At 40.3% G+C, this 72,089-nt stretch overlaps 3 protein-coding genes across 4 annotated transcripts in view; 2 read left to right on the top strand and 1 right to left on the bottom strand.

Annotated features, from left to right (window-relative positions):
- The window catches only part of rims2a (regulating synaptic membrane exocytosis 2a), a 163,725-nt gene extending 148,582 nt beyond the window's left edge, over nt 1-15,143 (top strand). The window contains exons 1-6 of one of the 2 annotated variants that reach the window (XM_050046487.1): nt 6,709-7,136; nt 9,907-10,048; nt 10,290-10,402; nt 11,974-12,075; nt 12,263-12,402; nt 12,528-15,143. In XM_050046487.1, coding sequence (XP_049902444.1) covers nt 6,992-7,136; nt 9,907-10,048; nt 10,290-10,402; nt 11,974-12,075; nt 12,263-12,402; nt 12,528-12,731 — 846 coding nt within the window. In that variant the 5' untranslated portion in view covers nt 6,709-6,991 and the 3' untranslated portion in view covers nt 12,732-15,143. Of the gene's footprint in view, nt 1-6,708; nt 7,137-9,906; nt 10,049-10,289; nt 10,403-11,973; nt 12,076-12,262; nt 12,403-12,527 lie in introns of those variants that run through there. The other variant, XM_050046488.1, reaches the window with a different exon arrangement.
- Nucleotides 15,144-18,457: 3,314 nt separating this feature from the next.
- Nucleotides 18,458-19,844, top strand: LOC126391667 (dendritic cell-specific transmembrane protein). Its single transcript, XM_050046565.1, has 3 exons — nt 18,458-19,162; nt 19,370-19,702; nt 19,785-19,844. The coding sequence occupies exons 1-3, from the start codon at nt 18,533-18,535 to the stop codon at nt 19,842-19,844; spliced, it is 1,023 nt and encodes a 340-aa protein (XP_049902522.1). The 5' UTR covers nt 18,458-18,532.
- A 3,761-nt stretch (nt 19,845-23,605) lies between these two features.
- On the bottom strand, nt 23,606-43,266 carry dpys (dihydropyrimidinase). Its single transcript, XM_050046121.1, has 9 exons — nt 42,824-43,266; nt 40,830-40,988; nt 40,438-40,617; nt 38,476-38,665; nt 37,980-38,136; nt 34,267-34,408; nt 30,743-30,885; nt 27,062-27,269; nt 23,606-24,177 (listed from the first exon to the last, which is right to left on the bottom strand). The coding sequence occupies exons 1-9, from the start codon at nt 43,073-43,075 to the stop codon at nt 24,118-24,120; spliced, it is 1,491 nt and encodes a 496-aa protein (XP_049902078.1). The 5' UTR covers nt 43,076-43,266; the 3' UTR covers nt 23,606-24,117.
- Between the last annotated feature and the right edge of the window lie 28,823 nt (nt 43,267-72,089).

The raw sequence follows: 72,089 nt of genomic DNA, 5'->3' as shown, positions 1-72,089 counted from the left end.
ACGAGCCATCTCTGCAGTGACCTAAATATGTGTGGGTACATTGTAGGAGCTGAGCTTTTGTACCTCCTATTAATGAAGCCACTGCCATATACCAAAAATACATCACAGCAGAACAAGTAACCTTGATGCACAAAATCTTTGTGATAATATTTTCCTCTGACTCATAAATGGCCCTGTAGTGTGATGTTAAAACTGCATTGTGCAGACATCAGCATGTTTGTGGTTGTTATATCCTTCAGTTATATTGTGATGTTAACTGTCAATCTGAGGTCTGGCATTTGGCATTTTCTTCTTATAGCCTGAGCCATCTACCATGTCTGGTCAAGTGTCTGTGTGTTCTGGTGCATTTATTTTACAGCTTTGAGACTAACACTGCTGGCATTTACACTAATGGCTAAGTTTAATCATAATGTATTATACTTAAAGCCTTCATCCAATAGTAAGATGCTATTGGATGCACCAATTTACTCTATACAGTGCGTCATGTAAATGCAACAAAGGGCCTTGGTTTGCAGAGGTAGGGTATCTGTTTCTATGGTTACTGTACATCCTGTCCCAGATGCTGTGCACCTGCAGCATAATCTAAACACATTAGGTCAGCATTAAACATGAGACCGTTTTGGTTGCATTTTGTCATCATGTAGATGTAGTAGCCTTAAGCCTTGCAGTTGACTGAGAGTGAAGCAAAGTAGTAAAATATGAGCTAGCTTTTTTGCCTTTAATATGTATTTAATATTTCACTGTCAGGCTTTACAGTGGCAGAGCTGACAGCCGCTAAAGACAAGGGTATGCTTATTATTTTTTACTTTTTTTTTTTTTTTTAATCAAAAGCAATTTAGTTCCCTCAACACATTTTTAAGATATTGCTCTCTGTAGCTACTTCACTGTGCACAGAAATGAAGTACACTTTTCATGGTATTTGAATCACAGGTTAATCTTAGACTCAATCTGTATCTGAAATGGTTCTATTGAAAGTGTCGTGTTAGAATTACTGATGACTTTATATTTATTCACGAGCTATAATGTGAATCAGTGTTGGTGGACTAAATCAATTTTTTTCACACAGAGCAGCACATGATGTGTCTCTTAGCAGACACTGTGCTTTGTACTAAGAAATTAAGCAATGTTCTTGTTTTGAAGATGTTTTTTTCTATGTTGTGGTAATTATGCAGGAGCATAATTTAGCTTTGATCCAAGGAAAATGCAAGATCTACTGATGTTAACCCTGGGTATACATGTACAGTAACGCAGCAAGCTGTGGAAATGAAGATGAAGATGAGTACATGTGTGGAAGCACAACTCTGTTCTTTGCTGATGTTGCTGCAAACTCAGTATTGCCAAATGATAAGAAACACTATTGTTGCTGCTGTTGAAAAGACTTCACTGAAGTGTAGTGATTCATTTTTGAACAGCTAAGAGCACACATCATCCTTTTTACAATGTCCTCTTTTTTAGCACTGTGGTAATATTCATGACCATGTTGTGTTGTTTTCTGATATATATTCCGTTAAACAGATCATGTCAGAATTCAGTATGAATGAAATTTAGCAGACCGCATGGAGGACAAACTATTTCACTGATGCATTTCAAGACAGCAGTTTAATGCTAAAAAGATACATTTTTGGGTGGAATATCACTTTAATACAGTACATACTTATACATATATATATCTCCATGAGCTCAGCTTCAAGCTGTTGATTCATCTTCTAAACGCTGCCGTGCTCCACCAGCTGCTCTTTGTTTTCTGCCTGCAGTGTGGCTCATGCTCCACAGCCATATGTCTCCTTTGCCTGAGTCTGAGCCTTGGACACAGTTGTATAGTTCTGTCCCACATTTCAGTAGAGTACATTCATGCCATATTTCTGAACTGGACTAAAAATGGATTTCCATTCATTTTTAGATTTTTGACTGCTGCTAAAAATACGACTTCCTCAAATGACTGTGTTGTCTTTAAACGCTGACAGCACCCCTTTAAAGCTGTCAGTCAAAGAGGAAGCCTGATGAGACATGCGGTGAGAAAAATACTGTGGTCGGTGTAGTCATGAAGCGTGAGCATGATGTTTCTGCTCTTCAAAGGAATGGTTAAAAAGATGCTTATTTCCTCTTTCAGTATAAGAAGTAATCATACCAGGGTGACATGTTTGTGTGCAAATTTCACGCACAAGGGAAGTTTCTACATATCACACTAGTTTGTTGTGACTGTAAGAAAAAAATCAGCTGTGGTGATGTCAGTAGTTTCTATCAGGGTTTTTCATGTGCACATATAAGGCTTGGCAGTATTTAGATCCCCTTTCTCTCTCTTGTTAGCTCTCCATCTGTTATACTTTCAGTGTTTGCACCACTGAGAGGCAGGAGGCAGCCAGGGGACACACTGTTCCAACTGTTATACCTCCTGCACTTCACATTTCAAATATGCCTCTCTTACCTCGTACCCTCCACTAAAGGTGTGAACCTTTTCAGTGAAGGTGTGAAATGAATGTCAGGACACAGTGTGTATACATGCTTGAATGTGAAGTCTTTTATTGTATGACACGTGAGCCATTATATCGTCAAGACTGAATCTAATTTCTCTTCAATTGCATTAACAAAGCATACAACATTTAAAACTGTATTGATAAAAAAAATGTATTATACACTGAATCAGAAGGTGTCTCTGGGAGAAGATGTTGAATCTGGTGACAAAAGGAGGACTAGAATCCTGCAGCTCTGTGAAGCTTTTAGCCTCTTTAAGCTCTTTTATTTTTTTTTATTTTACTTTTTTTTTTAAGTGTCACTGCTCGTATTTACCTCCATACACAACATTTTTCCAGCAAAATAATCTGACAACTGGATTTCAGGCTACTTTCTTGTACCAAACATTACACAGACAAAATGAGCAACTAGCTGGTAAGGACAGATGAACATTCAGGAAGTTAAAGATTCCAGTGTATTATGATATTCTTCGGAGTTGGAGGAGACCAAAAAGAGCTAAAAACAAAAAAAAACAAAACAGTAAATCTTGGACTCACATTCTTCAGGTGAACACGGACATGACTACATTCTAATGTTGCTGCATTTCTGCTGGGTATTTAAGTATAGAAGTACAGTAGGTAACTGATGACTAGCATGTTAGCCATAACTTTTTAAGGTGTCAAAGTGGCCAAAAGTCTATGAATGCAGCTTTAATGAATTGTAAAGTGAGACTAGAAGCTCAGAGGTGATATCATATCCTATTTTGTAATTAAAGCTATTTCCCTTTACAATGCTCATCAGATTTGAGCCAGACACAAGAGGGGAAACTGCACTTCCAGACTGCAGGACTGGCCTGTATCAAGGTAGGCAGGAGGGAATGTAAACTAAGAGAAGAGAGAGCATGATTGCCTACGTTTGCGCGTGTAGTGGTGCGTGTCCTGGTGTGTCCGCATTTAAGTGCTCAAAGTGTGTTTGCTTGCATCCGTGCATGTGAGTGCCAGGGTTAGAGTCCTCCATTAAGCTGTGTTTACAGTGTGTAGGGCCAGAGTCGCTCTCTGACGCTTGGCCCGGCCTGGGATCATCAATCAGAAAGACTTCCGAAGGCTTCCGGCTGTGATCCTTGCCGCCTGCCAGACGGACCTTACATATGACTTCTGGGATATTACACTCTTTTGTTGTTGTAGTAGAATTGGCAGGGTTGTTCAGATTCCTGACTTCTGAGGTGCTTGTGATTTCCAGTGGTGTGGTCACTGTCATGTAGGTTTGTCATAGTTAGTCTAGGTATGTTGCACTGTGTGCTTTAATGTTAGTCTGTACTAGTCATGCTTTTGGGAAATCAGAGAGATCCCCACATGGCCTAAAATGTTGAGCTTTATTCTTACTTTTCTTCAGGCAAAGTTTTGAACTTTTTTGAAATGCTCAATGTTTAATAACTGGGTTTTTAATTTGTTGATAATATTAAGTATCTGGCAATTAAAAGTGTTTTTTCCATGTGATGTACAAGCTATTTTCAGAATCCACCTGCAGTTCTGAACAGATGTAACTACAATTAACCATAATTATTTTTCTTCGACTGTTATGTGTTAGGTGTCAGGTATATCACACCGATGCCTGTATCTCTCTCTGTTATTGTACAGAGGATGGGTAAGAATAAACTGCAAAAGTGCAAAAGTTGAAACAAACAACACGTGCCCAACGTGGTGTCACAGTCAATGCCTCGTGAATCTACTGTCACCACGTTTGCAATGACACATTAGCTGGGACTTAGACAGAGGAGAGATGAACATTTTCTTAGGTGCTTCTGGTTATCATTTTGGCCAAACAAGGCTGGCTTGGACAAAAGGCAGTTCATAGAAAAAGATATGGAAAAAATCTTCTTTTGCTATTTAATTTTCATCAGGTACTGATAATTTATTGTTGTTGGCTGGCTCACAGCAACAACCAATTAATATTTACAATTTAACAAAGAATTAGCAGGCAGAAGATTGTGTACCTCGAAGAGCCCAGTGAAAGATTTATAACTACACAATTGTCTTATTAAATCTTAGACATCCTCATAATTTTATTACTAATGGTAGATCATAAAAACTCAGTCAAAACAATGAAAGTGTGTTGAGGTTATGATTAAGATATAGGTATTTTAAAGTAGCAATGAAAACCTTTGATAATGATAATAAATCCATCTGTAGAGTGGAATATCATTAAACAGAAAACCTGTTAGAGACACCGTCCACTCTGTTGTTAAAAACAATCAGATTGTCAGGCCATACTTGTAGGACTTGGAAAACCAACATGGCAGTACATTCACAATGACAGTGCAGAAATTTACTAATTAGCACTTAACACACAGTAGAGGAGAGGATAACAGGAATTGGGTTTGCAGTTCTTGGTCAAGTACCACCAAGTACTGGACAAATAAATTCAAATTTTGAACAGATGATGGCTCTGGATAAAAAGTTAAGGGCTCAACAAAATTATTACAATTCATCCTAGAGGGGAACATGAATATGGGTACCAAATATTTTGGAAACCCATCTGACAGATTGCCAGAGTTATTGGGATTCATTTTCTGGGGTCCTTGAATATCTGCATTTTACCCAGTAGTTGTAAAGACATGTCACTCAAACTCAACAATGTCAATCTGATGGTGCTACAAGAAAGGTCACAGGATCTCCACAGTCACTTACCTTCATCCTCTGAGGGGCCATGACTGACTGTGCAAAATGCCATGGCAATCCAACCAATACTTGTCGAGATGTTTCAGTCTGGTGAGAGCAACACAATGACTCTGCCATCCCTAGAGCCACACTGCAAGTATCGCTATAACTTACAAAACATACATTATTCTCTCAACTTCTTTAAATGAGCCTTGTTTTTGATCCAGTAAAATCTAGACAATCTGCAGGTCAACGTGACTGTCTGAGTTAGCAGGAACCCTTAATGATATCCTTTCATAAAGAAAGACTGTTATAGGACCCATTATAGAAATGACCCAATTGTTTGTGTTGTAACTGTGTGTGTTTGTCCAGTTTCCCCCTAGCTACAAATGTGAAGTGTTGTTTTTGACTGTGCTGACCTAGATGAAATCTGCAAAGGGACACCATGCATTAAGAGGCTTCTTCGTGGAAGTAGGTTGCAGTGTCTCTTAGGGTGGAACTTTTGCCTCGGCTATAACACCACAGGGAGCTTGCTATATTTATGATGATGCAGAGAAGGACCATAATTGTCCTGTACTGTGCCTATTCTGCCAGACACATATGTTCAGAACAAAAGCACCACAGTTGGTTCTCTGGCAATGTGTCAAAGCAGCACGGTTTCACTTCATTTTTTAACAAGCTGCAGTAGTTACAGTGGATAGAGGGGCTGAAGTTTAGTTTAAAGCTATACATTTGCTTTATGTGTTACTCACACCCTATGCCAGTAGCAGATTTATCAGTATTTCAGGGACCACCTGTGAAGAATTCTTTTCTCTCAGCACCACTGTTGTAGCTTTCTGCTCTGGACTGTTTAAAATAGGCTGACCTCGGGTGTCCACAAATAGTAGAAACTGACTGAAAAAGGGTTCATGTTTAAAGAAGTCTGACTCTAATTCAAACAAAGAGTTGTCTGATTGTTTGAAAGTATCGTTTATGATTAATCAGGGGAAAACAAAGTTCTTGTAACACAACATATCTTATGTCACAGGGGTTGTGGAGAGAAGACGGATGAAATCTTCATATGTGAATATGATCGTCCACTTCACACTCTCAGCAACTGTGTAAACAACCTGCAAAAGCAAAGTGAATTTCTCCGAATGCACACAGCACAGCTGTGTTATGGTGGTTAAAAATGACAGAAAAATAAACTAGCACAGTTTGGCACGTGAGCTTTGAGTGTCGGCCATGTGGCTGAGGCCCTCTCACCGTGGAGCAGGGCTGTTGGCAGACCTAATGACAGCTTGTTTTCACAGCCTTTGTGGATAAGATGGGGAGAGGGAGGGATGGTGGGACAGGGGATGGAGAGAAAGGAATAACAGTGGTGACTAGCACAAAAGAACCAACGCAGCAAGCAGAGGGATGAAAAGGAGAAAGCAAATGATAAAAGGAGAGGTTAAAAAAAATTGGTGAGAAACGAAGTGGGGAGGGAGGGCTCAGTATCTCTGGGTAGAGCTTGTTCACCCGCAGAGCCAGCCGAGGTGCGCCTGAGCAGCCTGGCTCTCTGATTGGTGGCGCGCGATGCAGCTCTCTCCCCTCCCCCCCTGAAGAAAGAGGTGCAGTAGGAGCGTCAGACCCAGACGGCACAAGACTCAGCTACTGAAGCAACATTTATCTGAAGCTCTCCCTAAGATGCATTCTGCAGAGCATTTAAGGACAGACTAGATGATAGCACAGACCCAGTCTCCTACGACATAGAGTCTCCTACTACTGGACTTAGGAATTTATCAAACAGATTAGATTTGAATTGATTTCAAAACCTTTACCAGTAGGATCAGCTAGAAAAGGCAAAGCTGACGTCTAGTGCATTCGATTCACCGCATTGAGAAGGACGGCCACTGGTCACCATGGGCAGGCAGGGGCACGATACCTCTGCTGCGGCTCCTGGGATGCGGATCCAGCGCTCCCAGAGCAAGATGAGCCTGTCTGCATCATTTGAAGCACTGGCTGTCTATTTCCCCTGCATGAACTCCTTCGATGAGGAGGACGGAGGTAAGATGACATCTGGGGTAATGTCCCAGCAGTGGTTGCTGACTGGGGGCGCAGCAGAGCTGTTTAAACTGAGGGGTGGCAGACAGGGAGAAGATGGATTTAGGATTAGTGGGAAGATGCAGAGGTATTGATCATAGGGAGAGCTGGGGCGGGCTGAGAGATGTAATTAGTTTAATTAAGATGAGAGTGTACTTCAGTTAGGATAATAATGTGTTGTTTGTGCTGTGTGTACTGTGTGCAACATCATGAATTAAAAGTTAATATCTATGCCTTTATCATTCAGGCCAGCAGTTTGTTGTGAAATATACATACTGCTTCTGTTGCTACTGCTGCCGGTGGTGGTGTTAGCATGAATGGTTATAGGAACCAGTCAGCTGACATACTCCATTCATGCTAGTCAATATCTCCTTTCCCCTTGATGATTTTAAATCTGACTGAATAAAAACAAAGGATTAAGTAGCTAGACTGAATCATTGTTTAATATCTTGTGGGCGGTAGTGTTTATTTAGCTTAAGAATACAACATGCTCTATGACTGTTGCTTCCTGAACAGTAGTGATGACGCCTACTGTATGTTTATATTTGTGCCTCTCATGATGCTTCTATCATTTGCTATTCTAGTGACAGGGGGATTTATTCACAGAGAAATAGAATAGGTCATGGATTTGAAATGCAGGACATTTATTCTTTTATAGTACTTATCTTTTTTTTTTTTTTGCCTTACCATGCCAGCTTTATTTTAGCTACAGCTTCACTCACATACGTATGTACTCACACTCCCACTGTTGGCTACCAAGCAGCTCGAATAGTCATTGTCTTTTCCTGTCTGGCAGGGCTCAGATTTGAGGGCAGTGACCTTCTGGTGACAAGCCAGCTTGTCTGACTTTTAGGCCCCTGCTGCTTCATGTTGCCAGATACTTTACAAAAGTGCTTGGCTGCACACCCTCCTATCTGTGTTGATAATACTCCCGTCTTTGGCACATTTACCTCATCTGCCACCACGTTAAATGCAGCTATAGGTGTATTTTGGGCCATAATATAGGTACATATGTATGTGAAATGTTTGTATGGGAATTTTGGAGTCTATACCACAGTGTGTTAATTGATCAATTCATTATAATTTGCAGTGAGAAAAAAATCAGCAGTCTTTAGTCGATGCAAGATCACCCATATCACAGTATGGGCTGTGTACCTGTGATTTTAATCAGCAGTATAAATGACAACATGTGCATCTTGTAATTTGTGCAGCCCAGCAGGAAATCAGATTTCTCTTGCTGGCTGCGTTTTCAATGTTCATTAATATCATCCGGCTGGCCACTGATTGTCAGAGGTCTTTGAGCAGCAGTTTGCTACAGACGTCAGAGACGACCTCTGTGGCTTCGTCTCCTATTGTAAAGTGTGAAGAGCAGGAAGAGGAGGCGGTGGCTGAATAACCGAGATTTCAAGGCTGAAAGGCTTCATGTCTGTTTATGCCTGTGTGTGTGTGTGTTAGATAGGCTCAGGTTCATCTCTCTCCTCCTCAGCCATGTCTCTGACGTGACAAGGGAGGAGAGTGAAGACAGCGGGCCAGTGATGATGCTGGATTAGGAATGCTGTAGTCTAGATGTGATTCATCCATCATTTTCATGGGAAATGATTAAGTGAAAATTGCATAAGGTCTATGGATAGTCCCTGTTTGTCCAGACTTTACACCTGGGGGCTGCAAACGGTGGAGTGACGGCAACTCTATGTTATTACTTTCTTCTGGCTTTGCAGTGATGATGTGGCCTCTGGGAAATAACATGATGCCCTCATTTTTCATTTGCACATACGAAAAAAGAAATTATATAACTATAATAGGTGCAATGATACTTCGTTAAGTTGTAAAATTAGTCTTACTGTAGATCATCACGATGCTCTATTTCATGTTTAAGGTTAGAGATCATTGATATATTCCAGGTACTAACATACCAGTTTAACAGAGCTAAATGGCTAAATATCAAGTGAAGTATCTAATACTAACATACTGTGATTAATGTGTCTGATTTCATTTTAAGCTCCTAAGCATGATTGCTGTATGATGATTTATGGAGAAAATGCCAGTCTTTCTCTTAACGGGTATTAAAATGAAACATAACTTGTGTAGCTGTGTGTTTGTGTGTGTGTGTGCTCGTTGCCAGGCGTGTGTCTATAGTGGTGGAGCATTCATACTTTTGTGTAGGTACAGTATGTGTATGTCTGCCACACGCGCAGCCACGTGGCCCCACACGCAGGAAGGCAGGGTAGAGATGAGCAGCAGCAGGGCTAATGGTTGGAGTCAGCTGTCGTCTTGGATCAGCTAGGATGGGGGGCAGACGCTAGATGTTTATGGGTGGAGCATGGAGTCACTACGGCTCCCACAAGACCGCCGAAGGCAGTCACTAGCACAGCGCAGAGGAGGGCTGCACACGTTGCTCTGTTCAACAGATACACAAAGAGCCGTGATTCTGTTGCACTCGTTGAATGAGTGCCCTTGTCTGATTGTCACAGTGAAATTGCCATGTTCTTTCCCAAAATAAACCATGCTCACGTTGTGCTACACAGATTGATTTCCATTCACAGAGTAGTCTTTGTGTTTTGTTTTCCCTCTGGAACGGTTTTTCAGATGAAAGAGCAGGAATGTCAGAAATAATCCATGTGAGTGCAACTCGCTGTATGAGTCACAAAATGATGCAAAGTCATGGATTGACGGACTCTGTCACTCTTTCTCTCCCTCCCTCTCTCTTTCTTTGCGTGTGTCATTCTGCGTGCAGAAGCGGGAGGTAAGAAGTTACGTAGCACGATCCAGAGAAGTACAGAAACAGGCCTGGCGGTGGAGATGAGGAGCAGGATGACTCGGCAGGCCAGCCGGGAGTCCACAGACGGCAGCATGAACAGCTACAGCTCCGAGGGAAAGTAAGAAGACTCAGATTCTTAGAACAGTCAAAAAGCTCCTGTGTGTATATTTTACTGGGAGCGGCTTGTATATACACAGCGAATAATTCAAAACTTGATTTGATTACTCACATCTTCACTCTTGGTAATCCTCATGACATGTAATTGGCTACAGCCATTAGCTCAACTACAGTGGTGTCTTTTATCAACAAAACTGGTCTTTTCATCTCCGTAGTAACCAGTGTGCCTTTCTCTGTTTCAGTCTCATCTTCCCTGGTGTGAGGCTCTCCTCAGATGCCCAGTTCAGTGACTTTCTGGATGGTCTTGGCCCTGCTCAGCTGGTTGGACGACAGACGTTGGCTACTCCACCTATGGGTGAGAACAAGAATCTGTTCAGCACGTTTATATGGTAGTATGGTAATCCTTGGAATCGCTCTTTGCGTGTAGAAATGACCATTTGTATATCAATTACTCACCCTGTCACAGAGTCCTGCACGGGTCCAGTTTTCAAGATCCGCCCCGACCCGACCCGGCGACGTACAAACCCGCACCTGAACCGCAAACCCGCGCATCAGGCCAATTAGTACTGCAACCCGGTCCGACCCGTTGAAACACGACCCGCAGCCCGACCCGTAACCCGGATTTAAAGTAATCATTTTGGGTCATATTGGCTGAATATTGAACAGCATATCGCCACAGTTAAGGTGCCAGTAAGTAAACAACGACCTGAATGAAGCAGCTCTCACAATAAAAACCTGACTTCAGCTCCATCATCAACCCTCTGTGTTCTTCTCCCATACGAGTGTAAAAGCACTCGTTTGTTACGTTTAATGCTTTTAAACTTTTAATCTATGTAAAGGAACTTTACATGTGTAATAATAGACTTACTTTCTGTCCAGAGCGACGTTCAGCAGTTACGAGCCGTCACGTGTTTTTAGAATCCATCGAGGAGAGAAGTAATCCATCAGGGAAACACTTCAGAAACATTATAAAGTGATAGTTGTACGTTTTATCCACTTATTTCTCAAATACCTAAATAATTATTTACTGTTTTGGAAGCGGCGCTTGTTAGACGGTGGCAGCCATGTTGATTCTGTCGTCCAATCACAAATTGTGTTATTAGATGGTGAAACGCGTGTCAACAGCTGAACCAATGACCGTTGCGAAATAGCGGAGGCGATCCTCAGAGAGTAAATAATGACCAAGATAGTTATCTGTAGTTTACCGAACTAATGACTGATGTGTTTATCTAAAACCCGCGATCCGACCCACATGTTATTTTTCCCACCCAGATCCGAACCCGGGAAAAAATATTTTTTCAAAAACCACCTGCAAATCAGCTGTTTTTGCGGGTACCCGACCCAGTGCAGGACTCTGCCCTGTCACATTGAATTTGTGAAGAAAACACTTTTCTCACATGAACAAAGAACAAAGAATCCAAAAATGAAAAAAAATCTTTGATGAAGTCACAGGGGTCTGCATTGAACAATAGCCAAACTATATCAAGACTTCTAGCCACAAACTTTCACACAGCTTGTGCAGTATAATCCAAGTCTCATTTATCCAGTCGTATGCTGAGTACTTCCCAAACAAACAGCCCTTTACGACAGGGAACTGAACTGAAAGTTAAGCTTATATGCTCTCTTCAAAGCCAGCCTCCCTTAAAAAAAAGTAATTTTACTTCGCTGAACATGGGAGCTGCTGTTCTGCTACTGTCTCAATCAATAATTTGTTTTATTGCGTGACTTGAGTGAATCTGAACTAACTCTTTAAAACACCAAATCCACACAATGACACAAACTTTGAGGCAGTGGTCGACCAGCAGCTCGAATTCAGCGAAACAAGGGGCCAGTAAATGACATACAGTGGGGAGAAGTATTCCTTTAATAATCTTGTAAGGCATGCAGTAGTGTGCTAAAAGTTATGTGTTTTTTTTTTTTATTCAGGTGACATCCAGATTGGTATGGTGGAAAAGAAAGGAGCACTGGAGGTGGAGGTCATCAGAGCCCGTGGCCTTGTGGGAAAACCAGGTTCCAAGGCACTGCCAGGTAATTTAAGCTCTCACACTGTCATTGTCACAGCCAATTAAGCACTTATCTCAGAAATCCAGTGTAAATGTTGTTATATAATGAATGAAATAGCATGTTTCTTCAGGGCTGTGGGAGTAGACTAAGAGGTCATGCATGTTGTAACATTTTCTTGACTCTCCTCTTTCCTCCTCTCCTATCTTCTCAGCACCATATGTAAAGGTCTACCTTTTGGAAAACGGAGTCTGCATAGCCAAAAAGAAAACAAAAGTAGCAAGAAAAACCTTGGATCCTCTTTACCAGCAGCAACTGCCGTTTGAAGAGAGTCCAGGAGGGAAGGTTTTACAGGTAAGAAAGGTCTCACAGGAATGAGAGTAGAAACTCTGAATCAGCCTCACTGAAACTTAACTTTTCACTGTTTAAACTTGTTTCATCCTTTTGAGTCATTTCTTTTTCTGTGTTCTTCTCCGCAGGTCATCGTTTGGGGCGACTATGGACGTATGGACCATAAATCATTCATGGGAGCAGTTCAGATACTGTTAGACGAGCTGGACCTGTCCAACATGGTGATTGGCTGGTTTAAGCTCTTTCCTCCTTCCTCATTGGTGGACCCTACTCTGGCCCCACTGACAAGAAGAGCTTCCCAATCCTCACTGGACAGTTTCTCTCGATCATAGCAGCGTGTGGACTGATAGCGTTGTTGTAGCAGCCAGTGTTGCGATTACAGGTCACGCCCCCCGGTTACACTGCATGCTTGATGTTGTGTCTTCTGAGCCTGTTTCTAGGGGTGCAAAAAACGTGATCCTGTGTTTTGAGCAAAAACGTCGCGCACATTGTGCACGTGGCGAAGCGTGTTGCAAGCGCCTGGCGGCCGGGATTGCCGGGTGTTGTTGTTGTTGTTTGGAGGAAGCTGGAATGAACTCCTTAGCACGAGGAATCCGTCAGTTCCAGGTTTTCACCCAATTCGAAGCCATGGGGGTCAGTACTGGGAACCGCTAAATGAGTTCTACAGGAGCCCTTTTCGAATGAAAAATAAATGTTTTTGCTTTCTTTTCTTTTTTTTTGTTTTCATTTGTTTTTTTCTTTTTTTTTCTTTTAATGTCAGTGTACTTGTATCTGAAGGGGGTGACAGTGTTTCTAACCAAATGCTTGGTCACGCCACGCCAACAGACCTAGCTGTGTAGATGGAGTTTTGGAGACCATCGCTTTGGGTGAGGTGTGTCCCAGCTTGTATCCACACTCCCCCAAACCCCAAAAGAAATGTCCCGCATACTCTAGGTTTATGTACTGAATCAAACCGTACCGCTAAATCACAAGAAAGACTTCAAAGTTAATCAGAGGCAATATTGAAGTGGCTACCATCAACACTCCAGAATAAAGAGTAACGATCCAAACCCCATGAAAAAAATGTACAATCTACCATCATTCTTTCTCTGTTGATATATTGTATGAAAATTAAATGAGAAAAAAATATTTTTTTTCCTTTTTAGTTCATTTGCATGGACACAAATTTAGCTGAATTAAAAAAAGAAAAAGAAAATTATTTTCTTGAGGCTGCAACTTGCAAAAAAAGATGAAGAAAAATAAATAAAACAGATCAGCCATTTTCAACAATTTATATTATTTTTAAAGATAAATTTCACTAGTGCATGGTTTTCAAGGGGAGTGAATGCAACATCGTGATTAAAAAAAAAAAAGACATTGTTTATCATTCTTTAGACCATTCATGAGTCTGTGTTTTGCAGACATGCAGATAAGGGAAACTTAAAGGAAACTTTTGGAGCTATTTAACAGAAAATGTTTATGTGACAAAAAGTGATAATGAAAATAAATGTAAATGATTTATTTCATTGTAAAAGGCTCACGCCTTATAAAGATAAACATTATGTGCAAATTGTACATGTTTCTCTTTTTCTTCCTTGTCCCAGGGTACTTCTCATTGTACTATTCATTGCTACCATCGTTCAGTCCCCTGATATTGTCCAGATTTTAGGACTGTTGGTTCATTTACAGTTCTGTATTGTTTCAGTATGTATTTTATTTTGGATTTGATTTGTTTAACAAGCATGTTGAAAAGGATTTTCTGCAACATGGCTTGGGCACACCTTACAGTAACTCAGCATGTTTTGATAAAGATGATATTTGGAATTTTTGCAGTTTCTTGTACAGTGCATGTCAACTTCATTACTTTTCTCCCTCACCTTAAATTGAACTCTACAACAAATTAGTTCTTGGTCTTCTGGGGCCACTTATTGAAGTTTTATCAAAAAACATTCCACCCCCAAGGTCATATTTTCTTTCAGGTTTTTGAGGAAAAAAAAGTGACAAGGAAAATATTTTATATTTAATGGAGGTTGACGAAACAGTTGTGATTGCAAGTGTATTTTATTTCAGTATTGTTGACGAACATGCAAAAATAATCTGTATTGGTACAGCAAGAGGTCTATACCTAATCAAGAGGCAGCAAACATGCAAGAGATGTATGTTGCTGTGGTTCAATTTTACAGGCACTGTTTGTGAAGATGAGCTAATCAAAAGTTCAAATAAGGGATATTGCCACAGAAAATGTTTTTTTCTTGTTTTAATGAAAATGAAATTAATTTACTATATTTTTGTTAGTTTTATTTAAAAGCCAAGACCAGTTTATTTTTTATTTTCTATTTTTAGTAATTATAAATACTTCTCATGTCTGGGAAGTATATGAATCTTATAGTTGCAGTATGTCTGAATGAAATTGAACTGAGGCATTATTCCTTTTCCATATGACGATAACGCGTTTTAATGTCCAAGAAAACCTTGTCGCTTTAACAAGCCACAGTATATATTTTCATTTTGATTTTCATTGTACATACCTTTAGATGTCAGAATTTGAATAAACAAGCTACCATGAATAGATTGATAGACTCTTTTGGAACAGGAAAAATGCCTCACATGATGACAAAGACATATGTTATTTATCCTTTTGAATGCCTTTTAATTTTCTCTTTTTGGTGCAATGTGTTAATGCCAAGGCTATGTCTTGGTTAAGTATGGTTGAGTACAGAGATTTATGTAAGTTATTTTTCAAATTAAAAAATAAAAAATTGATATTACACTGATGCTACGTGTTGGGTGATAAGATTAACACATACATACACAACATGCTTCATACAGAAACTGCAGAAAAAGTATGTATGTACTGTACTGTATTGGAAAATCTGTGGTTTGATCCCAGGCTCCCTGTCAAAGTATCCTCACTAAACTATCCTGGTCGCAGCTATAAAATAATAGTCAATATCAATATAGCAGAGATTGAAAAATCCTAACTGTCTTTATAGGTCAAGCTCTAAAAACCCTGAATCCTGCAATTCCCATAATGTAATCTTTTGTCTCCCACACCAGGGAAATTTCCACATCTACTCAATTGCTCCATGTTATACCAGATGTATGTTGTAAATCTGTAGACCCTAAAGAATCATCAGGGTCATATTCTTTAGACACTATGCAACCAACTGTAGCCTAGCATGTTCAAATTATGATAGTTATCTTCATGAATTTATCTCAGGTGGGGGAGTTTGATAGCTCCATTTATCCAACAGAAAATATTTAATGAATGCAGTCAGCTTGGCTGATTGTTGTGTAACATTAATATTACATCTTCTGAAAAAGCCAGCAATAAGTAAGATAAGAATTGATCATGATAGCATTCAGTGTAGACCTACCTTTCTTGTTTCAAAGGCAGAGTAACTTGGTTCAAAGACAGACTAGCTGAGCTTCCTTTCACCTTCCACATTCAAACAATACAAGCATGTACTGTTGCCAGCTGGCTAAGCTTGTTAGCTCATAACCTGATATGACCATTAAGGCCAAACCCAGGAATGAATGGAACAGAGAGGTCTGCTAGTCGGCCAAATATGCAAAGGATTCACTTTTGTGAGTAAAGACATGTTTGTTTGTTTTTAAATTGACTTTTTAATTAACTTTTTAATTACTTCTGTATGACAACCGTGGTCAAAGACTCTCCAGTCAGGCTTGTGACTCTGTGGGACACACAGTGGTGCTTTGAGCTAAATGCTAATATTAGCATGCTAACATCACAATGCTACCATACTGATGTTAAGCAGGTGTATAATTTACAATTTACATATGGTGGCTTCGTGTGTTGGCATGCCTATATGCGCCAAATAGCACTTCACACAAGGAACAGCCACTGCTGATGGGAATGTCACTACAAACCAAAGAACTAAACACATTAAAATGTTGACCTGATGATGGTGCTCATTCAGGGCAAAACCAAAGTAATTATAAGTCATTTCCATCCTTAAAGCCATGCAGTTAGCAGCATGGCTAAAAACAAGCACCTCTTAGTGTTTGACATATAGTAGATTAGGTGAGTGTTGCAATTGTGGCAAATTACAAAGCTCCTGAAAAATTAAACACAGCGTTAGTTCAGGCAGGAAACAATGTCAAGCTCAGCTCACATCCAAGCTACATCAGCTGATCTCAAACAGTCAATCAACTGATGGAGCAGCTGAATGACGGAAGGGAGTCAGCTGATAGATGACATGATTCCTTTCTATGCAACCAATTGGCGAATCTCATTCAGGGTGCCCTATTTAAACTGCTTTGGCCTGCCTACTGTTGCTGCTTCCTCTGCAAGCCGCTTTGCAACCAGCCTCCACCCCACTTCCTCCTTTTCATGCTGTTTCTGACTTATCAATGAGTACGTTTACATGGACAGTTTAATTCCCTTTTCATTCAGAATGAAAGTTCATTCCTATTAAAAGTGATCTTGTAAACACCTAATTCAGAATGAAACTGGCCAATGCGATTGAAAATTTAATCCGATGTAAGGGGCTGGAATATTCTGTTTCTAATTCCGAATGAAAGAATTTCTCGCACTTGTATACACTCATTCCTCTTAAAGTTCATTCCAGTCTTTCTGCGCATGAATATAATATAAGCAAAACAAGCCCGAAAAAGGCACTAAGAACGGCGTCATCAAGCATCTTGTTATCCGAACGAGGACTACAGTGTTTTCTTCCGGTAAATGTAAACACATAACATCCGCCCCACCCCCTATCCAATCAGAAACCTTCCCTGCCCCAAACCTTGCGCGGACCCGAATACAGGCGATTAAAAAGGCGATTAAACTGATCTCCTGTGTAAACCCTCATTCGGAATGAATATTTCCCATGTAAACTACCTGGAAAGACTTTAATTCCAAATGATGTCATTCAGATTTATTTCATTCTGAATGAGAAGCCATCATGTAACCGCACCCAATGTCATCTCTGTTTGTCATTGATGCTGGCTCTGCTCTGTTCCCAGGGGGTCTTTGCGGCTTTCCATGTCGGCGCATGGAGGGGCAGGGAGGTTTGCCTCTCTGCTTCAGGCTTTCCTCATTTGCACATGGAAGGGCAGACAGGTGTGTTGTCTCTGCCTTATCGCTTTCCATGTAGACTTGTGGAAGAGGCTTTCTGCGTAGGCCTGAGGAACGGTAGAGGGGGCCCAGAAAAGAAAAGTTTTCTTTGACTAAAGTGTTCTTCACTGAATTAGAATTTTGGGTAACACTTTACAGTAAGGTACACAAAAAACAAGTAGTTCCCTCAGTCATTATCAATTAACTAATTATTAACTAAGGATTAGCTACTGTATGACATTTGATTGAGAGTAACTCAAGAACTGATCATTAACTAATGGTAAGTAACTCATTCCTTCCTCATTAGTTCCTTAGTAACTGCTCCTTTTTCGTGTACCTTATTGTAAAACCGTAAAGTGTTACCAATTTGTTCTCGGAAATCCTATTTATGTACTGCTGTGAAGAGGTGTCTTCTCTACTGTCACTTAAAAAAGGTTTTGTAAGAGCTTTTTATCAAGTTTACTGTATGTCTTAAGGTGTATGCAACAGTAATCTGAATTAATTCATACATTAGTGGCATACAGGCTTACAATCCTCAATACAAGACAGAAGTTCTCACACACTGTCAGAATCAGGCCATGTATCAGTCCATGTTTGCTTCTGCTTTTGGTTAAAAAATAGGGATGACTGAGAGATGACAGATGACTGAGGTTTGAGGGGACAGAAGAGTTCCTGTTTTAGCTGTATTTAAGAGGAATGCAAACTGCATGCGTAAGAATAGATGTCAAGCTCCACACACCAAGTTTGTATACTGCTTTGTCATTTTATTGTTCCAGAATGCTGCTCTCATGGATTGCAATAAGACAGAGCCTCGAGGATATCGGTTATGTGGCTGTGGATGTTTTCACAACTGGAAAAAGGGATGGCTTTCAAAGAACTCTCATCCTCCTCTTCACCTGTAGCTTCTCTAGCCTCCTGCTGAGCTCCCTGCTCCTCCTGTACCTCTTCTTCACCCTGAACTATGAGCTAGCCGTGGCTGGAGGGATTGCTGCCTGCTTTGGGACACTACTCACAGTTGCCCTCTTCCTATCAAAAAGAGTAAGGTGCTTAGGGACACTATTTGTGATCTCAATTTTCATGAAGAAGAGTCGGAACCTGCTCCTCACCGCTGGGACCAGTTTAGTAGTTCTTAGAAATATCCGCAACACCTTGGAGAACCTCACAGGCCTGGTCGGGAGTATGATTTGCAATCTGAAGGCCAAGAAAGCAGCCATCATCGCTCCGTTCAGTAACTACGTCAAGTTGTTGAAGTGGCTGGGGAACATGCTCAAGGGGGTTACAGATTTGGGGGTGGTGAACCTTGACTCCAAACTCAAGGTTTCACCCAGACTGGAATCAGAAAAACTGAAGGGGAAACTCATTGAAGCAGAGCAGCAGCTGAACGAGACTGTGAAGTATATGCAGTACCTTATGAATACAGTCTCCTCTGTGACCGATAAGATGTTTCCTGCCATCAGCTTCCTCGTGCTCATGATGTTTATAGCACTGTACATAAAAAAATACTGCAATGACATGAAATACCAAAATAGGTTTGTGAGCAGCAGATTTGTTCGCTTTGACGAGAAGCAGAAGGCGGAAGGAAAGCCCCACATCCTCCCACTCACACCGGAGGAAGAAAAGCTGTACACTGCTGTCCCCTCCGCCCGTCCCACCACCAGAGAGGGGAGAACTATGCTGAAATTTGGTGTTCCAGTTGTCTCCCATTTTGTATCTTGGGTCATATTTATAACTGTGGATGCCTTATTGTACTGCTTTGTTGATACTGTAACAACAAAGCTATCAGAGCTGGAACCATTCCACGTGCCGCTGTTAATGAGCATCAAAGTAAGCATGTTTGTGAAAGATGTGTTTTTAATGTTACAGTATTTGTTCCAGTCAAACAGCCACTGAATATTCATTTATGTTTCTTCTCAGGGGATTGCAACTTTGATAGGTATACCATTTGGTGAGGAAACCCATCAAAAAGACTTTTCCTACTCTGTGACCCTATTTGAGAAGCAATGTCTTCCTAAACCCAAGCTGCTGCTCTATAACTCTGTCGTGCCTTTGGCTGCCATCCTGCTCACACTGCTCATTATGGCTCTGATGGCTGCCAAAGTGGCCCAGCTCAGGCTGATGGTCTGTGAGCAGTTCTTCTCCACCGCTGCGGAGCAGAGAGTGCAATACCTGCACGCCAAAATTCTGAGGAAGAGATTAAAAAAGAGGAAGGAGAAAAACAACTGCAGCTCCACATCACTCTATTTTAAGGTATGCATTACTGTTTATCACAAAGTTAAGTTGGTAAATCTCTGTGTAGAATGCATAAGGCTGATTTGTCTTCTCTTTCCAGGCACATTTCTGGTGCCCGCTGCTCTTCAGGCCCAAAGAGGATCCGCAAAGTATCGTGTGAGGAAGTTATTCTTTCTGCTACATAAATTTTTTATTCTGTGAATGACAAAGCATACAAAAACACACTGCGGCATTGTGCTGCACTATTTTAGGATCTGTTCAAGGCTTTTTAATAGTGCTGATTGTAATATTCCGTTAAATAAGCTGCTTTACGTTATTTTTGATTATTCTGTTTACCGCTGATTCAAATCAGAACTATCTGGTAGAGTACAAACTGTTGGTTTTAAAACATGTCTCCAGATGGCTGATAAAAGTGTCCCACAGGGATCAATAATAGGCCTTCTACTATTTATACATAAATTATATTTATATGACCAATAATATATGACCATTTTTCATGCTGATGATAATGTTTTATGTGCCATCAGCTCTAGCACAAACCTGCGGTGTGCCTCAGAGCTTAACGTACAGCAAGTTAAGAGAATGCATGCAAATAGACACCACACAAGCAAATAAAGAAACACAAAAACTTCAAGTTGACTACATGTTCACAGCATTGAGAAAATGTGCTGGGAGAAGCTTCATAACAGAAACTGTTGCCAAGGGAAAAGTGATGCACACGGCTAGGACATGCAGTGCTCATTTGCGGATCATAAATTAATGAAGTCAGCTATCCATCAGTGGTGCTGGAATATGGCCTAAATTAAGGGTTTTTTTTGTGCTTATTTCAACATTGTGATGATATGATTTAGATATTATTGCAGATATCTGCTTTCAACCTAACATTAGCCTTTTCCTTATTATTAAATTCCATATTATCTGATTCATGGGATCACATGACAGAGAGTCAATTTTAATAACTTCATTAGCCACAAACCATGGCAGCAACGAGTGTATCCCAGCTGTGTGCATCCTGTTTTATTGGCTGTAAGCCATTTCTGTTGTGTTGTGAGCTTCTTGCACTGCTTTCTCTAATGCTGCATGTGTGTCATCAGATTAGTGAAGATGTTTCTTCATTTTCTTGTGTCTGTTTGCATGTGTTTTCTGAATTTGCAGTGTGCTGAGGTTTCAGGGCTACAGTACAAACCAGACCTTCTCCAGGTTACAGTCTGACCAGATTTCAAACTTGTTCTAAACTCCAAAAAGACCAAATGTATGCTTTTTCCCAAGAGCACTGAGCTGTTCTTACTCTGATCTATGCTGATTATGGAAATCTAATAAATACAGCACAGCATACAGAGTTTAAACAATCTACTATACTATCTTCATGGGATTGTGTCAATATCCTGTTTACAATTTGTACAGCTAAACTGGGAGACTGGTTTCTAGTACTATGCACTTTACAACTGGACTGAACTGATAAACAAATGAAGGACTTAGTACATTCTGATATTTTTTATATTTGTGACCATTTCAGTGTGTGTGTGTGTGTGTGTGTGTGTGTGTGTGTGTGTGTGTGTGTATGTGTGTGACTGCAGTGTGTTTTTTTTAAACTAGCCTGTACTTTTTATATTCCATGGAATATGAAAATAATAAATGCGTGTTGCTCGAACACTGTGCCCCATTACTTGTCTCTACCTGCACTGTCATTCAGCATACTTTAGTAGTTCATTGAGTTACATCATGTTACATAACTGGTCATTCTGCCAGTTGACAATGGTAACCATGGTGAATGCTTTATAGATGGAACACTTTCACATTAGTAATAGCCAACCAATCACAGACCATAAATGAAGAGGTTATAATTCAATTTAGTTCAGCTTCAATCAGCTCTCAGTGACTAGAAATTTCATTTTATTTGTCATGGACATTACATCACGATTATTACATAACAAGGCAGATGACAGTATTCTGTGATGAGCGAGCCCAAACTGTGACCATAATCCACTGCAGGATATACCATATATATTTAGGTTCAATGCCACAGTAATGCCAGCTAACCAAATATATTAAACATATTAAATCCCATAAAAGCTCTAGACTTGTTCAAGGCATTGAAATAAACAACTTGCATGTTTCATTTTACTTTGTACCTTTAATTTAAGTATACACTTATGGATTCATGGTGACTGCAGTGAATCCTATTATTTATAAGCTCTCGGCAGTATTTGTCTTCGATAATAGATCCTGCACCAAACAGCTTCCAGTAATAATAATCACACAGAGGCAGGTTTCTGTATTTTACCTCTGTGTGTCATGCTCCCCTGCAGAGTGTAGCACAGCAATATTTGCTTACATAATCTAAGACAGATGTCCCCTACATGCGCAGTGAACAGGACTGTCCTCTTTCCACTTACGCACTGTCGCTGTTCATTAATATCTCGCAGGTGTTACAAAGAGGTATGCATTTTTAACATCATGGTACTGTGTGTGTGTGTGTGTGTGTGTTCCTGTATTGTTACCAAGCTACCAAGAGTGATTGTGATTAGACCATGGGTGATAGTATGTGCAGTATGAAGGTATTTTTTTAGATTGAAGGACAGCAATTAAACAACTGGTTAAAAAAAAAGCTGACTATTTACAATCCTCAGTTAGGTTCAAGGTTCATGTATTTTCATTCTGCACAACAAAATGCAAAAATATCTGTATGGTAGAGTTCTGAGGATGAGTTAAAGAGTGTTAAAGCTTGAGGAAATGCTGCTCTGTGGTCTGGTGGTACGACAGTGGACACTTCTATATCGCTTGCCAGACGGCAGCAGGGTGAACAGGCTGTGGGTATTGTCTTTTAATATCCTTTGGCATCTGCACAGGCACCTCACTGATATCACTGATACTCAGTAGATAGGTACCAATGATATTCTGGGTGGTTTTAGTCACCGGCTGCATAGCCCTCCTATCCTGGGACGGGCACATTCCATGACACTTTGTAATGTTGTGAGTCGGGATGCTTTCTATGTCTCCTCTGTAAGTTGACAGGACTTTGGCAGGGGGGACTTTTGCTTTCTTAAGTTTCCTTGAGAAATACAGATGTTTTTGAGCTGACAGGATACTTGACCTCTGCCTGGTGAGCAGACAGAACTTACACTGCGTAATGTAAAAACACGACAATGTGCGGTTCTGTGTTGCCTATTTTTTTAAGGCAATGACCTACTCCAGTTTAGTTTTCCTAACTCTAGTAAAATGGTTTGACTTATAAATGTGGTTTCATTTATGAGGAATTATGTTGATTCCACATTTAATATGATTCATTACCTCCATTTTTAAAAAGTTGCGTCAACAGTAAAACATTTCCAGTTTATTCGTCCTTGTTATTTGACTTCTATGACCACCCGTTATAATCTATAAAAGCCTGTAAAGAAAAATCCAGTAGGGCAGTTCTCACCATTTTCAGTTCTCAGGCTCGACTGTACAATCCCACACCACCTCTTCCACTGTCAGAGACAAGAGGAAGGAAGTGCTACAGCTCAAGGATGAGTAGGCCTTCTGTGACTCACACGCTGCCACTGACCCGTGTGGCAACCTGATAAGCTCACATTATGTCTCAACTGGCCCTGCGGCATAATACCACGCCAGCATGCCAGCCCAATAGGAAGCTGCCACATGATGCTCGGTGACAGCCACAGACCTTTTTTACCATGGGAAGGAATGAATGCAGTCCATACATGGGCATAGATGGAGCGCATATGATAATGTGCCATCCTGCTGAATATGCAAATGCGGAGTCAATGTAGGTCAACAAAGTAAATCTTTATACTTTCACGCATTTCAGTGCATTTTAATGAATATTTCATCAAAGGGAAGTATGCTTTTGGGTGAGAATCATTAGCCCTGTTACCAATGGCAACAAATATTTAGAAAAACGGGAGAAAACGGAATCAGACAGACAGTTTTAAAAATTATTTTATTACACCATCACCACAGTGATATGCAGAGATATAGAAGTGATGAAAGGTTATACCATGAAATCATGCATAAGCCCTACATTCATTCATTACAGTGAATTACTTGATTGCATAATGCATGTTAGCGCAAATATAATTTTCCTCAGCACAGTGTGTTCTACCAACCTGTGTACTGAGCGCAGCTGGCCTGGAAACCTCACACAGTTAAACAAATATAACAAAGGTATTATCTGCCAACAGCACATTGACCTAAGTGTTAATCAGAGTTGACCTTAACGCCAACATCATTGCCTCCACTACACACAGTGATTTAAATGACTGAATAATGTATATATGACTTGCAGAAATATTTTGAGAGAGATAACTCAGAGCAGGTTAATTAGCGAGACAGCATTCAGCATGCAGCACTGCTTTGGCTTCAGTAGCTTCTGGATTGTACTGGAGACACACAGCTGGAGAATCAAAGTGCCTTTCATGTTCCAGGACAGTTGTTCATACAGAAATGACTTTGCCGTCATAGGGCTTTCTGATCACAGCTGTAGGTTGCCCCACCTGCAGGTCAAATACAAAGCAGAAGGAAAAGTTAAGTGACCTTTGTGTACAGTATCTCATCAGGATCTGGCTGCTTCAAATACAGCATATGTCTCAATTTCAGTCTTCTGAAAGGTGCTTTACACATTCTGTTTTAATTATGACACTCACTTAATGAACAAATAATGAATCAACATTATCAGTAAATACTTTTAACCGGGGCGTGGCTTTGAGTTTGAACGATGCTGCGCTTTAGCCAATCACAATGGAGGGGGCGTGGCCGAGACATGCAGGTGTCCCCAGGAAATGTGTGCCTATAGAAACAGCAAGCTCCGCGTCCATGGCGACTGCTCCAGTAATGCCGTCTCGTCAAGGTGAAAAAATTTTTTTTCCAGCGGATGTCTGAATTACAACATGATTGAGCTAACTGGAGTAGTTTCATGTCGTATCCGGCAACGGGAGGCTTTTAACAGATGACGTCCTGATGTTAGCTTTGCTAACTGTCCCTGTCAGCTGCAGCCACTGATGCTTTCTAGACATCGTGATTTCCCATAACTGAATAAATACCACACATAGCAACACAAAACTGCTTTGCTGGCTCAATCATGTTGTAACTAAGATATCCGCTGGAAAAAAATATTTTATTCACGGACCGTTTATTGAGTTATTACCTTATTTTTATAGTCTATGGTTATAGACAACGCTAACGGCTAACGTTAACAGCTAACGGTTAGCCCAGCTAATCTACGATAACCATATTAATTACGTGCACACAGAAATAGTAACGTTTGTTCAGTCATTGTGTTTATAGACTTAACAAACATCAGATTAGTCTACACGGTGATATAGTGACGTGAAAAATGTGATATATAGCTAAACTCTGCTGGTTTTCTACCCGAAGTATTTGTAAACAACACGGCGATTCCCTGGGGGCACCGCCGGAAGTGAAGGACGTGAGGCCCCTGCACTTCCGGTTAGTCGAAAAACTCCGGGCTGTGCCTCCAGAGGTAAAGGAAGAAATTTTTTTTTTTTTTTTTTTTTTTTACTGATGGATTTCCAGATTGGTCTGAAGGTAAATGACAAGACCTCTAAAGCAGATGACAAACATGTTATATCTTGTTGGTATAATTTGTACTGCAAAAATGACAAGTTGAGGTTTTTGGGGTGTTATTTCCTGGTCTATTCCTTGGGTGAGTGTAAACCTGTAAGCTGATGTTTTTTGTCCACTTGGAGGCATCAGAAACAAGTTGTGGCATCAGGTACGTTACAAATCTAAGATCAACTGAGTGGCGCATTTTTTTGCAAACAGTTGCATATTTTCGAATCCAGCAGATGCATAGCAACATCAGCATTTATTTTGAGTCATGTGTCTGGTCACCTGACAAAAGTGAGTCAAGTATTCACCAGCCGTTTGACCAAGTCATTGTTTAGCAAGTCAAGAGTATGTCTCAAGTCTTTGCACACAAGTCCCAAGTTAAGTGTCAAGTACTACTGATTGTCCTAAACAATTCATAATGCAGTCTTTACCAAATGTAATGCCATATTAACAACAGAGTAATAATATGTTAATTAACAAAAAATAGGAATGCTTTGTAACATTGGTATTTGTCTGTTAAAACAAGTTTGTTGGAAGTTGTGTCTCCATCTATAATTTTCAATTCAGCCTTCTTAACTTAAATTCATTACATATATTCTACTGTTCTTCCGTACTTCCATACATTAATTACTGTGTGAAGGTTTAGGGAAAAACATTAAACAATCACTGATCTAATTTTCTTACTTCACAAGAGAGTGATTAAAATCATAAACATGAGCTCATTATCCGACAAATAAACCATTCATAAATTCACAAGTACTCAAATTTAGCAAAGTTGTAGATTTTAGAAATACCAGTGATGTACAAAGCATACACCAACATGTTACCAGACTGCATCCAGGGGTTGTTTCAAATAAGAGAATGTCAGTATGAACTGAGAGGGAAATGTATGTTCACAACAAAGACCAGAACAAGTCAAACAAAGATGTGTTTTAGTATATGGAGTTAATTTGTGGAATGGTTTAGAAATGGAAATGAAAGTGTGTAAAACACATAACCAAATAAAAGAATTAAACACAAGATGATTAAAAAATATAAAACTGACATATGAACACCAGAAATGGGTTTGGGAATTGGGTAGAAAACAGGCATATTTAATGCATATATAGTTAGTTTTTGTTACTGTCTTGTACTGCTCTGTATAATTCAAAGGGAGCTGACAGAAATAATTAATGTTAAAAGGGGTGGGTGTAATAAGCTAAGTCTTCAGCCTACACCTTTTCAGTCCTGTTTTGTTTTTTGTTTATCCTTTGTTTTAAATCTAAAAAAAGACATAACTTAATGTTTATTTACTGTCTGTCTAGCAGTGTATTTGAGTTTTAGAAGTTAGAAAATGTCCAAACTAAAACTAAAACTAAACCTAAAACTAAAACTAAAACTAAACTAAACTAAACTAAAGAAGTTGTGTTGGAAGTGGTTTTTGAGTTGGTTAGGTTGAGTCTAAAGTATTTCAATTTGTGACTTGAGTCAAAGTCATACAGTATGACTCAAATTCACACGTTAGTATACAGTGGGTTTCTTGGGTTATTTCACTCAAAACAGCTGCCTGCAGTAGCTGAAAATGACACTATGAGAGCAATGAGATTGAACCAAAACAGTAGAGCTGCAGGCTGGAAAACCAAAACCATGAGCTGAAAGATGCTAAAACACTCCGCACAGCTGAGGAGAAATGTAGTCTCAGGTGAGAATTCTTTGTAGGTCTGTCATTGTGAGCAACTAATTTCACATTACACACCATCCTTTGACCCATTTTTAAAATAAAAAACTGATTATAGCAGCTTTAACAAATACATGTAGAGCTTGACTGACCTGATCCCTCTGCTTGACTCTTTTGTAAACATATTCAGAGAAGGGTTCTCTGTGGATGAATTTGCCATGCCCTGCTGAGGCGTTCAGCTGGCCATGCTCATAGACCACTTTGCCTCTGGAGATGGTGACGACAGGGACACCATGGCACTCCATGCCCTCAAAGATGTTGTAGTCCAGAGCCTGGTGGTGAGTCTTGGCTGATATCTTCCTGCCAGGACACAAAAACACAACTACAGGTTTGCAAACAGCTATTTAAAATAACTTTAGAACTAAACATCTTTATCACATAAAACTCTTATGATAAGTGACGTAATCACAGCATGCTTTCTGAATACCAAGCTGAAGACAACAGAAACCAACTGTAAAATTTTAATGTCCTTATCTGAAACTGATTGAATCAGGCCAAGATGTGCTCATACACAGCATCGAGCTGCTGCGGCTCACTTACTTTGCAGCAACAAGCAATATAGTGTAAATGTATTATTTACAACTTTTGCTCATGTGATGCTCTCTTCTCTAGAAAGGCCGGGGACGTGGAGAGGAATGAGTTTTGAAAAAGAGACACAAGACAGGCACCCAAACAAATTTAGCACAGCTGCAATAGAGTTTATTGGCCAAAATGATTAAATGATTTGAATTATTTATCTAAAACCACTCATGGCAGACATAGCTTTATTCAAGTTTTATGTAAAACTAATAATTTAGTACTATGCTTGTACTGCACTGTGTTAGTGCTATGATCTCTCTCCCACCACATGGAACAAGTTTGAATGGAACCAAATACCATTTTATGGTTTTTGTACTCTATTTATGTATTATTGTGCTACTCACTGGAAATACTATACTTTCTATTCCACTACATGTAACCAACAGCTACATTTACTAGTTATCTTGCATATAAGATTTTTCATAACCTAAAAGACACGTGATGAGCTTGTAAAATGCATTATTAGCAAATAAACTACCACACAATGTAAAGTGAGGTTGTTAAATGAGCTGTATTCGACATCAGAGCATATCTATCCCTCTGAGCCATGATTGTCTGCGCATGGCACTCAACATGGAGGTGGTACAGCTGGCAGCTTACAGTGCTAAGGGCACAAACAGTGCTAACAATGGCCACGGTGCTGACAGCTAATGATTTGAACGTGGGTGGGCAGCTACATTTTGGCAATGACGTTGTTCTGCCACTGTCGGTTGCCACAGATCAGCTATATGAGTGCAGTGCAGAACAGCGGTGAGCTACCCAGGGTGATACACACACAGGGAGTCACATGCACTAATATGCATGCCAGACCGTCTACCACAATAAAGAGCAGAGAGGCTCAAATTACGACACTTACAGAGGGAGCATGACCTCACTACTCCACTATGCCTTACATAGCAAATTGTCTTTTGCTGGTATATTAATGCTCTGAATGTAGCATGCAACTCTTTTAAAATTAGCTCCACCTCGACCAACCATAACAGCACGCAATATAAGATTCTTGACCTCTTGGCGGCAACAGAAAAAAGCCTTTAACACAACATGTAGCACCATTTAAATTAACACGGGGAACATAACATAGTTACCAAACATCCAGCAGGCATTTAGTTTAGGAGTTGTGTTTCCAGTCATTCTCCTTCAAACTCTGTTGTTTGGTCTCCACCAACTTTTGATAAAATATTTAGCTTGTCAGCTGCTGCTCAGTTTTTTAGAGCTATTTCACTGTAAACAGCTGCCCAGTGTAGCCAATAACAACGCCAAGAATGGTGACAGTGAACTAAAACTCTAAAGTTAGTGACGTAAAACCAAAACAGTGAGCCAAAAGACACAAAAACACTACAGAGTTGGTTGATATTTATCTGTGTGGTCATTACTACAAGTGACCCCTTTAACATACAAGAAGTCATGATCCATTGTTCATTAAAATTATTGAATTAAGTAGCTACAGAACCTGTGTACTTCCACCACTGCATGCAGTCACTAATAGTAGTAGTATTAACCTACTGCACCTCGTCATTAGGGTGGTTTAAGGGCTTTCTCGAAAATGCAGAAAATTTCCCAGAGGGAGAGCCAGTTACATTTTAGAGTAAAATAATCCAATGCTCTGCACAGTACAGAGTGATGAAAGACTGAAACAGCAGGGGACAGTGAAATAGATCTGACTCAGCCAGTGGATATCTTTTTCTTTTTTTTAAGTGAGCCCTCTTTCCCCCATTTGCACACATGCACATTTCTTGCTGACTTGTTAAGTCAGACATCATGCCCAGTATGCACTGACAAAAACAAGATGCGTCCTCATTATTCAAGTAGCCCAATTATGAGACACAAGGCAAGTGACTGAACTTCTTAGGCGTCTGTGGTTATGCAACCGTTTGTGGCCCCTGGTCCCGGATGTTATGGAGTGACACTTGCGCTGAGGGCAATTAATTATAAAGTTTCACAGATGAATTCACGGCTGCAGCAATCAAACACGAGACGCTGTCATGCTTGAAAGGCATTATAACATCCGCAGACACATGGTAGATACAGAACACACACACACACAGTGAGACAAACAGGTGATGTCCGAGGACAACAGGCCTGACAGGATTGAAAAACTGTAAATTCCTCCACAGTAAGAACTGTGAGGGTCTCACACAAGCTTTTTTAGTGTTACCAGTGAATTAATTCACAGGAAATTACACCAGAGTGTAATGTGTTCTTCTCCAATTCACATGAGCGGTTAGTGACTTCCCTGAGGGGCTCAGCCCAGATTCTGCAGCAAACAGAGCAGTGCTGTGCCATTCTAGGTTATATAAGACTTAGTGTGCTACAGTATGCAAGCTACTAGAATGCAAACTGTCCTCTGTGCCTGCATCTGTGCATGTGCTCCACAGAACAGCATACTCTCCGCTCTATATTTGAGACTTATAGAATGAGAATAATAAGAAAATAGAAACAATCACATGATCAGTTTTCATATGCAGCCTTGCGATATTCTGAGCAGGTTACTGAAAATAGCCTTAATGCTGTGTGTTTTATCTACTATGAAAATTGGTTTAACTCCCACGTGAAATATTCGTCATCTTTAAGATCCTCACCATGACCCAACAGCATCATCCCACTGATGCTGTGCACATCTAGCTTAAGTAAGAGTGTTAAAATCCTTCCTAAAAAAGATAACAAAAAATGGAAAAGAATGAATCATTCCAACAGTCTTGTTTTTTTACTGACAGATGTGATTCATATGTAAATTGTGTTATGCTTTAATTAGCAGCTGTAGATAAGTGATGATGACATACCCTGACTTCTGGAGAGAGCACAATCAGCTCTGTGTGTGTGTGTGTGTGATGAGGTGGCACAAGATGAAAGATACATCACTTCTCTTTTTTAGTTGCCTTTATCTATACCTTGCATGCTTTACTGCTAAACTTTATAAAGCCTATCTTATTCAATACTATGCTTGACACCCTGGAGGCATGCTTTCAAGCCTGCCCAATGTTTCAGCAGCACCATCTGCAGTCTGCATCTGCAAGCAGCTGCTGATAGCACTGGTAGAAATGGTTAACTTAGTACTAAGAGATAAGAGAGCATTCAGAAGTCATTGGAGTTGTACACAACTGAGACTTTGACGAACAGTGTCCACGAGTATTCCTTTCCTGCTCATTTCAAAAGCTTACAAACATAATGCTGGATGGCTGGAATCAAGTCCTCACCTTGTCATCTTGGGGTCCCAAATAACCACGTCAGCATCCGAGTTCTTGGCGATACGGCCTTTCTGTGGGTAGAAGTTGAAGATTTTTGCTGCGTTGCTGCTGGTGACAGCTACAAATCGATTCTCGTCCATTTTGCCGCTGTGCTGAAGAAGGAAACACACAAAGTAGCCAGTTGGAGAAAGGGGCCCACAGTGGATGACAACAAAATACAGAATTAGCAGGCAAAAGGTCAATGCCTTACTGCAGCAGCAAGCAACTCGTTTCTGCCAAAATATCATCTAATGTGTGATTTGTAAGCACTGTGGAATGTGGTAAATCTTCTCAGTGGCCTTGGTGCAGCCGAGCTAAAACACTGGCATCTTCACAACAGTGAGAAAATGCAACGTTGGCTTTCTGCAGCAATCTGCAGCTATTGTAGAAAAACAGAGACACTTTTAATTCAGTAAAAAATAAAATGAGTAGAATAGTTAGTGCTAACTAGGGCTGTCAAACAATTATCTTTTAAAATCATGATTAATTGCTGAATTTGAATAGTTAATCTTCACATGTTCAAAATCCCATTATTTTGCATTTCAAAACAGTTTTGATGTCCATATTTATGAGGTAAAGCAAATCTTAGAGTGTGTTGATTGGGATTCAAATGAATGCAAAGAAATGAACTTCATGATCATGACTTTTAAATTTATTTGCTTTAAATCAGTGCTGCACTGTGACAACAGTGTGGTCTTGAAACCATGACTAGGAGGCAGGAGACAACTTTAAAGTGCTTATTCTGGGAAATACAATATTGTTTGTTTCTGTTTGGGTTTTTTTGGAGATGATTACACTGTTCCAGTAGAGAAAGTGCAGTTACTCTGATATAATTTTGATGACTCACTGATGTCCAGTGATCCCAGGTTAATGTGACAGATTTTGCACTTATCAAGAGTTCCAGTGTAGTTGCTTTCTCTGAATCATACAGGTCCTGCTTACAGCTTTCTTGAGAACCGCTCATACAAACACCTTCACGCTCTAAACTGCACTTCTTTCGGTCCTGAGCAACACACCTCGGCCCCAAACAGCTATAGATGTATAATGATGTTTAGATATGAAAAATATTGAATTATGTTGCGATTGTTACTGGTTACACTGCAGATTCAGATTTTACTTCCAAAATGTAACAATTGTTGAACAATGTGATTTACGTAAACTTAAGCACGCTGTGCCTTCATTGCTTCATATTTTTCTCCTACTGCCCTATGCATCCTTGAACACATGCATTAAATTTTTCAACGCCTGTATGGCATAGAAAGAAATCAGAAACACTTGAAATCATGTAAACTACAGCAAATAATTTATTTCAGTGGTCTAAGTGCCACAGAATAATTTGAGTGTTGAAAAAACTTTCAAAATCCTGACAATTTGCTTTAGAAGACAGCCAAAGTCATGGACAACAGTCTGGCTTTGAATATGCTCAGATTAGGCATATACAGAACAATTTTCTGAGAGTGCAGTTATTGAATCTTTGGAGACACTACAGTGTGTAAGAGTGATTTTATTGAATATTTTTTCCAATGAAAATTCCCCCAAATAATGCAAAAGCACTTCATTTTGTAGTATAACCAACAGGAAACCATTGATATGTGAAGTGATTTTGGGGACACTACATGTCATAAGATTTAAGTTATTGAAAATGTTTGTACTCCCTTTTTGGTGTTGCACTTAGTATTCAGTCCCTGCTCACTGTCTCACAGCCGGCTGCGCTCATAGAGACACGTTATCTGTCCAGCTTGGAGGACAGCTCGTTTTGATGAAATGTAGTTCATTATTATTGTATGTGTCCCGTGCCCAAATCGCACCAAATTCGACACCGCACATCCTTGGTTCCCCAGAAATACACCTGCCAAATGTGAAGTAGTTCAGATGAACGGTTCTCGCGATATGTGGACGACTAACACACATACAGACAGATTCCCTGCTTTACAGTTAGCCTATAGTGGTGTGTCTGTGGCACTCTGCAATTACACCGCCTAAACACTGGTGGGGTTTCTGTAAAGTGCTGTGAAGTTTAAATCACACATTAAACATGGCTGAATAGCTTCAGTTTCAAACGAATTACACAAAACTGACATCATTATCACTCACAAGATTCACTAACAAAACACTTTTCTTTTGCTGGAAACGTTTTCCCCACAAATACAACATGCTAACGTTATTAGCACAAGTCTACAGCATTTTACATTGTATAAATTAGCCTAGCAGCTAGCAGAACATCCTCTGCCTATGAAAGCAGGAACAACAGCAGCATTTAACTAAGGTAAAATTACAAATTAATTACAATTACAACTCACAACGTTCACCGAAAAATTAACTGTCTTATGCTAAACACATTTTCCCCACAAATACAACATGCTAACTGTATTAGCACAAGTCTATTACATTGTATGAATTTGCCTAATGTCTAGCAGAGTTTCCTCTGCTTATATGAAGGCAGGAACAACAGCAACATTTAACAAAGGTAACATTACTTAAATCGGCTCAATTCCAATTCACAACATTAGCCAAAAAATGAATGGTCTCTCACTCAACACGTTTTCTCCACAAATACAACATGCTAACATTATTAGCATAAGCGTATGATATTTTACATTGTAGGAATTAGCCTAGTGGCTAGTGGACTTCTTTTCTCACGAGTCACACACAGGACTTGAATTGTAGGTCTGCAGTCAGTTGCCATCCATTTAGTAAATGCTGTGGTTAACTTCTTACATTTAGTTTCATCCACAGGTCTATGGCGACTCGCTCACTCAAAAACAGTGCCAGCTTTGGCTATGACATTGCGCGCCGACATCAGTCTGATAGTGGCATCTGTATGGCCAGCTTTTAAGCGGCAGCTCAAACTGGAAGTATTTTGTTGATATTCTAATTTAGTTTAATACAAGGTGCATATTACTTTTGAATTGTCAACTGAGCCATCCAGGTTTTTTTGGGGTTTTTTTTAAGTTTAAGGACCCACTCAAAAGTGCAGTGGGGTATTCTTAGACTAATGTTAAACTAGATGATGATGTCCCACTAAGGGTTAAAAAATGTACAATGGATCCCTGCCCACTGTTATGTCAATGCATAATGAAAGCCACAAGGCAGCTTGAAAGGGGCCCCTGTAGGAACCTTGTGATTTGAAATGATACTATGCATAAATGATGCATATTCCCCAAATTATTTGGCCTCCACACACGATGAGTAATCAATCTTGACTATGCATCACAGTAAAACGTATCAAGCTGACGTAAGAAACATGCAAACAGGGACTTTTAATCTAAAAAGCACAGTTGAACTTGTTATGTTGTCATTAGGCCAGTTTCATACATAATTTTATTCAGCCCACTGCCATATCGCTGCAAACTGTGTAATTACATGGATAATGCCAGGAAGCTACGTAGTAGCTGTTAATGGCACAGCATGCAGCTCACACTTGTGCTGTTTTAGACTCAAGTGTCAATGCTGAACACTGTCAGATAAAGTGTATTCATAATGTTATGACTTACCACTCCTTTCTCCCAGATGACAGACATCCTATCCTCCACTCCATTCACTCCATTTGGGATCTTGGTGAAGTCGTCTTTGCCGAGAGCCTTCTGGCACACAGAGAAGGTGCAGTTGTCCGTCCCCGTCACACTGAGATCATCGCTAGCACATTGATGGATAAAAACATGTATGGATGAATGACTGGATAGATGCTTGAATAAATAATTAAAAATACAAAACAAGTAGCAGTAGCCATAATTATTTAATAATTACTGAAGCTGAGTTAATATGCAAATTGGAACATTATGTAAATTCTGTCAGCTTCAGTGTCTTCTCCTGTGTCACCCTTAACTGCTGAAATAAATTTGAATATATGATGTTACCAGGATCACAGCGAGTGTAATGTCTGCCGTGTCCACACTGTAAAACACTGAGCTGCGTCTTTTCAATAAAAGATGCTACACACATGAAATGTTTAATTATTGATATCTGTGAGATTGGTCATATTTGTGCATCTGCTAATACGTTTTTATGCAGCCTGTAGTTCTGTGTCGGTGTTTGTGCTGACAGTGTGTTGTCGTCTGTCCACTGTGGAATGCGCTGTCAAAAGAGGAGCAGGCCATATATTATGAAGAGGCAGAGAAGAAGAGACAGCTCCATGTACAGCAACACCCTGGCTGGTCATCTGGAGACAATTACGTATGTACACTCTGCTGACATACAACTCTTAGATGTTAAAAACACTACACTAGAGTTTATGACACAAAGTCACTGAAAAGAGACTTGTTTTTAATGTTTTTTAAGGTGGAAAGTCTAAAGTAGTGTTTTTTGTTTGTTTGTTTGTTTAGGGCTGAAAGAGAAAGAGGGACAGGAACAAGGCCGCCAAAGAGGCTGACGGTAAGACAATATTTCTGTGGATCACAGCGTCTTTCCATGAAAACTGAATGACATGACCACATGGGATCACACTGGACTAATGTGAGATCACAGATTGTCAAAATACACAGAATAAGAAGCAGCATCTTTTACTATCTTTTATTGATCAGTGTTTTTGTTTGTTTGTATTGCAGCATCTGCATCTACATCTGAAGAGGTCACCCAGCAACCTAAGAAACTGCGTGTGACCCCAGTGTACATGGGTGTCACACAGGCTCCTGACACACAGACAGATGTGGTGCAGCCTTCTACTTTGCAGAGAGGTGTGATGGAGGCTCCTCCCAGGCAGACCAACCTGATTTGCCATTCCATCACACAGGCTCCAGAAACCATGGATGTGTGTGACAAGTGAGACCTGCCACAGCATCAGGCTCAGCCTCAAGCTCAAGCTCAACCACAGGCTCAGCCAAAGCCACAGCCACAGGACACGACACAGGCTCAGCCGAAGCCTAAACCACAGGACATGACACAGGCTCAGCCAGAGCCTAAGCCACAGGACATGACACAGGCTCAGCCAGAGCCTAAACCACAGGACACGATACAGGCTCAGCCAAAGCCTAAACCACAGGACATGACACAGGCTCAGCCAGAGCCTAAGCCACAGGACATGTCACAGGCTCAGCCAGAGCTTCACTCACTGTTTCAGCCTCAGTCACCCTCCTTTTCAGACACCTACCTATGTAATGTAGATCTGTCTGATCTACTTGATCTGTTCTGATCAGTCACACGCGTTGAGGGTGAGGTTGAGGTTGAAGTGAAACAATTCTCAAAATCCTCCCAAATCCATCTTCTTACAATTGCTTTATATTCTAAATAAAAAATGTTAATACTTTCATTTTACTTGTTGTTTTATTCTGTCTTTTATTCTAGACTTATGTTATGACAGTGTTATGAAATTTGGACTCTACGTGCTCATTTTCAAATTAATGTTGTTAAACAAAATATTGAACTGAAATAAACAGAGAACAAAATTTCCAAAACTTTAAGATGCCATTGTTTGTTTTAATCTGATCGGTCCACCTTTAGTTCACCTCACACCTTCAGATGACGACAGTCTACACCACACCTAGAAAATGTCTGCCTTAACACAGCTGACACAATAAAATACATATGTTTAATATATCAGTATTTTCTCAGTAACAAGTGCAACAAGTGGTATTTTAGCATATTTTAGGTTTAACCCTCCCACTGTTTTCTTTTCCCATTTTGCTGCACAGAATGGGATTCGGTGCTACCATCGTTGGGGAGATATATCATCAGGAGGGAATGCGCCGCAGAGAGTGCATCACAAGGAGTGAAGCTGCATCTTCTTTTCCTCGCAGATGACGGTTCGGGTTCATTCTCTCCTGTTGCGTGGTATGTGTGGTCCATTTGCAAACTTTATAACTAAAAAAACTTTTCACTACTCTCTATCGACGAACTACTAACACTCTCTGCTGTTTCCTCCTCCTTCTTCCTTCCTTCCGCTGTCGTCGTTGTTTTATTTATACATGCGAAACGCGTTCTCTGGCTGGCTGGATTGTCCGCTCGGGCTGCCGTACATACATGGCGGCGCAAGATGGCGACCTCTCTAAAGCAAGGCCCTTGCTATATATATATATAAAAGCATAATTATAAGGCTACGGAAACCAAACGAATTTTATTTTATAGCGATTATACACTCATATAAATATATTTACAGGTAGAATATTCAGATTCAGATTCAGATTTGACAGTAAACCATGCCAAATATTACACACTGGCCCTTTAAGAGCAGAGCTGTCTCTGAAGTTGCAGAGTTATAGAGTTATAATGTATGCTCAGTTTAGTCAAGCTTAGTAACAATTAGGATCCTCAACTCTCACTGTTGAGTCACAAGGAATAGTTTTGTCATTTTAAATCATGAGGCAGATAGATAGTTCTAGGATGAGATTTTCACTCACATCCCTTTACATTTAGCTAAAGGGCAAAGATTTAAAATTTAAATTCACTGTTAGTATGTTTTCATTTGTTTTGTTAGATTGGTGGTTTCAAACATTTTCTTGTGGCCTGTTACATGAATCATGCAGTTTGTAAGTTCAATTGAAGAGTAATTTTCCCTTTTCAGACTTTTCCATTTGACTAGTAATCTTAAGTGCATTAAGTGAGGAAATTATAGCTTATAGTGTTTGACAAAACAAGGCAAAACTTTGAACAGATGTTTGAATAACAGACTACACTGTACGGCAGAGATTCGTTTGTCCTTCCTTCCTGTTCTGCCAATAATTTGTGTGTTACGATACATTCCTTATATACTCTTTCTACTCCTGTATCTGCTTCAAAAAATGTAAGTTATTTTAATCCTACTACTTTCTATTCTTTTGTTTGCTCTGCTATTTACGGAAGCCCAACCATGGCAAATGTGATTTTATTACTATTTTTACACATATTTTATATGTGACTTTAGTCAGAGTATTTTTAACTTTTTTCTTGCAAATGTATGACTTTATAATCTAAGAGAAAGTTCTGTGTTTTTTATTGGACTATTGTGCGTGTAAGATCAGTCTGATCTTAATTGTTTTATTTCATCTGTGAAAATGGCAAAAAAAGTGTTTCTTGTTGTCATACTTATGTCGGCCACACAAGGCATAAATGGCTAAATGCATTCATATTTTCTTCCAGGTGAGTTTTAATCTCTCCAAACACTCTAAACACAAGGTACACATGTGTACATCATTACTCTACAAAAACCCAATTGCTCCAAAACAGACATGCTAAATTACAAGGCACACTAATCTGTGATGATGTTATTGGTTGTTAAGCTTTCAGTTGCACCTACTTGGCCAGTAGGTCCATGAGGTACCCAGGGGTGCTGGGGTCAGGTCTGAGGGGAGGACCCATGACGAAGCCAGCAGCATGGGCCCATTCCTGGTGCCAGTAGTGAGTACCGTCAATGCCCAAACCAGCTGCAATAGGCTCCCCGAATACCACGTGCCCTATAGAGAGTGAGCAAAAAAAATAATTCTTTTTTCAGAGGTCACATGCTGACACCAAAGTAAGTTCCACCTGCTGAAGAAGACTGCAGGATATGAGTGAACCTTGGGTTTAGAATCTTAATCACTTTCAACAGACTTTTCCACCATGACAACAAAAGAAATCCCATGGAGACATTGATTAATTGACCTTGTCACTTTTTTAATTAAAAGAAAAGACACTGAATACCAGGATCAAATATTAACACTGATATTGGTTCTGTCCTTTAAAAGGCCATGTAGGGCCATCATCTCCCGACCTTGCCATATTTCAACAGCAGGGGGCAGCAAGCCCACACTCACCATCTCTGCGTGCATTGGACAACACCTTGGCAGCAGATTTGCTCATGACATGCACCACATACAGGGGGCAGTTGACCGCACTGGCGATGGTGATGGCTCGCTGGGTGGCTTCGGCCTCCACCTCCTCCGGCCGACACATCTCATGGCCCTCTGGCCCCGTGATGCCCAGGGACAGCATCTTCTTAGCCCCCTGTCGAGTCCCAGCGGGGACAGGGACAACAAGGAGAGCAGAAAGGTTAAAGGAGATGGAGGGATAACAACAGCAGAGTATCTGTCCAGGCAGAGACGAACACAATATAACTAACACAGCTGTAACTGAACTAACATCAACCAATAAAGTCAGTGCAGTGCGTTAAAACATGTTGACCCTTATGTGTTGAAATTGGCTTTACTTACTTATTGCTTGTCGTCCCACAGACCCCAACGGTGTATATGTATATAAGATAATAATTGCAAAATCCCCCCTTTTCTTCTAATCTTTTTAAAGTGCATTTGTAGACAGGTATTAAAGTGGTGACCCTTCCCTTTGTCACCAACTGGATTTGCACATATGATGAAATTGACAGCATATGGAAATGACAATAAAGCAACAAGTAAGGGAATATTTTGTGTTTTATATGTCATATGTGTTATGCATGAACAAATATATATCAGTTTTGTTTTACAAAAAGTAATTCATAGACAAAGAAATGTACAGTATGAGTATCTTATCCTACACAGTTGCATTAGAGGCCAACTCTCTGTTCGACCTATTATGAACAATCTGTTCAATAAAAGCAATCTTAATAGTTATTTTGGATTTTAGGGGGAGCAGTGCTACATCAAATATACAGCCAGCACCAATCACAGATGAAGAAATTATCAAAATACACTGTATTTAACGATGTTGTACAGCTAGAGAACCCAAACAAAAGTTATTTATGTTTTTTCTGGAGACTTCTGAAATGTCATCAGTTCATGAAGTACCATGCTGTAATCATGTGTTCTCCACCACTACAGACCCACATTTCACATCTTTGACATTTGCTGCTTCCTAGTGGTGAACTGTTGTCATGACATTTAAAAAAAATTGAATTGGAAAATACAAACACATTTCTGAGAAATAATTGGCCATTTTGACATGTCACAGCAAAAAGGAGGCTCTGGAGCCAGCACATCTAAATGAAACAGCACATCTAATTACACTGGTGCTTTTTTGGAAACAACATCTCAAACTACCTTTGGAGAAAAGGGCTCTTGATTCTTGGGACAGTCCTGAACTCTTCTGGTTAAACATTTTCTGCAGGTAATAATGGACAGAGCAAAGGCTGCTTTGGGTATTTCATCACATTACTTTGCTTCACATTTGCTCTCGTTATTACCACAGACAGTATCAATAGACCTTGAACCACCTGGAACATGCAGGGACCCCTGGTTTAGTCAACATGTTTCTTAATTCAGATTTTTCAGAAATTATAAAATGCAATTTCTGCATTTCTGTTACAGAATACCACTGAATTTTTATTACTATTACTGCCACGATGTCTCGTCCTCTGTGACACTTAACTGTATCTTGCATTGAGACACACATAGCTACCATCAGAGTTAAACATTAACCCATCAATATTTCTGGACTGTGGTGTGTTTACTCATACATTTTATTTATATGACCTGACTTTACTTCAGCGTTCCTGATAAAGAGGACAGCAACACAAATGCCTCTCTAGGCATGGGGTAATTAGGACTGATGAGCTGATTGAGTTCTTTTTCATGCATTCATTTCTATCAAATTCTTAATATTAACCATATTGCTTTAGCTTAGAATGGGAACAGAAATGGAAACTATTACTATTTTGGGTGAATGTGAATAGTTTTAAGTTACTAGAGTATTTGTTAGACTCGGTACTAACACATTATTTGCACTATAAACAGACATACTTCACTCTAGTTAATAAACAGATTATCACATTAGCTCCTACTAACCTCTGCAATCAGGTCTCCATTCTCAGCGTGCACCTGAGCTATAGCACCGATCTCCTTACACTGGGAGAAGGCAGCGTATAAATCACAGTCCTGCAGCATGAACACACCTTTATAGGCCATAAACATCTTAAAGGAATTGACCCCCTTCTCTTTGGCCAGTGTCTCCATCTCTTCTTTGACCTAAAGGAAAAAATAGTTTGGAGACATGCATGGAGGAATAGATCTGAGTACCTTTGATTCTCATGCGCAGTATCCCTCTATAAAAACCCTCTTTTTTATTCTAAACAGACATTTGTGTGTGGTGCAATTTTTATTTGGAATTGGCAAACATACTCATAAGCTGATGCTTTGGCAAAATGAGCTGCTGTTGTTTAAATGATGTGCTAATTCACCTTGTCGCTCCACCATGTGACAGCGACATGCAGCGAGTAGTCGCAGCAGACTTTGGGGTCAGCTTTCTTCCGCCAGCAGTTGTAGGCCTCCAAGAGTGACTTGCTTTTTTGGGGGATGACAAAGTCCATAATCATTGTGGTCCCTCCTGCCAGAGCGGCCTGACAAAAGACAAACATTACCACACAGACTCAAGTTAAAATTGACCTTAGTTAACCCTGCAACATACAGCACCTACCATGTATGTGAAGCCTATAGCGCTTGGTCTTCGCCAGGCATTTGTTCAGAATGCTCACTAATATTGAGACTGTAGTGTACAGTGTTGTTCAGTCAGTGCTGGTGAGAATATGCTGCTACATATTTGTTATGTTTCCCTTTGCCACATCATGACATTTTGCAGTGCTGTGACTGATGCATTCAGACAGAGACTCTCTGGCCTCTGTTAGTTGCTTCATGTCGCCCTGACACCTCAATTATAACACTTCTGACTGTCGCACTACTAATAAAGCTGACACAAACTGCTAATTTGTATTTGATTTATTATGACTCAGTTGTAAAACAGCCTGTTAAACTGCACTATACAAGGTGTAGACAAAATAACATACAGGAGGAACTCTGGTGCAAAGTAATATGTTTTGATGAGGTTCTTTGTTCAAAAATACATTTCTACACTTTTCGGATTCTGTGTGTGTGCCCTGTCCTTAAATCCCTGCCATAAATCTAAGTTAAGTCCAACAAGTTCAAAATACACTTCTGGTCAAAGCCTTCAAAATGAAACTCCAGCATATACAAATACAAAATAATGAATTACAAATACTACAAATGGGGCATCAGTAATAGCAAATTGAATACACTGCAAATTCTTAGACACCCAAGTTCATTACATTAATTTCTATGGCAATGTGGAAAGTGGTAATGCCTTGACATGCATACTATCATTTAAATTAACATGTACTGACCACAAAAGACTAAACATGAGTCACAAAACCTATGAAAAGGGGCAGAACAACTCCAAAGGGACACAAAACGACTACAAAGTAACACAAAATGATTACAAAGGGACATTCAACAACCACAAGGAGATGAAAAATGAAAAACACATAAAACAACTAAAAGGAAACACAAAATGACTACAAAGAGACACAGAACATCTAAAAGAGACATAAAAATACCCCAAGGAGACACAAAATGATCAAAACCACAATCTGACTAGAAATAGAGGCAAAAGCGCCACAAAGTCTGTGTCTTGCTCCTGTACGTAAGATAGGTGGTGGGGCTCTTTGCATATCTGTATATCTGCCCAGGGACCCACTGTCTGATGATCCTCATGACTGCACCTTAGTACATTGCTGACGTTCTTTTCCTTGAATATCTCGTCTCCATCTTCTACTCTTCAATTCAGGGGCAAATATTGCACTCCTCTAAATTTATTTGATAACTTTGGATGCTGACTAATTTGCAGAATCAGACTGACAATAGAAAATATGGTCACCAAATTAAAAAAAATATTATGTGTTAGTTAACACTGTATTTGCAGGAATGTGCGCAAGACTGACATGATACTGGTATAATTATGACATCACATCCTGTCATGAACATGAATAATCTCAATCACAGAGTATTTTTAAACTACAGTATTACTATTTGCACTCAAAGCTTTTGATGAAGTACTTTTGGTAGCTTGTGCTGCCAGTTTATTCTAATGTGACACAAGCAGCCAATGCAAGGTGGTGATGATGAGGAGGAGGAGGATGAATATGATGCCTCTGCTATTTTAAGTAGACTCGGCTTTGTAACTTGAAATAAATTAATAATATAAACAAATAAATCAATAAATAAAACTAAAATTAATTGACGTGAATATCAAGACAGCGCTTTAATGTGAAGGCAACACCTTTTAACTTCCGTTATTATTCTGTTTGTCTCAGTCTAACTTGACGCACTTGAATGCGTCTGGAGCCTCACTTTCTGTCTGCTGCAAATCAAATATAGTCACCTTGGTACCGATATAGAAGTCGTCCACAGCTGTGGTGCCCATGAATTCAAACTCCATGTGTGTGTGCGTGTCGATGCCGCCGGGGATGACCAGTTTATCGGTGGCATCGATGACTCGCACTCCCGCTGGGATCTTAAGATTCAGCCCAACTTCTACTATTTTCCCATTTTCAATGTAGACGTCACTGATCACGGAGCAGTCTTCATTCACAACTTTACCTCCTTTTATCAAGATCCCGCTGGGCTCTGCCATCCCTGCTGTGCACAACTGAGAGACTGTTTCAAGTCAATTAAAGAAAAGAAGCCAGAGTTTGTGCAGACTGGAGAGAAGTGACTGCAGCGGTCTGACACTCGTCTGTCTGTGCAGTAAGTGTGTTCAGAAACTTAACCATGTGGGTCAGTTCCAAAGTCCATGTGAGGACCTAATCCACAGATAGGCATTCAGGATTATTCAACTCCTGACACTAAAAGGAAAGGAAAACTGTGTCCTTCTTCAGACCCCGCCCTGTTACACAATAACAATGGGGTTGTATTTAGCTCAAAGGTCCGCTCGCTTCATCATGGTTTGGGTCATATTACTTTGAAATGTAGTCAGTTGCTGAATACAGTTTACATGGGGATTTCTAGTTATGTAATGCATTGGACTACAAAAAAAGTAATAATCTCAATGATTTTGGATTTCTTCAAACTCAAACATTGGAAATATTGCACCTTGTCCAAAAAGAAAATGGACGCAGGCACAAAAATCTGAGCTCCACAAAAACTCCTTTTTCCTCTTAAAACATCTCAAACGTTTCCAGTGCAAATAAAATGCATTTTACATATTCACGACTTACAGTTGTTAACCCTTATTAAAGGAACACATCAACCACATAATGACCAATATCAGTTACTCATCCTGTGTTACTTTGAATTGGTAAGGAAAACTTCGTTTTTCGTGCATGCAGTGAATGAAGAATCCACAAAGGCAATTATTCTTCATGAATTGAAGTAAACTGGGTCCACACATTACAACAGCAATGTAATGTTCTCTTTAGCTGTTAGTGAGTGTGTGTTAATTTCCTGTTTTATTTTGAAATCCTGTTGTTTTTGGTTGATGTTTAGTTTTACTTCCTGTCTTTGTTCCTTTCCCGCCTTTTGATCACTCACCTGTGACTGATTTGTAATCACCTTCACCTGTGTATATATACCATGTGTTTTCACCAGCCCTCTGCCAGATTACCATTGTCTCCCAGTGTGTTCATGCTTTCCAGCCCTGTGGATCTAGTTTTGTTTGCCTGTTTTTTTGGACTTTGAAGACTTTTGGAATGTTACTCTTGGAATTGCCTTCCTTTGGATTCTGCTTGAATTTTTGAGTAAAGAACTTTGACTTTCTGCATTTTTTTTGTCCTGGGTTTTTTTTTCTCTGCATCTGAGTCTTTTCTTCTGAAACGTGTCAGCAAAACTATTTCAAAACATCTGTTAACAACCCCTCTTACAACTCCAGCAATATCATCCAAGTCTGACTTAATCAGTCCTATCCTCAGTACTACCCAAACACATGTATTATTTGCTATGATAGTGACTTGTCTTAGGAACCCCATGTGCTAATGCGATGCTGCAAGACTGCTTTGAGTCCACAGACTGGGACTTGCTCTGTGAGCCACATGGGAAGGACATCAACAGCGTGACTGACTTCTTCAGAGAATACATCAAATTCTGTGACAACACCACCCTGCCAACCCGGACTGTGCGCTGCTTTCCCAACAACAAGCTGTGGATCATCAGCAACCTGAAAGTATTTCTTAATCATAAGAAGAAAGCCTTCGGGTCTTGGGACAGGGAAGAACTGAGGAGGACCACAGGAGGAAGCTGAGAGAGAGCAGGGACTCCTACAGGAGGAAGCTGGAGGCCAAGCTCCCACAGAAAAATGTGAGGGATGTGGGGACTGGAATGAAGGAGATTAGGCCGATTTCCAGTTTAACCGGTTCGGTCCGGTTTAATTTAATTATTTTTTTTAATTTGATATACTTTATTAATCCCTCTGAGGGGAAATTCAGTGTTTTCACTCTTCTGTCAATTACACACAGGTCCGAAATACACACATGCACAAACAGGACCTATACATGCACAAAGTGGAGAGATGTCAGAGTGAGGGGGCTGCCTTGGTCAGGCACCCCGAGCGGTTGGGGGGTTCGGTGCCTTGCTCAAGGGCACCTCGGCAGTGCCCCGGTTTAAGAGCTCCACCCGGTTTAATTCACGTCAACTGGATAAACCGGAGGAGAGAGAAAAAAAAAAAAGGTTTTTCACATCAGTTACGTGTCAAGGGAATATATTCAACTTATCTTGCATTGTAACATGCATTATGACAACTTAATAAGGTTTATGTTTGTTTATAAATGAAGTGGAGGAGCCTACAAGTGTTTTGTTTAGTTTGTCTCAGAGGCTTCAGAGGGACTCCGCAGCTCCACTTCGCTCAGCTGTCTGCTGCTGCTGCGAGAGATCAAATTTCACTGGGGGCGGGGAAAAGTGCGAGGGAGTCAGCAGTCATTCAGTTTGTTGCCCTAGTAACCCGTTTCCACTGAAGAAGTTCCTGGTACTATTTGGGGGGCTGGAACTACTACAGGAACGTCCTCTCGCTCGGCCCTCTCAACCGCCGTGTCTCCACTGAGAGAGCGGAGTTGGAGGAAGGTTCCTTGGCGTCCTTCTGCGTCTTCTTCTTCTTGTGTAACCTTGTGTGTATCGGCGGTTAATACAGCATTACCGCCACCTAGTGGATAGGCCCTGTTTAGACGACAACGGTTTCTCTAAAAACGGAAAAGTCTGTCCTTTGCGTTTTAAAAAACTTCTGCGTTTATATGACGACGTTATTGAAACGATCCCCGTTCACACGGAGCCGCAAAATCTACTGGAAACGCTGTAGTATGCACGTCAGGTCAATGGGTGGCAGTGTAAATTTGCAAAGCAACACCACAGCATGATGGCATGACGCCATGCGCCTGCGCTGAAGCGCCTTCCTCCACAACACGGTGATTACAAACCAAAACAAAGAAGACACACTGGGAAAAGCATGCACAGATAACTTTGTCTGGATGGACGACGAAGTGGAGTTGCTAGATCTACAGAACAGAACAGATCTACACTTCACTTCAAATCAACAGGGTGAGCAGCACAAACAGAGCTCGGCATTGTTGTTGTTACGGTCAACTTTCTTGCGCATGCCTAGTGACTGTAACCGTAATGTGCATGTGCGAAAAGTCTCCGTTTTCAGAGGAACTGCATATTGCAAGTTTAAATGACAATGGAGATGCTGCCCTTTCCAAAAAGTTGCACTCTGGAACCTGTTTTTAAATCGCAGCTAAAGTTTAACGTTTTCAGTTGAAATCGTTGTCGTATAAACGGGACCTTAGTTCACAGCCCTCTGTTGGCTCCTCCACCACCACTCATGCACCCCCAGACCTCCACACACCCTCTCTACCACCAATGCTTCCCCCACTCCCGTCCTCAACCCCTCAACCCCCGAGCTCTCTGAAGATTATCTCGCTGAACAAAACCTGTAAGTATCATAAACTTGTGTTAGCCACAGAGTTTATTTTCTGACATAATCCAAAACGCAATGCAAAAATCACATTCACTTTCTCTTCCGGGAACCAGCGCGATGCTAAACTTCCGGGTTTTGACGTCAGCCCTGGCACACTCTATAGACTGAATAAACTCATTAAGAAGGCTGGCTCTGTGATTGGCTGCAAACCGGACTCATTTGGAGCAGTGGTGGAAGGAAGGACATTGAACAAACTGTTATCCATCATGGATAATCCTGACCACCCTCTTCACCACCAACTGGACAGACAGTGGAGCTCTTTCTCCAACAGACTGATACAGCTTCGATGTCTCAAGAACCGATACAGAAAGTCATTCCTTCCTCAAGCCAAAATGCTATACATTACCTCACCTCTGTCTGACAGAGAGCACCCAGAGCTCTCTACAGTCGGTCCTCTATCGCTTAATAGTTACAATAATTTGTTTGCACTGCTGGTCATAACTTATTGCACACTATTACTTATTGCACAGCTATTTTGCACATTTTTACTACCTCACTTCTCACTGTGTTGTGTATATAATTGATCTTCTTTGTCTTACTTATATTTTTATTTTATTCCTGTGTATTTCTCTTGTATATCTTAAATTTTAGTCATCGCAATTTCATGTAATCTGTAACTGCTCAACCCTGTAGCACTCAGGCAGCTGCAACACATATCTTCTGAGCAGTTTCCTCCATCCAGCCAGTTGTTCAGTAAAAAGTAATACACCTAACTAGATATAGTAAGTGCCATCAACATGTAGGCTAACACAATGGAAGTTATTCCCAGACTGGGCAAATTATTTTCTGGTGTTCTTCACTGAACCCTTTTTCCTTCTGTTCTGCATCTTGAAGCACGTGTATTGTGTGCCCTTCAAGTACCTATCATGTACAATGCACACAGCACACTACACACAAAGAACCCTTAACCGACACCTGTAGTGTAACCTTATCACTGCTGGGAGGAGAAACGGTAGGACTTTACCTGTTTTTGTTGTTTACACTTGGAAGAAGTTTGCTTAGGTCTTTCTGCCTGAAATCCTTTTCTACCAAAAATTTTTCCCCTAGTCTTAATCAAGACATTCCTTTCTGGCAGACAGCCCTCTGGGCAAACTTCTCGCAGCAGGGCTGTTACCAGAGTGTGGACTGAAAACAAAAAGGATTTTCTTTAGTAGAGCTGAAGATACAGTTGGGCAGTTGTCGTGTAAAAGCATATTTCAGCCAAGATGCTGCGGCATGTTAAAGTTGATGGTAATCCAGTGGGATTAGGAATATTAATGAATCAAAATTAAAGCAATGAAACACACAAAGTGTGTGTTATACTAGTGGAGCTTTGTAGAACATTGCTACCTTAAGACTATAGCTCCCTATAAAACCTGGTATACATAGTCTCTGGTTTTATTTAATCCCCCCAGTGTGTTGAAGTAGAAACAGTCTTAACAGTGACTCAAAGTGCCACAGATTTAAAAAAGAAAAAGAAAAAAAGGGGCCATTAAACCGATGCTAATTAAAAAAGCGTGTGTGCCGTGTAGAAGCAGAACTTCTTGAAAACATTACTCTGTCATATATAACTACATACACTTATACTAATTCACATAATATATTTTTCCAAGAATGCAGTTTGTCCACAGAGATAAAAAATTGTACTGGTGTGGTTCTGCGGAGATCAGATCAGGACAACTTGCACAGCTGCCAAAGTACCAAAGTACCAAAACTATTTACACTGTCCACTGGACAGTCCAGTTGGGTGGGAGCCCGAGCCACCACACAATGACTCAGATGGTGTGATGTGGTTGAGGCCCTAAAAAACTAGTGAGTGGACCTTTACGTTGAGGTAATTTTAGTCCGGAAAGAGCAAGTGAGTCTAAGTGGGTTCAAGTGTGTCCTTACACATTAGGAAGACATTGTGTCTGTAAATGTTCAAGACACTTGTTGGGCTTTAGTGTCATTTTTCACATGTGGCTCTGTTTGGAACTTCAAACAATGTTATCAGTCACTTTAGCTGTTCTGGAGAAGGTTGAAATAAAGATGCACCAGCTGACTCGCTGTATGTTTCACAAATCCACAAAATTCAACAATATTTTGAAAATCAAATTTGATGAAATTTCATCTTTTGAATATGTCATTTAAATGCAGTCAGTTTCCACTCTATTATTTATGCTACATCTAGCTAAAACTAATGCAATCTAATACAACAGCCCTGCAATAAATTTTTACCTCCATGAGGGTTTAAATGTAAATTTTTGTTATAGACTGTATTATTTATTTATTTTTTATTGGCAGCTACATCAGCGAGGGTAGGCTTAAACAGTTTTAACAAAAACTGACGGGAGAATTTATTGCTGACCTGTTGTATTAGACTGCATTAGTTTTGGCTATATACCTATAGAGTGTGCCAGTAAACCTGGAACTCCGTTAGCGCTTTTAGCACTTCCGGTTCTCTCGTCCAAAAGTCAATACGTTTTTTGAATGGGATTTTGGTAAAATGCCTCAAGTAAGGTCTGTGGTTAACAAAAGCTTAAGCGAGTTTCAGGTTTTGTTCTACGACATAAAACACGTCAGTAAATACCCTACTTGTGAATTTTGAAGCTTTTACGTGTCGTAAAAAAGGCAGTTGCTAATAAGTTGCTCAAAACGACTACAAACCCTGTCGGGGACATTAAACGTTATCACCCCTGAACAGGCGAGAGTGCTAGCAGTCCGCCATTACAGCTTCTTATTTAGCTTAAACAGTCCGATTTCCCCATTATACAATATTTTTAAAATAAAGAGGCCAAAATCAGTTGAAAGCTTAGTGGCGGTGACATCAAGAGTCATGCGACCGTGGAGTAGTTATGTAGTCCGTTAAAGCCTAACGTTAGCTTTTTACTTCTGGCGATCGCATTTAAGCTTCAAATGCGGTATGAAAGGTGTTCATATGTGAAGATTATCTCACTGAACAAAACCTGTAAGTATCATAAACTTGTGTTAGCCACAGAGCTTATTTTCTGACATAATCCAAAACGCAATGCAAAAATCACATTCACTTTCTCTTCCGGGAACCAGCGCGATGCTAAACTTCCGGGTTTTGACGTCAGCCCTGGCACACTCTATTGTATGAACATGGAGCATTTTTTTTTAGATACAAGCATTTGCAAGTATACTAGTTGCAACACTGTAGCACTGCTGGTATCAGTATCCCTATCATAGACATTCCAAAGCCATAAGCCAGGGGTTTAAATATAGACAGTGCGGTTGCACTGGGGCCCATGGGGTGGGGGGGCACTTGTGAACGATTCACGAACGAGCCACCTCAGAACTACGCCTGTGTTCAAAGAAGAGCTAACATTGAATTAAAAATGGTACCATTTGCTATAGGCTATATACCCTGCAAAACTGCTTTGCAACCTGCCTCCACCCCTGCTCCTCCTACTCCTGCTGTGTCTGACTTATCAATGTCATTTCTGTTTGTCATTGATGCTGCTTTGTTCGGTTCTGTTGCTGCTGCTCTCTCTGCCTTAGGCTTTCCATGTAGACACATGGAAGGGCAGGGAAGTTTGTTCTCTCTGTCTCAGGCTTTCCTTATTTTTGCACGTGGAAGAGCAGAGAGATGTGCTCTCTCCGCCTTCGGCTTTCCATGTAGGCACGCATCAGGGGGGAGAGGTGTGCTCTCAGAACAGAGCCATACCGCCACATAAAATACTGCAAGTTCCCTTTGATTAAAGTGTTATTGACTGAACGGGGTCTGCCCATTGGTCCAACAGCCCATTGGTCCGACATCCCATTGTTCCGACCATATTAAACCCATTGTTCCGACCATATTAAACCCATTGTTCCGACCATATTAAACCCATTGTTCCGAAGTCCGTTCCGAAATCATCATGATGCCCTGTGGTTAAGGTCTGGTTAGGTTTAGGCAAAAAAAACACTTGGTTAGGGTTAGGAAAAGATCATGGTGTGGGTTAAAATGAAAAAGAAAGTGGCAAACACATAAGTCGTGAGCCTGCTCCGCCTCAAGCCTTTCCCAGCTGACCCAGAGCCGGTTGCGGCGCACCATCAAGGCAGAAATACGCCCACCGGAGCCATTCAGCACCGCGGAAAGCTCCCCACACAACCCGGACCCTCCTCTCTATGACACTTGTATCTCGACCAGTAGCCTACTTTTGTTGCGTTGCTGATCCTCCATGGTACACAAATACAGTATAGCCTAGTATAATCACATATCGGAACAAATGGACGTCGGACTAATGAGAGGTCGGAACAATGCTACGGCACCGACGAAATGCCCAACGTTACAGCTAAAATAAACATGTTTACAGCCTGGTACAGAAAAACGGTTTTGGCTTATTTCATCATTCATGACAACAGTACGGAGGGTGATTGTTTTTATTACTATACCGTTTAAATGTTATTAAGGCTTAAAGTTTGCATAAGTAAGGGCACGGACACTTTGACTGACAGGCTGTCAGCTTGGCCTCACTGCAGGCCACTCAACTTGACCTCTTTGCCAGGTGCTGTAGCTGGCTGGCTGGAGCCTTTGGAAGATTTTGTTTGTACAAATACTGGACAAATAATATGGCTTGCTGTACAGATAATTGTACCAACTGACCATCCAAGACACCAGTGCTCCAGTTTTTCGGTGAGTGATAGCCTATTCTATTATCATTACACTTATTACATTGTATTTATTTTTGATGACTATGACTATGACTTTATCCCATACCCAGAGAAACCTGACCCTAAAAAAGACCCTGAAGACCTCCTGTGACTGTTTTGCCCTCTTGTCCTCCATCTATACTCACAGGGACACTTACCCTTCAATATTTGGAACTTGTGCATTTGCATCCCTGAATTAAAAACATGAAAGTATGAGAGGACTATTATTTGGATATATTTGGATATTTACACCATAAAATGATGCAGAAAAGGCACAAATTGGTGCATAAAAACTCACCAGATTGCAGGAAATTAAGTTTTTACTTAAAATCTTCTTTCAAGGGACACCCAAACCCCGTTTCATTTGTGTCCCTCCCCCCAAAGTTGAAAAGAAACCTGTGCCCTTGGAAAGAATGGAAACAGGGGATGTCACCTCAGTTATGCAATCTACTTTTTGCATTGCATTTACATTTTTGGCTCTTTGTCCCCATTACTCTTTACACCTGACACATTTTATAACATGACATTATGACAGGAAAAACACTGGGGAAAACGAATGACTTGAATAATGGATCTATTTCATTAAGAAGGTCCGTAATGCCACACTGCTGTGGTAAAGTACATTATTCGTATATTCTATGGTATTTTGCTTGAGGAGAATCTGGGACTGGTCATCAGTCAGAAAACCTGTGACCACAATCACTACTTCCGTGCCAAAATTTGAACACTACAGAGGCAGAGAAGCTGATTGGTCATGTGATTGCATGTTTATGAATTGTTTATATTCACCATTTAAAAAAAATCCCCAAATTCAGCAGGCTTCTGATAATGCTGTGATATCCCTGGAGCATGCAACTGCCTCTCTTTCATGAAGAGTTGTTAGCCACTGGGAGAGATTAGCATTTTACTGCAGTGGATTGGTTGTCGGCACCGCATCAGTCCAGACAACTTTTCTCATCCATTAGTGTATTATGAAAACAAGACACATTGGAGAGACAAAGATGCATGCGCTGGTGAGATAAGCGCACGCACAGGGCTTAGGAACACCTAACCTTCACAGTTGCAATAAACAATAACATGTGACTTAAGAGGATTTACATAAGATGAGAGGAGTAATCAGAGGGAGTGAAAAACCAATGAGGCAGCAATGGCATCTCCTCAAAAGTCTCTGTGTTGCTGAATGAGGAAAGTTGCCATTCCGCTGGATTTAGAGGAAGGCTGTTGTTATCATTTTATTTCCTTCACCAGCACTACAAACCAACACAGATGTCACTTTCCTTTCGACTGCATTCAAATTCAGTGAGCGCAGCGCCGAGTGTCGACAAGGTAAAACTCTGGCATTAGAAGGGCATAGCATGCACAAAAAGTGACATAAGATAATGCTCAGGCAGATTATCAGTGCTCTCTGCTCAGGCAGCAAGAGGCTTGTTTACTGTGTTTGTGCTAAACTTCACACATCACACTGCAGCGACGGTAAGTATGTGTTAAAGATACAACAAATCTGAAACGGAAAAGAAGCCAGATTATAAATCTGTTGTTTTGTCATCTCTATAGCTGTTTGATTTATTTCCTAGAAAGCCCTCCTCTACTTTACCAAAAGAAGATAATTAAATGCCATGTTTCTTCATTTTTTTTTCTCTTATCTAATTAGATTTCATTTAAATCTAATCTTGTCAGACTGGCTTGTCTTGTATTCTTGTCAAACAAAAGGAGTTCTGTTATTACTTTCCTTTTATCCATCTGGATTAAAGATAAAATGCACAGAACACATGTCTGTACAAGCAGGTAAGAGACACACTGTCAAAGCAAAACACGGTTGCTAAGTGGAGCTATTTGGAATACAACTCATTATGCAACCGATGACAACCCCAACATCCAGTCTAAGCTCCCTTGGTTTAACCTGCCAGCCTCCACCTGTCAGCTGACCACCAACTTCCTGATAGACAGGAAGCAGCAGGTGAAGCTTAGCACCTGTGCACCCTTCCCCGTACGCCAATGACTACGCATCTGTGTACCTCTCTGTCAAAATCCCAAACCTGGCTCAAAATATGCTTCAAATTGTGCAAGTGATAGTGGACTCCCCCAGCAACCACACCTGGCACAGTTGAGTTGATTTGAACTAAAGCTTTTGGTCTCTGAGATCTACCATCTTTTAACGTCCAAATGTGGGAGATGATCACAAAAAAAGCTCTTCTTCTGCTTGCACTTCAAGAAGTTTAACATGCCACAGAGCTGTTGATAGTGCTCTCCACACCAACCTGGACTTGAACATTTGTCGCATCAGGAAACAGGCAGGGACATTCAGCACAAAGCCCTCCCACCCCGTCACAACTTATTTGATCTTCCCTGGCATGTGTTACAAGGGACTGCACTACAAGACAGGCAGACACAAGAGCAGTTATCCCACAGGGCACAACCCACTGATGAGTAATGCATTCATTTATGCGAACGTGTTACTACAGGTTCTCAACAGTAATCAGCAAATACATTTGCAGATGTGTATATCCATCTGTACACAGTCACTCATACAAAAGTGTCCTCTTATTGTACAAATGTTATGCCCCCTTTTATTCACAATGCAGGTTTTGTATATAAACAGTGTGTGCATACTGCCACCTCTATTTAATTTATTGTATCACTTTAAATTCATGCAGTCATTTCCATTGTTCTTTACAATATTATGCAATCTTGCAGGCATTGTGCATACAGTCACCAATCAGACCTAAAGTGTTTATAGCCACTGCATTATTATTTGTACATATATTTATTGCCTACCTCTATTTCTATACCTTCTTTTCATTTTATAACGATTTATTTTATTTCATTTTTTATCTTTATACCCATTTGCCTTATTTTAAAAACCCCTCTGTATGTTTTTTTCGCAGTGCATGTAAGTACATTATGTGTGAGTCAGTGACCTGATTCTGGTCCTGACTCTGATTCTGAATATTCATGCACACAAACGAATGGTTCAGGATTGCATTACCACTAATTGTAGCCCAGATGGCAGTGTTCTCCTCAGCTTGAAATGGAAATGTGACCTGCAATTCTGACTGCTGAAATATTTTATTGTACAAAAAGAAAATGCTCAACACAAATACCGGTATGAAATATGTTGGTATAGAAAAACAGAGCCCATAGTAGGATTTTTGTATGATTAATATGCTGATATATGTTAAACAAAATGAAGTAAATCAAAGTATAACGTTTGGACATTTTTGAAATATATGTATTATTTTTGATCCATCTCAGATATTGATTTAATATTGTGAATGGTTTAAGAGACTAAATAGATTATGTGTTATGTTAACCACAAATCAGACATTGTTAAGTGTCATGTATGGCATCAACTGAATGATGTATTTAGTGGTAATTTGCAGCCTTAAATTAGAAAAATAAATATCCATGTAATAAGGCTTCAAATGCAACACAAAGTGATGTAAGATTCCCTGACACTTTGCTTTCGAAGACACTAGGAAGTCTGCAGCTACTTCAAAAACATTTGTCAGTCACATTGTTGCAGCTCAAGCATCACAAGGCAGCTGTTAAGCAGACTCTAAAAATGTTAAGCTTCCAACAATGGGAGGCAGAAAATGTGAAGGGAAACAATTAAATTACGCCTTGCATGAAGTTTGCTTTTCATTTTGTGAGGCAAATTTAGTGCCATGGTTAATCATTATGCTGTTGAACACGATTTGCAAAAATATTCAAGAGCTTTATGTGCCTCAGTGCCCCTTCTGTATTGAAAAATAATGGGCCTCTATCCAATTAAAAACTGCATTAAATCTCTAAAGTATTACATGCACTTTACTGGTATCTCTCTGATTAGGCTTTTCTGCATGTGCAGATGCTGACAGCACACCGAGAAAAGGGGCTTTGACTGACTGCTCCCTTTTAAATCTAGTTCAGGAGTTCAGGATTTTTATGGATACAGAAGGTGTATGCATGTATTTACGCTGGAAAATGAAACATTTTCCCTCAAAAATCTGAAATCTAAGAGAAATCTTTGATGGAGCGAAATCAATTTAAAGTGAAACATAAAAAAGTCATTAGTAATAGAATGAAAACCAGTTTCATTATGTCTGACAGGCAACATTTTATCATGTTCAGCTATTTAAACTGTGTTTTCCTCTTAATTCAGTTTCAGGTTTTCGTAGTTTTCCCAAAAATGGTTGAACAAAATGTCCGAGATGATGCTGAATGTGTCCTCACTGTGATACGTGTTGGGATGTAATAATAACAAGCTTTTTGTATTCATAACAGCCCTTATGTTTTGATTCTAGCATTGATAGGCAGTGATTCATTGTTCTGCAACAGAGGCGCCAGTCCAACATGTGAATGGATGATTTATGTGACCATCTGTTTTGTTTTGATCATAATTTGATTATCTCTTTTTGTGTGATGACGTTCCATGTCAAGACCCATTTTGTTACACACATGCACACACTGTAAACGCAACCCCCCCCCCCCCCCCCCCCAAACACATGTGCATGCACACACCCACACACATGCACAACACAACTTTGGAATAATTGGGCCACACAGTCCACATCCACACCCTCATTCTTTTAAAAACTGACCAAATTATGATTACAAGTAACGAGCAGGATAGTTGCACAACCGACTCACTCCCACTATCTATTTGTGTTAATTAAAAGATTTGCAACTACATGTGTCTGCAGATAATCAAAATGTCTTCTGCAGCAGCACTCCCAGATGCATCGGCACTCCAGAGCTCATTTGCTTGCTGCGATCTCATGTTTGTTTAGAATTAATCAATCTACCCACAATTGAGTTAATTAATTAGTGTTTTAATGCTACTCTTTATAATTGCAGTCAGATGAGTCTGCAGACAAAGCAATCACATTAATGCAAATACAACAGATAATTGTTATCCAAACTTCCTCAGCAGCAGCAGCAGGGGAGAGCTCTTACTGTACTGTTGAGAGCTCGTCCCAGGTCGCCCCGAGGAAGCACTAGATGGCACCATTGAGCAGAGTTTCTCCTCTCTGTCCTCTTGTCACTTCCTGGATATTGTTCAATTAACTGTCCTATACTGTCTTCACTGAGTGGGTGTACATATGCATTGAGGGATAGATGACACGAGGGTCCCCGTGATACCCTCACTCGTAGATGAACGTCTATTAAGTGTTGCAGCGACAAAATAAAAAGGTCACTGTTTCCAACAAGTGCAACGTACAGTACATCCTGTTTAAAAAGTGATATTTGCATGTATCTAAAGGGAGCGCTTTCCGTGTCTCTCCACTCCCCTGATAATGTTTAATTTGGTTTTCCACAAGAGGTATCAACGGCGTGACCTTAGAGGCTTCTTTCACTAAATGTCAGGGGCTGTGTTCTTTTCAGGAACATTTTCCACAAAGGTTGCCCAGTGTTTAAAGCATCTTTTACCCATTTTCCTTGCATCTATGACGAATAAATTCCAACAACATGCAGGCAGGTCAGCATTTGTATCTCTGTTGGACATAAAAGACTAAATAATGCATGCTTAACATCATATTTAGGAATTCTGCAAAAAGAAAAGTCCATGTTTTTCTCTCATTTCAGTAATAGAGTAAAAAGTTTGCAACACTGCTTTGTTTGCATTGTTACTCCTTAAAAGTTTCCATCATTCAAATTTTATTCACAGCATCTTCATCATCATTATCATCACCATCATCACCATCATTAACCGCAGCTCATTTTGAATTGCATGGCTTTGTAGAGTACATTTTTGTTTACCCAGTTCCTGGTGTTTTTCAGGAATATGCTAGTATCATTCGGCAGCCTCTCAGCAAGAGCCATTATTCCCTCATCTCTTTAGTTTATCTCCTCTGATGATCTGCTCAGATAGATATGACAGCTGAATAAATATGCAAACGTAGTGCGCAGCTCCACACTTCACCACAGAATTTCTATTATGCTCTCAGATTTAGAGACGAACAGTATATTGAGATAACAATGGGACTCTTTGGGGATTTGGGTGAATGGGGGTTTTTCTTCTTTATCATCTTCTGATAAACTCGGGATATCAGCTGAAAAAATCAAGACACTTCTTGCTCATTCGTTCAGACTAATTAAAAGTCTCTTTTCACAAATCTGCTGTTGATACTTTCAGAAGAGATATTTGAATATCAGAGAATAAAATGGGATTCATAAAATCACACTTTCATTAATTAACTTAGTCAGCAGTGTCATGTCCTTTTACTCTTTCACCAGCTCTGCTGTGTCCTTCAAAATCTGTTTTATTTCAAATAAAGATGTTTTCAGTGCTGTGACCCAATTACCTGTGAGGTGTTGGGGAATAAAAGGAAGGACACAGGCTATTAAATCAGATCGTTAATAAAATGTGAAAGTTTCATTCAAAGGAAAAATAATAGTCCTTTGAAAATTTCATCACAACTGACCATCAGTTATCCTCTGGTAAATGTAAGCATTTCAAAATGTAAAAAGAATTTGAATGTTGTTTGTATAGTTTTGCTCCTAATCCACACAAATAAGATTTTACAAAATAAAAGTGCAACAAAAAAATTGCAAAACAAATATTGTCATAAATATATTTTCATCTTCAGAATCACAACAGGCACTGATTGGTGCACTGTTGGACTTGTGGGCATATGTTGCCTTTTTATAGCATACTGGTGACTATCTCAGCTTTAATACTTTGGGCTTTCGCCTGGCCCCCAGCTCCCAGCATGCTTTGAAACATGTAAGTCTCTTTTCAATCAGTTTTTGAGCATGGCATCGATATTGGCTACATTCGTGGCAGAGGAGGCGCTTTGGCAGCTCCGTTTGAAAAGAATCGCCATGGGAGGGGTCGGCTTGACCCAGCTTTAATGCAAAACTGAAAAGGAAAGGAAACAAAAAAAAAAAAAAAAAAAAAAAAAAGCTACTATATTTAACCAAAACTGCAGCTTACTCGGAAAACACATGATAATGATATCCTCTTAACACTCCTTGCTGCAGAATTACAGCCCTCACGGCAGCAGGGGCCAAGATTCAAGACTAGAGAGAAGACGCAGTTATTACAGCACAATCATTTTGTTGTGACTGTGTTCCTGGCCCCGTTCACCTTTCTTGGTCAAAAGAGCAACACTACAAAATGAGCAATTAATGAAGCAATGCTACGACTCTTTCCCTCAGAAAAGGGTGCATTACCCTCAGATCCTAAATAAGCACTTGTAAATGTGCTTATTTTCTTGTTGGGTTGGTCGTTTTAAGGGATTTGTTCCTGCACCACAGTTATGTTAATTGAAGTACAGCGTCATGTGCACTAGTTTGACGACATTTATCTTAGTTTATAGAGCAGCAGTAACAGCACTCCCTCAAGAGGAACTGTAACTTCTCTTTGGTTAAGACTGAGTGTCCACATGCAGCTGCTCCTTTCTCAGAATATACTCTAAAAATAGATACATCTTCCTTGACAGGTTTCTTGTTGTTTTTGCTAAATCTTAATTAGCGATTAGTTAGAATAATTCTCAAACTGCTTCTTTTTTTTTCCTCAGTGGAGGATGGTCTGTTATTTTAATTAAGCAGAGGTCAGAATTATTAACTCAGCAGGAGTGTGTTGAGTGAAGCTGTGGAAATCAGCAACAACGCTACACATCGTGCCACTCAACACACCGATGCACATTTTATCTCCCCCTTCCCTTCGCACCAAACTGTGAAACAAGGGAGGAAAGGCAGTCTTGGGTGGGGGAGGGGCGTTTGCTTTATGTTATGTTGCTCACTGATTCCTTTTGATTACTTACTGTCTTTCCCCAAGCCCCCCTCCTCCTGCTTGTCCCAATGGTTGGATGATGATACAGCTCAAACCAGACCCCTGATGAGAGCATCCACTGGGTTTAGGAGGTGGGGTGTGGTGCAGGAAGAGAAGTTGAAGCTATAAGAAAAAGAAAGAAAGAAAGGTTGTGTGAAAGAATTACAAAAAAATGAAAGTGGGTTCTGAGGAAGGAAAAAGATGGGATAATTAAAGGAGAGTGTGTGTATCATGCAGCTCACGCAGAAGAGGGCTGATCAGACTATAAATCAAAATGTCTCTGTTATATCTCGGTTCAGATCTTTTGACAGTATATTGCTTGTTTTCCTCGTGCAACATGGCAGCAGGCTCCACATCAAGTGGATAGATGTACAGTACATATAGATTCCATTTTCAACCTCCTCTTAGATGGCGAAATCTAAAAACACAAATGCTATCGAGCCAGTCAAATCCACTCAAGACTTCGCCCCAAAAAAACTTCTGCTACTTTTAAAAGCCTTTTCTTCTTGGCTTGATTCTGCACTTTAAAACCAACTTAAAAAGATGATGCATGGTAGATAGCTTATTAGTTAAATTGTGATTTGAATTCCACAACACAGTGACTCAGTTAATATGTAAATACAGAGAAGCAAATGCTAATTTCCGCAGCACAGAACAGAGTTCATTCTTGGGTTTTATTTGTTAGAAATCTCTGCAGGGAAAGATTGCAAAGTGTTGTACATTCTGTCTGTGGCCAAAAGGCAATTACTGCCAGAAAGCTTTTGACTCCTCCTGATTATGTGATGCCTTTCAAAAAATTACACAGATTTCACATCACATGCTGAGCATACCTCGGCTTCAGTTGGGAGCCTCAGAAGAAAATCCTGACATTCATGCGCACCACCCCCAAGTCCCGTATCTACTGTAGGCTTTATTTTGTCTGTGGGGACGATGAAAGACAAATAGAAGGGGGTACCGCTTCCACTCCCTGGTCAGCACTGCAAAAAATATCCATCTTAACAAGTCATTTAGTGTAGTCCTGATTTTTTAATAACATAAAGTGACAGGTCTGCCAGTAAAGATGGCGAGCTCACCGCTTTCTAATACAAATCATCTTTTCTTGACACTATCAGGGTGATGAAGACACTGTGTGTTGTAAGTTATTTGCATGGCAATTATGTTTGTTATAAACAATCTGTGTAGGTTTATTTTACATTTTATGCTCAATGGCCCAAACTTTTGAAAAAAGGAAAGGTTCTACATCCAAAGTAATTTTCTAGACTGGAACTAAAGGAGTTGATGACTGATGAAAATTGATGATTTTATTGAAAACACTGACAATGATACAAATTCAGACTAGCCAGACTTTTAATCTTGTTTGAACTTGTTGAAAAGCTAATTTTACCATTAGCTTCCATGCTAGAGAGCTATCTTGCTAATATACAGTACACAGCTCAGGCTATTGTTAGTTAGCAACAATGAAAGTTATACTTAAAGGTTCAGTATGTAGGCTTCAGGTACATCTATTGGCAGAAATGGTATATAATATTCCTGCGTATGTACCTAGCCCAGAATGGAGTAATCAAACAATGGCTCTAGATAGGGCCTTTTGCATTTTTGCATCGGCCTCCATAGTTCTCATGCACGCTTGGCACACCAAAGGTTTCAGTTCTGCAACCTCAACACTAGAAGCCACTAAATCCTACACACAAAACTTTTAAAGTTAGTCTTGAACATCTCCATTTCGTCCTCTTTGGTTGCAGCTATGGCAATAAGTGGTAACTGCAGGTGTGTTCTTGGATTTCACCTCCCAGAGATCCAAACAGCGTCATCTTTGTGACGTCAGTCGGCCATGGTAGCTGTTAATTTGCAACCCTAACAGAGACTGGAAAAAACAATACACTGCTTCACACACAAGTGAGCTGAAGGGTGAATCTGTTCCACCTACCCTCTGTGGCGGACCAACCACTGCGAGGTGATGGAAAACTCGCCACTAACTGTGCTCCGCTTGTGATTTTTCCCGAGAATGTTGAGACAATCAGTTTGTAATACTGCAAATGCAAAGGCTTCAATCACCATTGTGTTATCTTATTTGGCAATAGATAGTGACTTAACAAACATTTATTTAAATGAAAATGCTTGAGATTATTACCATAAAACTTAAATCACAAGCCCATGCTATTATTTGCTTAAATCAGTGAACTCAACAGGCTTATATTTGGGATAGGTGTCTATATGGAAGAGGCCTTTAATTCCTTTTACGCAGAACTGTTACTTAGCAAAGATGGGAAAATGATAAAATCGTTTATATGAACCCATATAATTATTACTTGTATAAAAATTTGGCTTCGAATAACATATCAGTTACAAATCATTCATTTAATCCAGCTCCAACAGACAAGGCATGAGAGAGAGGAGTGTTATGACCAGTGTTGTGCTAGTTACTGAAAAATAGTAACTAGTTACCATTACTAGTTACTCAGTTACTTAAACCAAAAAGTGAGAAAAGTAACAAAAAAAAAAAAAAAAAAAAAAAAAAATGGACTTAGGACTCTTGTCTTGGCGCGCCATCACGCCATGACCTTGACGCACATGCACTAGTGTCATCTATACTCTGAGTATGTCCTGGCTGTAGATGATAAGTGGGGACGCTAGAGGGCACTAGGTGCTTTTCTTTTTTGCAGTGTAGTATTTCTAAGCCACAAAGAAGACAACGTTGCTAAGAAGGATCATGTTTTGGGAAACTCAGCCCTGCAGCCCAAAACATTTCCTAACTGTATTGGCCCGTAGCTACATTGCCTAAACCACTGCGGATGGAGTTTAACCAAGGGACTGTTAGACTACAACTTGACAAAACAATTGAACGTTATAGGAAACATGCAACTGTCTTCTACAGTGGAGTCACTCGCTGTCAGGCAGCTAAACGTTTTACAACTACGGTACTTGGATACAAATATGGAAAATGCGCTAAAGAGAACATTTGAACAGCTACATGATGGTGTCGAGTCTGTCGCCCACCGCAGACATTGTCTGTCCACAACAAAAGCTTCCTCGGGATAACAATGGATATCACATCACTGGATATAACGTTACTGGGACTAAAAATCTACAGAAGCGCTACCGCTTAATGTAACGTTACAGCACTGTGGTGAGGCCAGCGGGTTGACCATGACTTAAGAGATGGTGAGAGATGTGTTTCATTAAGATGCTCTGGTAAGAATTGTTCATATACGTCTATCTAACTTGACTATCTTTTACTGTTTAGGGCTAAAATGTTTTAGTGAAAGGGAACTTCAGTTTGTGAAGGAATACTGCATGCTGTGCGCTGTTTTAAAACCTGGCCAAAAATAATGGAGTAACGCACCGTTTGGTAACGGTAACTGAGTTACTGAATTTAAAAACTAACGTGTTAGAGTCTTAGTTACTGCCAAAACAGCGTTACTGTAACGCGTTACTAATAACGCATTACTAATAACGCGTTACTGCCCAACACTGGTTATGACACTCCTCTTACAGCACTGGAGGATAATGGCACAAGACATACTGACCCAACACCACTTTATCCTGTTAAAATAATGTTCACAACTTGGATTAATTTTTTTAAAAAAAAACCCTTTTGATTCTTTTCATGAGTGGACCCATATGGACTAAAGGAATATAAATAACTTACCAGGTAATCGAGGAATGGGCACATATTCTGACTTCAGAGGAAGGGGGCCATCATTTTTTTTTCGTCATGCCAGTAAATCGGAATGAATTATTCTCCAGTGCTCATGGTTTCAATAAAATGACTTGAACGATTGAATTGTGGAGAATCTAACTGAGCTAACAGTGTGTACCATCTCCATATTGACAAAACTTTAAACATTTATATCTGTATGTGCAATCTAAACAGCTAACTAACGTTAGCTCCAGTGGCTCCAGTTTGGGTGAACTGCCTGTTGTGAACTGCTTTGCAACCAGACCAGGCTTCTAATTGAGACAGGCCTTTATTTGAAAAGAAGTAGGCGTAGATTTTGGAGCAGGAAAGATAACTGCTGACAAGAACAACAGCAGACAGAGGGACATTTGCAAACGAAAAAACAATGTTAGTGAAACAAAACAATAGCAAATTGGTAATTTGGTAAGAACATTTTTTGAATGTTTTATGGTTTTGAATTGTATTGTAAGTAGAACCTATTGAATTGCAGGCTATTCAAGTTTGTTTGTGAAAACCTTCGATGCGTCCAAATTAAAAACATGTAGATAAATTGTTGTCTGTGCCTGAATATTGAATGACTTCCTTCAGTGTATGCATTGTGTGCACTGAAACAAGTTCACACTAAACTCTCTACTCTGTTTAACAAAATCATTGCTTTGTGTAAAACCCTGGGAGTAAGGACCTTGGAAAATGAGTTCTCATAAGCTCCTATCAGAAATCCACCTATAGAAAATTCTATGAAAATGTTTTATATAATTAAAGTACATTGAGGATGCTTGTTATATCGACCAAATAAAAGGCACCTTTACTATACATCAGTTTTGCTGACCTACAATGTGGAAACTCAGTATCTCAAAAGCACCCATATTGTTGATACCTCATAATTCCACATTCACCAGTGGCATTTGTCACTTTTCTACAAATACTTCCGAACTACACTGTTAACCAGTGAAATGATTTGATCCTAATGGGAGACTGTTATCAGCTACTTTACTAGACTCAGCACCGGACGGAATGGCTTCTTAAGCTGGATACTTTTTGCAGTGTGCCCTCAGAAGCGTTCAGGTTGCACCAGCGTCAGTCAGGGGCCTCAACACTGACTGACACTCTGCGAATGATAGTGAAATCTAGCAGGTGCATTTGGCTTGCATACCTCTGATCAGTACACCACTGTGCTTGTCTTCTTAGCTTGCTCTGTAATAAGCTCCTTCAAAGATCAGTATGTACACCCCCTCCCCACCTCCCTCCCTCCTGATAAGATCTGGAATATGTAGTTCTCTCCTTCCCTTTATTCCCAACTCTTTTCGTTTTCTTAAGAAAATGTCAGTTTAATCATATCTTAATGCTTTGATAATGGGGTTCTTTTACACGGGCGAAGAACAGTCACTTCAGTGTCTTAAAAGCCCAGGATGTGGAGGGAAGGAGAGAATGTCTCTAAATTAAATTTGCTCGGGCCCTGCCTCAGTGCCGTGTATGTGCGTGTGTGTGTGTGTGTGTGTGTGTCTAACATCGGAAACTGAGGCTCTTTTTCACCCCTCTTGACAATCACACAAAACATGTAATTGTTTCATGTGCGTAAGTGGAGACTATTAATATTTAAATGTCAACTTGCTTGATTTAAATAATTGTGAAAGTTTAAGTGGAGATGAAACAGGGATGTCAGTACAGGCCAAAAACCTGCCTCTTTAAATGTATGTAGTGTGCTTTATCTTTACCGCTTTACTTTAGTACTTCACATAATGAGGTGCAGAGACAAGTCACTTGTCATATGAGACTGTGTTAGCTGTTTTTTTTTTTTCCTGGTATATTTCTATCTTAGCTGTTTTGGATACAAATTATTTCAACAACAAATCGCCAGAAGGAAATGGCAAAACAAGAGTGAACAAATAAATTATTTGTAAAGTGTCACTGCATGCTAACGGAGAAGGAGGGAACGCGATGGTCCCCAATGGAAGTGCGTGTGCGATTGTGCAGGTGTGAAGCCAGCTGCTGGGCTCCTGAACGCCCCCCACTTCCCCTGTCACTCACAATGACAGGCAGGTGAGGCGGCGAGCGCACACACACTCCCTACAAGTACAAGTGCGCAACTGTTAAGGTGTGTGTTACTCCGACGCCATAAGGGAACTGTGCACTGAACTTATGCTACTCAGAGTGTTGGGGAGAAGGAGAAAAAAAAGTTGGTGTTAGGTAAAGGCGCTGCTACTCAAACAAACCCTGAAATTGGTTTGCATTGTGGAGGAAGAAAACTTGGAGCAGCACCACCCACTTTCAGCCATTTAGACAGTGCGAGAGGGAAAAGACCAGAGGGCATATTTAAACAGCCCTGTGGCTCTTCCATGTTGCTGTCAGTCCGCTGTGAGACCGAGACACTGCCGGCTTCAGCATTGTCTTGACCTACTTGTGACTCGTTATTGCGCTGAATTAGAGGGATGGCTGACAAAAACAGCTCAACAAAGGGAGGGGAAAAAAACAGCTTAAGAACAAATAGCCATTTCTGGTGGAGTTTTGAGTTCTAATCAGTGAAGCAGAAGCCAGCGGAGAGCAGGGGAGTCTGCGCGCAAAAACATTATCTGCGTCTCAAGATGGATCCTTGACTAATCCCGCTGTCTGAGCTCAACGCTCCCAAGATGCTCAGAGAGGAGAGAAGGAATACTGGAGGAGAGGAGGTGGTGAGGGAAGGGGACCATAGATCCAATGCAAAAACAAAGAAGAAGCCAGTTTAGTCTTCCCACAGGCCAGTGTCAGTTCAGGGACAACATTTTGGCCCTAATTGCACTCTCTCCAACAGCAGCAGATTATAGTCGGGCACCCCCTTGTACGCCCAAATCGACACTGTTAGCTGCTCTAGATCCTTATTAGCGTCACGCTCATTTTGGCCAAGTATTCAAGACTCCAGTGTTACCATTCTACGAAAAAAGCATCATCAAACTGCTGGGAAGACGTCCCCCTTTCATCTTTTAATTAGTTAGTTTGCATTGGCTGGTACAGTAAGCGGCGGATTTGTTATTTATTTGCTGAAACACAGGCTGCCACATTATTGTGTGGCTCCACGCAGGCTGCTGTCCTCTTTGATTCAGGCTAATGGAGTCCCACCAAGCTACATAATATGTGCTGTATGAAAAGCCTTCTAATTCCAAATCATCTTAAAGGAGCGATGCGTCGTACAGCAAGAGAGAATGTCTGCACAATGACAAAAAAAGAGAAAAAGAAAAGGAGGGAAAGAAAAGAGAACACAAAAACTCCATGTGATTTCGCTTGGACATAAAACCAATTTGTGTTCAGAGAATCATTTTACTGCCATTTACAGTAAATGATTAAAGGGGAGCTACTTCACACTGATCTCTCGCACAAAGCTCACTAAGCAACTGTAGTTAAAGATGTTGCGTTCACAGTTGCGTTGCTATGATTTTGTTGCAGAGAGTGTAACAATTTATTGCAGCGCCATAATCACCTATTTAGGGGGGGACCATTTCCAATCTAATGCAGCCTAGCCACTCCTGAGGGGTCTGGTGGGAATTATCCCCAGGATATATATCTTTAAAAGATCAGGGGTCAGCGTTAGTTTGGATGACTGAGTGCAATTTTAGGGAACCAGGATATCACTTAAGGGCTGCACAATAAAAGTGCATACGCTATGATTTTCATCTTGTACTTTGATTTTTTATGACCTTTTTATGACATTTTTTATGACATTCTAACACTTAAGAAAAACAGACACTGATATAGCGTACTTAACCCTCATATTATATTCTAGTTTTCCACTTTTTGATACATTTGAAAGTAATAAAATAGAGAGACAGTGTTTGACACTGATTGTACCTACCTACAGCAGTCGAGCAATGACTTCTGCTGGAGTATGGCAACACCACTTAGACAAACAGCGTACAGAACTGCAGTACGCAGCAGTGGTGGATCTTGCCATAGGTGACATAGGCAGCTTGTCTTGGCACCAAAATCCCCACACCCCCAAAAATAAAATCAAATGTATAGGGCGGCTTACCCAGGGCGCCAACTGTGCTAGGTCCTAAACTGGTCTATAGTAATATTAGAACCAGCAGTAATAATAATGGATATTTGTCAAGTTGATTTATCATTATGATTACATGTGCAAATGATAATTTTGGACAGTGGTGTGTGGTTGTCTGTTGTAGAATAGTATATAGTAATAGTAAATATTTATTTACTGAATTACTGCCTATTAAAATTACTGCCTAGTTTTTTGAGCTCACAGTTGTATAAAATGGTGATTTTGTACTTTAATTGTGCGCTAATTTTCAAGCAGAGGAGAGAGATTTCATGAGGAGTGAAAGGAGAGTCCAGTGATGCGGTGAACAAGCGTTTTAAGCTGTTGCAGACTGCTGCTGCTTAACAGGACTCTGTCACTGGCACTCTGTAAAACTGTCAGGGTTACCATTGAGATGAATCTAAAACTGGCCACAGGGTTATTTTTAGACTTGGCTGCAGGATAAAAAGTTTCTGAGCCCCATAAGTAGGTCAGCTCAAGTGGTGTTCAGATTGCTGTTATGTACAATTACTGAAAAGTAGCATCTCCGGTCGAGAGTAACTTTTAATCCAGTGAATGAGCAAGTAAACTTCTCCCTCACCAACTTTTTAAAAACATCTTCCCCTTAATCCGCAAACAGTTTGTTCTACAAGTTGGTTTTGTCGCCGTACCTGACGTGAGGGTTGTGTCAAAAAACAGCTGCTGTGAATTTGTACAGTTGCTGCGGCTTTTCCTGCCGGCTGGAGATTTATACAACAGATCTGATAGGTTCCTACAGCTACTGTATGTTTCTCTAACCTCAAGTATCTTAACAGCGCTGTTGGTGCTAATACAGAGCATGCATTAGAGCACCAATCCATCTAAACATGTATGTTCAACCTTGTTTTTCAGTATGTTATAATAGGACAGCTAGGTGCTGGGGTAAATTTGAATTACAAGTGCATATTTGAGTTAAATATGCAAGGTTTCCTTTAAAGTAGTGTGTGTTTTGTGTTTGCTGCTGGCCCATGGTAATAGCAGAAAATATCTCACATTTTCCAGTGCTTTTATCTTGCCAGTTCAAACCTTTTTACAATCATGAAGTTCAAGGGCGGGCTTCCATACGGTTACTGTATACCATATTAGGCGAGCGAGTGCGGTCAAATAAACCCCTGCTGTATAAAGGCGCTATATCACAACTGTGTATTCAATTGCATTAATTGAATAACAACCTGAAGGAGAGCAGGTGACAGTGCTGGAGTGAAAATGATGAGCGCCCGTTACAGTGGCGCGGCCTCCATTCCAACTTTGACAGGTAAACAATCTAATTGATTTTCCACAGAGTCTTGCCGGACTGTTCAATGCCATATTTCCAGTTTAAACGCAGACCATTCTCCGTGTTTGCAGAACAGACAAGCCCGTCATCTGTAGCACTGAAAACATGTCAAGTTAGAACGAGTAATTTGTGGTGATGAATGACAAGTGCAGGCTCCTGTTCAGTAGTCTGAGCGCTCATTAGAAAACACATTTTCAGATGTCACCAGGCTTCTGTGTTTTTGTACTTTTTGGGTAGAATAAACAAATATTGCTTGAATACTGCAATGTCACAGAAATGAGCAGAAGGAACTTAAACCTCAATTGACATGTCTCACGCAGCCGACTTTTTTGAACGTTGACAGCCATCTGTGTGGATTCCTTTCACTCTCCACTAATGAGCTGTGGGTTGAGGAGACCCAATCTACACAGGCCTGTCCCTGGGGCCCTGTGCAGCTGCCGGGCACACACACTCATGTGCGTGCACACAAACACACACACCCCTCCCTCACACACAAACACACAAACACATACAGCCACCAGCATCCCTCTATGTTTGAAAGCACACTTTGGCTAACTAAGATCTGAAGTCGCACAACTTCACATAGAGTATATGTTTTCTTGCACCACACACATTCCTGTGTGCCAACTAGAGAGCGTAAAAGTGCCAACAGCAGAGTAAAAGAGAAGAAAAAAAAATGTATCCAAACAAAATATGAATGCTGCACATTATGCTTTGGTTGTGGCAGGAGCGTAATACAACTGTTGAGGGTTTTTTTTTCAGAGATGTGAGATAAATTATTTAATTTTATACCTTCTGTCTATGTGTGTCTTTGTATATGATTGTGGGCATGTGTTCTCATATTTCTGAGCAGTAACGATGTGTGTATGAGAGCGAGAGAGAGAGCCAGGCAAAACAGACTGGGAGACTTCATGTGTGGAAATGGAGACAGTGCAAGAATATGCTATTAAGTCAAAGTTTGCGCGGCTATTCACGCTCTCCCTCCCTCACATTCCCGTACCTGTAAATGTTGTGACAATGTGCGGAAATCTATTTGATCCCTATCACGCACAAAAGCAGATGAGCTGGAATGCCACTGATACAGTGTGTGAATAGGAAATGACAGGAAGAGCCTAATCAATGTCCTCCAGGACTGGCAACCGCCTCGCCTTTGTTTCTTTTTGTAAATACAAGCCTCTTTAACATCACAATATAAGCCATTATCTCGCCTGGCAAGGTAAATTTTGGGGGGAGCTGTACAAAAACATACATTTTCCCTCAGCTTGGAGCAGATCAGTCGGGTGAGATCTAAAGTCATGCAAATGTTACTGCAGAAAAATACTGGCAAAACTCATTCTAATTATTCCATATCAGCACATTTGCATGGAATGGATTTTTTTTTAAGAAGGGAAGAGTTTATGATCAGTGGAGCTTGGGCATGGGGGCTGTTTAGGAATTCACAGCATTTTGATCTAATCACAAAATCAAAATATTCATGAAACACAATGATATCTCCCTGAAGCAGGCGGCTAGCCATTAATTTTCAAATTCAGGTAATTTATTAACACTTATCAGAGGCTGAAAAAGCCTTGCTCTGTGTTTGTAAAGTGGGTGAGAGGGAGAGAGGAGTTCGAGAAAACTGATTCCAGATGATTTATAACGGTGTGCTCGGTGCATTTTCAACCAGGTATTCAATTAGAATGTATGTCCAATTTTCTATTCTAGATCTACAGTTAAAAACTCTATTAAAGCACCATTTTCCTTAGCATACATATCTATTATCAGCGTTCACAGCAAATTTGATAACTCTGGCTCTGGCTCTGTCATTGTGCTCTTTTTATGCTCATTGGTCTCTTTCTCTTATTAATTGGATGAGGTTTGACTATAGTCTACAAGATGCTGCTTGGACATATTTTTCTAGCCTGTGAACACTCACCCTCAGTATTTGCTCTGATGAATAAAGCCATCACTACAGCTTAAAAATCACAACCAACATCACATTAACCACCACAACTACTGTACCGACCATCCTCTAAGCCCCGCCTCTGTTTGCTGTGATTGTAAAGCTTTTAATTTATATGCATATTACAGTAATGGTGACTAATTTCCAAAACAATGGGTCCTTTATTTAGGAAATGTGCAGACAAAGCTTTGCATTACTAGCTGGCAATCATCGATTTTGTTAGCTGTCACTGGCAGATTTTATCAGCTCCATGAGTTGGCTATACCAGAGACTGTTTTGAGTCATTTCCTGTATCTATGTCACGTAGGTTTCACCACCACCCTGTCCCTGTAGGAGACTAGCGGCAGGTCTTGAGTCTTTTCACTCTTGTACATGAGTGCAGATTATGACTGAAGTATATTCGCTTAAGTAAATATTGCACCCATTTTTCACAAGCAGCAGATCTCCTGAACATCGTGACATTAAAATGCCATTTTACAGATAGACAAATCAGGAGAAAATTAACTAATCGAGACCTGTATTTGTCTCAGCAACACACTCTCATTAGATCTAGCAACAACTGATATCATCTTGTACTCGGCTGATATCAGATATCAAGCTTGCAGATAAAAATGAGCAGCAAAAAAAGGAGCAAACAGTACATTTCTATTGTTTTTAGTACAGTATTGTTTTAAATCTGCTTATATTTATCAGAATGACATTCACAACCAATACGTTTTCACTCGAGCTGAGGCTGTACTCAAAAACTGTTCATACGTTTTCCAACAAAAAGTAATGCAACCAAATTCTTACATATCCCACATAACCATGAGCCAGTAATTTGTGTGTGACCCACATATTTTGGATCTGGGATCACGTGATCAATGTGCTGACAGAAGTTCACAAAAAAGCCATCCTGAGCGGTAACTCAACCTGTCTAAACCTAACCTCCGTAAGTCAACGTTGAGGACGTAACATCATTTGCGGGGCGCTAATTCATAGGATATCATGCAAACTGTTCAATGAGGACAAGTTACCAAACTCCTCAAATATCAGAGCTTTGTTGGTGGACCTACACAACAAAATATGCACGTTCAGGGATGGAGTGTTAATTTACTCTTGTTACATGCATTGTGTCTTTTCAAAAATACACTTCAATTTGCACAGGAAATGTACAGTTTATGCATATTATACACACAGGGCCGAATTCACAAAGAATGAACTGCGGCCGCTGATAGCACCTTGAAGTGCACTTCACTTGCACCCGCAGTTTGCTCCGTCCTAACGTCCTATTCACAAAGGATATTGCGCTAATGATATACCAGTGCAAACATGCCCACAAAGTTTGGCAGCTGAGTGCAGTTTGCCCCTGATTTGCCCCTGATTGCAATTAGCCACATGGCAAAGCTATTTTTTCACTTAACTGCGTGTGGCTATTAGCGCTGGTATTAGTTAGGCTAATTAGACTTTGTTTGGCAAAGTACTGAATACTGTATACCCTCATGTAGTGATGTCTGCTGGTGAGTCAGTCTAACAGTGTTGGATGGGTTGAGGCTGTGGATTTGACCAAGTTTGACCACTTTATCACTATTCCCTCTCACTTGTAGCTGTTTTTTCGTTATCTTTTGAATTTAATATGAATTATGGAACCGTTTTTGTTCACGTTTGTTTCCCCCGTTTCGTAAAATAAATTATTGAAAGTTGCTTTTGAAGTGCGTGACAGAAGTGCGTTTTGAGAACGACCGCAGACTGTCACCTGTTCAACGCATCAATATCTTCGGATGCCATTAAAGTAATAATGATTATAATAATAATGTCAAAATATTATTTACAGACTGATTTAACAGACGATCACTTCTGCCACGATCACTGGAAAGTCTGGGCGAGAGGCTTCCACAGAGGAGCGCCCAGTTTGCACCAGCTTTCTAAAGACATTATTTACTTCACTCAAACTGCGTGTGGCTATTAGCGCTGGTGTTAGTGAATTAGATGTTGTTTATCGATGAGGCTCATTTGCATAGAAAGGGGCAATTTTTGCGCCAAATATATGCATATTACCTCATTTAAATATGTGCAAATAACACCGGAGCACCGAGGCGCAATCTGCTAGGCAGCGCAGTTAGTGGAGCATTTCACCCTCTGCGCCTGCTTTGTGAATTAGACGGTATCTGTTTGCTCCATTTTTACCGGTTTAGCGGCCGCAAAAGCCACCCAATCCTTTTGTGAATTCGGCCCACAGTCTTTTCACAGATTTACAGATTTAGGCAACAAAGGCACATGGTAAGGTTTAGAAAAAACATCATGGTTTGGCTGAAAATCAGTATGGTTGTAGCTTATGTAATGTCACATCACGTCATGTATCATGCTACACATACAAGTACACTGCCTTGTTATTAAGC

Source organism: Epinephelus moara, chromosome 6, assembly GCF_006386435.1.
Source record: "Epinephelus moara isolate mb chromosome 6, YSFRI_EMoa_1.0, whole genome shotgun sequence".
Lineage (NCBI taxonomy): Eukaryota > Metazoa > Chordata > Actinopteri > Perciformes > Serranidae > Epinephelus > Epinephelus moara.
The sequence above is the reverse complement of the archived record's forward strand: the minus strand, read 5'-3'. Positions and strand labels throughout refer to the sequence as shown.

Bases quoted from the DNA above. Each gene is read 5' to 3' on its own strand.
- LOC126391667 (XM_050046565.1), top strand. From the start codon at position 18,533: ATGAAGAAGAGTCGGAACCTGCTCCTCACCGCTGGGACCAGTTTAGTA. The intron at 19,163-19,369 runs GTATCTTGGGTC...GTTTCTTCTCAG, and splicing joins TTCCAGTTGTCTCCCATTTT to GGGATTGCAACTTTGATAGG. The intron at 19,703-19,784 runs GTATGCATTACT...TTCTCTTTCCAG, and splicing joins CCACATCACTCTATTTTAAG to GCACATTTCTGGTGCCCGCT.
- dpys (XM_050046121.1), bottom strand. From the start codon at position 43,075: ATGGCAGAGCCCAGCGGGATCTTGATAAAAGGAGGTAAAGTTGTGAAT. The intron at 30,886-34,266 runs GTAAGTCATAAC...TTCCTTCTTCAG, and splicing joins TCATCTGGGAGAAAGGAGTG to CACAGCGGCAAAATGGACGA. The intron at 24,178-27,061 runs GTCAGTCAAGCT...TTTGACCTGCAG, and splicing joins GAGTCAAGCAGAGGGATCAG to GTGGGGCAACCTACAGCTGT.